Raw genomic sequence first — 72089 nt, forward strand, 5'->3', positions numbered from 1 at the left:
AGATAAAAGGGATAGGAGAGTGGAAGGGAGGAATAAAGAAGAAGAAGAGAGCGAGAGAGAGTAAACTTTATTTTGCAAAAAAAGCGAGCACGTGGTCGGATTCCTCATTTCAGAATCCCGTTGGAGCTTGCTGCCTTCTCCGCACGTACCACCAGCCGAGGCTGAGTTTCGCTGCTGGAGCTGGCCAGTTCTCTCTCCCACTGCTCATGGGAAGGGCTGGGGATTGGGCGAACATTTGGGTTTTTCTGGCAGGCCCAAACCATGTAGTAGAAGGTCTCACCGCAGTGTGAGCAGGTGGCGCTGTAGAGGGTGGGATTGATGGCGTGAAGTTTAGATAGGTGTGGTAACATGTTTGTCTGCAAAAGCCCGAGTTTTTGCTTCTGTTCCTTGGTGAGTGTCGCGTGGGCAGGAGGATACTGTTGCCTATTCAGCTTGTAGTGCTGGCTGATGCTTTGGTAAGTTAGTGGGGGATGAGCCGCTTGAAGCCAGTCGTCTCGCGGTTCCCGGTAGGCTAATTCTCAGGCTGTCGTGTGGGCCATGACATTGCCGCGAAGGGAGAAGAGTTGCCACTGCGACTGGGACCACAAACATGGTATCATGGCGTCATGCTGCGTCCGGGAGATGAATCTTGACGGTAACGGTGAAGCGTAGAGGCGAGGCTGTGAAGCGAAGAGCTGTCCACAGCGGTCCGAAGTCTGGATAGCTTGCTGGGTGAACGCCCGAGCAGACGAGCGGGTACTGGTGAGCGGGAGCTTGCGCTCGACGGCCCCACGCAGCAGAGCTCCCGCCGCCCGCAAAATGAACACCCATGGCCCGCGATGTGTGGCCGGCAAAATGGCGAACCGTCTCGGGCACGCAGGAGCAAACGAAAAATATGTCCGCACCCCACGACGACCGAGGCCAAACTCCTGGTCTCGCAGCATTCTGGTTGGACACAATTCGTCCTCTCTGAATTCCTCTTGCAACAAACACAACACTGAAAGAAGCAGTAAACGTACGTAAACTTCGTCTGTTCAGATAACACTAGCAAAATCATAAGTAATTGAGTTGACGGTATTTGGAAGTTCCTTGCTTTGAGCAGCCTTGCGCCCTATTTTCCTCGTCGCAAGAATCGTCCAATCACGCTCTCTAGCCTTGGCAGCGTTGCACGCTGTGTATGACACAGAATATAGACGGAAACGTTTAGTGGTCGTGTTGCTGCATAATGTTGGGAAAATGGGTGTAAAGACGCGTGCTATCCGGAAAAAGCCGCCCGTCGGGAGCCCTCAGCGAGAGTTGGGGCGCGAACGGTAAGGGGGGTGGTAGAAAACATTTGTTTCCCTATTTACAAAACAGGAATAGGGACGGCCTGAAGGGCCGACCCTTTACAATGTCTAGGATGGGTCCCTAGTCCGAGACCCTTGTGGCTTCTGCAGCGGCACGGGCTCGGCTGCTGAACCCTAGTGAGCCAACGGGCGCAAACGGGTACGGCGTCTTCGGGCGAATCCAGTCTGTGCTTTGAGGAGTCCTGATCTGCTGGCTTTGAGAAGCCCTCTGAAGCTTAGCCTTACGATTAGGGAACTCCAGGCCACTTCGCTGTGAAGATACGTGTTCGCGACGTGAACTAATTATAGGATTTTTGCCTCAGATGGGTGATTTCAAATCGACGGTGTATGATGATGATGGTTGGGTTTTTATGGCGCAAGGCCGACTAAGGGCAAACAGCGCCAGAGGAAAGTTTATTTAATGAAGTGAAGTGGTTACCACAAAAAGGTAGGTAAAAAAAAACATGTCAACCTAACATAGTAAAATCAGTTAAAGATAATGGTGATGGCTGGTGTATAGGGCCAGATTTGATTATGCGTGATAGGAAATGAGGTTTAAAAACTTAAAGGAGTACTGACACGAAATTTTTATGTTACGTTTTTTTCGCTGCTATGCGTGCCTACCAGCCCACTAATCATAGAATGACAGATTAGACGGTCGAGCGCAGCGTAAACATTCATTTACGGCGTCGTTTATTCGTGCCAGTTTCGGTTTCGACTGAAAAACGCCGAGCGGCCGCCATGACAGCATGTATAACATGACGTCACCATTCTTGCCGTATCGCTGCCTCTCTGGAAGCGCGCGCGCGCGAGCGCACGCGCGCGCCCAGACCGGCCGAGGTCTTCGCCGTCCCCACAGGCCCGGGCAGCATGACGTCAGTCCCAAAACCATGACGTGTACACACGCCCGAGCAGCGCGCGCCAACCACAGCCAGCGCGTCGGCTTCGTCACGGGAGCCCCGACGTCGGCAGTTTGGGGGACGTAGCAGATGATGTCACGTCGGCCCGCTCTGGGCTTTCTCGTGCGGGCGAAGATTAAAATGGATTTTAAATATGTTTCGCTGAACGGTTGCTGTTGAAACTTGTTGGAAGATATCTCCTGATAAAAAGGAAGCGTTTTACATAGCTATCTCAGCTTTGAAATTTCGTGTCAGTACTCCTTTAACGTCTGACAAATACTCAAAGACACGTTTCACCGAAACGATGGCATAGTCACCTAGTTTCACGTCGGTGTAGGGTAATGTGGTTATGTCTACTGTATTCAAGAGTGTAGCAGCAGCAGCCATTCGGTCCGCTGCTTCGTTCCCGGCTATACCACACTGGCCAGGGATCCAGCAAAGAACCAGTTCAAATTTGCGCAGGGACTCCGGAACTATTTTGGGAGTGGGGGGGCAAGTACTGCCGTATTTTTCATCATCATCATCATCAGCTTGTCTACGCCCACTGCAGGGCAACGCTTCTCCCATAACTGCGACCAATTTATACCCGCAAGCTTCTTGATCTCATCTGTCGGCTTTGTATGTTTTGTTTTCTTTTTATTTCTCATATTTGGCCATTTTATATATTTTTATTTCATTATTTTATTAATTGGTATAATTTTATTGACGTCTATTATTTTTTGTTTAAATTTATTCGTATTTATTTCACATGTTTGTATCCTCGTTTATTCTGCATTGGTATACACTTAAAATAGTTTCAGAAGTAAGGAATGCTTGCGCAGACTGCGCAAATGATGAAACGGGTTCGAAATCTGGAAAAAACATGTTTTTTAATATTTCAGCATTCGCTCCTGCAGTGAAGTAAATTTGAACGGGCGAAACTCCAGAAATGTTACAATAAACAAGAAAGTAGACACTATAGATTAGCGCTGATAGACGAGCTTCATGGCTGGCACGGGAGGGACAGGGCAGGGGAGGCTCTCAAAGGCGGCCGAAGTTTGAGGTTCGTTCTGCCGTTCTACACACAAACTCTGTCATAACGGCATCCAATTGCAGTTCCGCAGCTCTCTTGTGCACGTGGGGCAGAAGAAGGTGTGTCAGCCTCCTCTGCGTCATTCGATTGCGTAAAAATGTTTTTACTCGCCTCAGAGCACTGAAAGATCGCTCTCCTGAAGCAGCTGACGCAGGCACAGAAAACACGAGTTGCAGGTACCGCACAACCTGGTCCATCATCTCTCGCAGATCTGCAGACTTACCCTGCAGTATCTGTAGAATGCGTTCACTTGCGGCCGGACCCTCGTCACGCAGGAGCGTTGGGAGAAGCACGAGTTGCGCTGAAAGCCTACTGATGTCAAAATCTGCAGCGTGTACTCCTAAAAGATCCTTTAGGTCGTCTGCCGCGAAGTATCGACCTTCAGCAGCGTCGGCGAAAATGCGCTCGAGGCCAATCAGCTGCTCCATGCCAGGCTGTTCGAATCGCCGTCGGATCTCGTTGGTAATACGATCGATAGCGGCAAAAAACTCTTTTCTCTGTGACGACTTGGTGTCAAGCGCTGCAGGCTCCCGAGGCTTGTCTGTGAACTGAAGCCTTCTGGGCGGCTGCGAAACTCTAGGCACACTAGGTTCCTTTAGACCTAACTCTCTTGCCCTTGAGTTTGTGCGCTGCCATAGGACGTCAAATGATGCGTCAGACCGTAACTTTGCCAAGCAGTCACAAAGGACTTCTGCTGCTTCTTTGGCTCCTGCAGCGCGGTAAACTGGGCATTGAAGAATCCTCGCTAATTGCTCGCATGGGCCAAACAGTGCTATAGAAAGGCTAATCCCTAGTAAAGTTTCGAACTTCTTTAATACCTTCTCATATCCCTTCATGGCTGTCTTGCTTGTGCCACTTAGAGAGCTTTGAACTTCTAGCAGTTCCTTCAAAGTCGCCTGCACCCTTTCATAGTTCTCAACGAACCTTTCCATTGATTTTACTCTTACTGTCCACCTCGTTGGGCACAGTGGTAACAGTAGGGTGCTTGGCCCGGAACAATCCTGCTCACCGCCATCATTACCCGGAGGAAGTACGACGCTTGAATAAACAGCCTTCCTGTTTTTCGGTTCCAGGATTGCATTGGAAACATCCTTTACAATGTTCAGGGCGTCGCCGACGACACCGCAGTTCCTTGCTACCTCCTGGAGTGCTAAGTCTAGGCAGTGGTTGCTGCAGTGCACAAATATTGACCGTGGTTCCGCTTCGGTAATCCTTTTCTGCACGCCAGTAAATCTGCCTGCCATGTTCGCAGCCCCATCAAAACAGTGCCCCCTTAGGTTATGGAAGTCCAAGCCCAGACGCAAAATCATGTCCCTCACGGCTTTATACAAGGTCTCAGCCCTGCTGTCGGGTGCATTGTACATGCCAAGAAATTCCTCGCGAACTTCCAGTGTTATTCCGTCTACCCAACGCACACAAAATGTGAATTGCTGATTCCCTGTTACGTCAGTAGTACCGTCAGCTATGATTCCATAAAATGGACTGCATTTGATGTCTTTGATGATGTCCCGCTGCACAGTGTGCGCCATGATTTCAATGAGCTCGTTCTGTATGTCGCTGCTGAGCCATTTATCTCGCTGCTCCAGCCATTTCTTCAAAGCAGGCACGTCTTGTGATCGTTCATCTAGCAGGTCAAGAAGATTTCCGTCATCCTTGGTTTGCCCTTGCAAAGCTTGTCCCGTACGGCATAGGTAGCGCACTGAACTCACTATTGCGCGCAGAGCCTGCCTGGCTTCCTCCTGCTGTCTGCTGCTGTGTTGAGATAACAACTGCACTACACGGATTCCCTTTTCTCTCGACAGTTGGCGGCTCGCGGAGAGGCAGTGAAATTGGCTCTTCTCATGGCGCTGACATTTTTCAATACCCTCTTTCCAATTATTGAACCCGTTGCGAATAAAACATTGTTCCACTGCTGCAACGTCTTTTTCTCCTGTTTCCTTGAAGGCTATAGTTGACATAAATGGCAAAACACGACGTCGCGTTCGTAGTCGTACGAGAGCCACGTGAATTTCTCAAACCATGCATATTTACAGGACCTTCCACTGTGGTTGCTTGGGAATTTGTAGCTCTTTGGCGGCAGTGATCGAACATGCGGGGGCGAGTCGTTGTGGCTTGCCATTTCCATCGGAGTCTGTTGCCGAGCGGGCCCCACCACCTGGTGCCACCATTTCTGGGGTCTCTGTAACAAGTGAGATAAAAATAATTATTAGTCGATCCACACTGTATGAGACGTTTTTATAATGCGTTGAAAAAAATAGCGAGAAGTGCTAAAAATGCGCGCGACACGCACAAAAGAGTATGAAAAGCACGTGAATAGCAAAAAAAAAAAAAAACATCGCAAAGACGTACCGTCACCATTCGCTGCTCCTTTCGCCTGGTCATCTGGTTGACTTTCATGACAGTTGTTTCCTTCTGCCAGCCCAAGCATAAATACGAAGGGTCATTATAAACACATTAATAATCAAACTGGCGACAAAAAAAATGTGACGCAATATACCTTGTGAACAGGCGCGTAGCCAGGATTTTTATTCGGGGGGGGGGCTAAGGTTCAACCGTCCGCTCGGGGGTTTATAAAGCGCGTTTCGGGTCTCTTATGCTAGTGACGTTGATTATTGTGGTTGTATTTTGCCGTGCGCAGTTGTAATCTCCCGCAGATGGCGATCGTTCAGAAAAGATTTGTAAAGTTCTAATTCAAACATTCATGGCACCGCTCATGTGGAAAAGCCACAAGGGAAGGTGGCGGGGCAATGGCAAAAATAATGCAGTTTTTAAAAGATAAGTAAAAGAATAAATACAATGCGTAACAAAAAGATTCGACATTAAAGTTAAAAATTGAGGGCGAGACATGACCATCAACACAAACAAGTGTGAGAAAAACCTCTTACATCGTAAAACAGGTTGTGAAAGAATGTATACGGGCGATATGTCCTGGAAAAATACAAAATGCATGTACGAAAACGAAAGCGCGAACAAAGCCATTGATATAGTTTGTTATAAGGCGATGTCTCTCCGAAGAGGAAATGGCAATATTTATACAAAAGAATGTGGAAGTGGTGGAATAGAAACAAGTAAAATGAGGCAAAATAAATGAACTTCAAAATTACTATGAACTCGCGTAAACATCATGAAGTCAACATGCATATATTTCAGAAAAATTGTGCACATTGCCAGCCAACACAAGACATCAGTTACAATGTAAAGTAAGATCAGTTGAAGAAATTGACTTACAGGTCGAGGCATCGCTTGTACGCGGACGCTTTAATGATGAGCTCTCCCAAAACTCGGAGAGGCGTTTCTGTTTTTTAGACATTGCCGTTGTTGCGTCCGGAGAGCCTCGGCACTGCCATTTTATAGCACCGTTCCCTAGACTCTTGGGCTAGGGATAAACGCAGCAAAACAAAATTACCCAATCGCAAGAATGAAAATGCCTCTTTCTGCAAAACCGTCCTCGGGAGGGGTTCCGCCATACGGGGATGTGGGAACCGCATGGTACAGTCAACACGGGCACGGCACCCTTGCCGGTTCGTAAGAAACGGGAGAGAGGGGTTCAGGGGTGACACACACAACGAACATGGGCATCTTTTATTGCGTGCTTATTCCGCAAAACCTCCATGAATTTTGCCCGCGCTCGACTCACTTCCAGCTAAAGCACCCATTTGCAGGATACATTGACCCATCACTGTTCTGCCGCTTGGGAGAGCTAATAGACCTTTCCAGAAACTGCAGCGCCGGTCCTTCCCCTGGCGGGCCCGCGCAAGGCGTCGAACTACGTGCGCGCGCGCCGCGCGGTGCGAGCGGCGACGGGGTAATCGCGCCGCGGCGAGCCCGGGCAAAGTTGAAGTAGAGTGAAATACTGTGCTTGCAAAGTTATGTTGCGCATCAATTAAAGCATCTTTAAACCATAGAACCCAAAATAGGAAATAAACTCCGAATCCTTCTGAAACTACCTGCACCGCATGAGAACCTTTTGTCGTCTGCTAGCAACGTCGTCTGCTAGCTTGCAGAGTGGAACCAGCTGCTGCCAGTTGAGAAGCGTCTTCGCGCTTCTGGCTGCCCGCGGGAAAAGAAATTCTTCAACACGAGTAACTAGAAAACAAATGTGACACTTGAGCTCCCCGAGAAAAATAAAAATAACCAGCTCTTGCTTCCGGCAGCCCGCGGGGATGCCGAGTGGGAAAACGAAGAAGCTCATATCGTGTGCACACGTTATTCGTGATGCATTTCCGCGAATGTAAAGCTACACTCGGTTACGGCCTGCCTTAGGGTTTGTAGTTTACGCGATACTGACAATATGGCGCCAAGGAAGCTGCAGGAGGCGGACAAACGTGCTGTGTGCTCGGTTGGGACAACAATACGCTACGAGACCGGCATGTTTCATTGCGCAAGTTTAAGAAGGACAAGAAACTTAAAAAGAAATGGGTTCGCCGGATAAATCGCCAGGGTCGGGATAGCCGATTCACTTTGTGGGAGCCGTCCAAGCATCACAGGATATGTGGAGCCCATTTCAACGCGAGCAGACGCAAATGTTACATGGGCCATATGCGACCATTTTTCCACACCGGGTCTTCTCCGAGAGGTGTCCTCCGGTAAAGACAGGTAAGCCTAGCATTATAACTTAAATTATGCTTTTTTATATGTTTCGTTTCCTAGCTGACGCGAAGTGAACGAAACGCCGCCCTCCTAAGCGCCCGTCCCGCTTCCAGGCATCCAAGACGAGCTAGTGATATGCAGCACTGTAGAGATACGCTTGCCAGCTCTGAGTGATCAACTCCCGTTTTGTAATGAATTTTAGCACAAAAGGCGTAACAGGGCGATAAAGCAAAACTTTCGCTCCAGCAGGCAATGATGCGGTATCTCCATCGACAGCGACTGCCTGCAGCCCGTTTCCTACGGCATTGGAGAACGGGGTTTCTGCTGTTGTGAGTTCATAATTTCGACTATTTCTTTTCGGTAGCTCATTGTGGTATTATTATTTTCCACTTTTAAGGTGTGGTGTGCTTCCTGGGTGAAAACAAAAGAGACAGCTCGTCATAGCTGACCCAGGATTCTTGATCGAAGATGAGCTCCGTGAACTTGGCGTTAAATTGAACAGACCCCCCATGTTAAATGGTTGGCGTCAACTGACAGTAGCAAAGGAAACACGCACACGGCAGATCGCCAACCTGAAGAGACACGTTGAGCCAGTTATTCGAGAAGTGAAGAGAGAATACTGTGATATGTTTTCCCAAAAGCGATGGCTGACAAGCCAAACCGGATATGGAAAATTTGTTGCTACCTGAACAACTTTATACATGAACCACTTCTTAATCAATAAGTAAGCAAAATGTCAACTATGCGTGCTGTATTAGCGCCTTCTGAGTAGTTTTACCTTTTAGTCGGTATTGGTTAGTTTTGCTAACGGAATAAAAGTGGACGTGTTTTTCGATGTTATGATACCATACTAGCTGCCTCGTCTTTTTTTTCGACTGAAATGAACATTTCTATTTTCATATATGCACGCAGCCAAAAACAGCAAAAGAGCTCAGGATTGCACAATAAGACTTGCCTCCTCTTAGAAACAGCACTTGAAACAAATACAGAAATAGTGTAGCATGAGTCGATGGGATACACGTCGCAACTCCCCGAAATTCAGCAGTTTGTTGAAGAAATGCGGGCTGTGGTAAGAATGCTGAAGTTTGAAAAAGAAGCCAGTTATAAAAACAGCCGTCCAGGATAGCAGATGTTCTGCGTGCATCACACAGTGTTAAACACTGAAGCTGCACCGTCAACCAATGCTGCTTCCACAGGCGCTGTCGCGCATGGCACGGCTTGGCACGGTAGAGCTATAGTGCCTAGAGTATATTCTAGGCACTATAGTAGAGCTACATGAAGAGCGGCCCGGGCGGCAGCGGTGGCGGCTGCTGCGGCGCTCACAGTTCCCAGGCTGCTTTGCGGCCGCCGTTTGGGGGCGCGCGCAACTTTCCGGAAAGGTCTATTGGCCACTTATTGTAGCAGTCTGCCGGTGCCTGTGCTGCAGTGTGCTTGTGCTTCACGCAGTGCTGCATAGACAGGGAAAGATTACCGGTCCCCTTCGGAGAATATATCACAGCGCTCTTCAGCAATCAATGACAAGCGTCCCTCTCTTCCCCGCCTCAAATTACTCCAGTGCTTCCTTGCTTCCCCCTCCAAAGCGTGACGCGCCAATTTTCCCCGCTGAGATGAAGCCTTGCGTTTCCCTTCCGGGCATGTCCGGTGGCACGTAGCGTCGACGAGGTGTGGTATTAGAGAGGGCATTCGTCGCGGTTGGGGGATTAGTTCCGCGCGCGCCTCCTCGCCCTTCCGCGCGCGCAGGCGCAGACGGGTCTCGGTCAGTACGGGCACAACATATTACAAGAAGCGGGGAAAAGCGAAATGACGCCCAGGCAAGCCCATCTCCCGACGACCTCCCCGCGTCTGCTTTACGTGTACACCGAAGCGGAAAGCAAGACGATATCCCGAATTCCCAAAAAGGAAGGCCTTCTTGTAGCCCACAAAACCATAAGAAAAAGCGCGAGGGGTTATTTGCGAAATTCCTTTGGGCAGTGCCATACCATTTACAGCGGTGAAACGCAAAACTTCCCGGAATGACTCCGCCGACACACAATGACGTCCTGATGTCAAGCAGCGCAGCCCATTAGCTTAACACTGCGAAACATAAGACCACCGCATATACCTCGGAAGGGCGCAGGTGGCTGACACCGAGAGAAATTATTTCGAGGCATTCTCCTCAGGCCAAGTCGGGGAAAGCTGAATAGTCGTTTTCTTGGTGCTTCCCCCTCCAAGGCCACGCACGACCTTCGGTGCGCCATGGGGAGAAAAAAATTTTAAAAGAAACATTTTCTGTATAACTGCCGTTCATGGCCAAATTTAGTCAGTTGTGATAAAGGGAACCTATGAAGCTTTGAAGAGGTATTTGGTTGGAGTATATTTATTTGTTTTCATGTATGTTGTGACCCGACCACACATTGATTCCGTGAATTCCTTGTACAGAAAACTGCAGTTTTCTGTACAAGGAATTCACCTTACAAACGAAAATGCGTGGCTTTGGCGTCCCTTGCGCTGAGCGTGGTTGGGGCTGAGCTGACCCGAGGGGGCCGTCGCCTGGGGCTGCACCCCTCCGCAATTATTTTGATTGCTGTGCTTCGTTATTTGTAAGCCCATGCATCTGATAGGTGTTTAGACGCGAATTTCTTTAATGGTCGCACGCTCGAAGCAACAACGTCAGTTCGAAGGATATGCGACTTTGTCACACGTGATCTGCCGGGCTGTTGGGTCCGACCGGTTTTCCTTGCCAGGAAACGGGAAGGGGTCTACTGGACGGCACAAGTATAAACTTCCTTTTATGCATCCAATTCTGCCTTGCATGAGTATATTCTCGCCTGCATTTCGCACTTGCTTTGCCCGGAAAAAAACTTGGCTGGCGGCTATGCAGACCTATTCTGATTCTTCTGCATTTTGAAAGGGGGTGCATTTTACGATGCCGCACATTTCTTCCACCCTCCAGACAGATCTTTTTTCCTTATTTTTCAGATGCGGCTCATGCGGGAGGGCGACCACGCTTTTTTTTTTTTTTTTCAAGTTTTACAGGGTGACACCGGGGGTCTTTGACTTACTGCTGTCGTTTGTGAAGAACGACCTCACGCGGCAGTGCGCAGTGCGAGAGCCTCTGGAGCCTGGGGAGAAACTCGCAAAGCTCGCAAAGAGAGACTTTTGGAAAGCATTGGACCACACAACCGCCAGTTTAAACACTTAACTATGGGTTTTGTGAAAATTTTGATTTCAGAGTAAGCGGTCGAAAAGTGGGGGGGCCCTGCCCCCTGTGCAAAAATGTTGGGGGGGCGACCGCCCCCCCTGCCCCCCCGGTTCCGGAGTCCCTGAATTTGCGTACTGTTACGAATCGGCCAGCGCCGCCGTACTTTCCCGCAGCACTCCACGGCTGTGCGGCGAAGCCACCTCGTGCGCCTTTCTGCCGTCAGGCGCCACCATGTCGGTGACAAGTAGCGACAAGCCGCGTCAGACGCTTCGCTCTCGGCGCATTTCAAAACTTCGGCGGCTGGCGGCGAGGCTCGTCTCCACGCTCTTCAAGGACACAGAGGCCGCGCGAACTCAGCAGAGTCCTCCTCTCTCCCCTCTCCCGGACTTAAAGGGACACTGAAGTGATATGTAAACATTGCGGGATTACTAGCGCAAATTGTAGTCCGGAGTCCCCAGGCCATGTTTCGACCACTCTAGGCGCGTTTACGCGATTTTATTTAGTAGAAAAACTAATTCGAAAACGCTGTCCTCCTCTCTTTACGCTCGCCCATTTTCTGTGGCGTTTTCGTGTGACGTCAGGAGGGGATGAGCTGGCAATTGGCTGCGCCACGGCTGCGCTACTGCACGGCTCCCCGGCCGACAGAGTCAGTCGGCCCAGCGTTTCGTCCGCCGGCCGCCGGCGGGTCGTCGCAATCAAGGAGGTTAAAAAAAAATTGCTTGGTCGCAATTCGTTCGCTTAGTTGAAACGAAGCCAGGACACGTTTGTGAATGGAAGAATGTGCCTTTCTTTACTTGGTTTGTTTGTACACTGTATCTAGCTCCAAGTCAAGGTCGCTTCGCACAAGCGCTGCACATGCGATGCTTCGCTGACTGGTACGCCAGTAGGAAAATATAAGGCCTCTTGAAGGCGGGAGAAGAGTCAGCGAAGTCAATATAGGTACTAAGCAAATAAAATCAACTGATAGTTTTACCGTACAGCGTAAAACTAGGGCGCGGGAAGCACTTTTTTGCGCTGGGCGAACAAGCACAGCGGTCAGCAGCACGACTACGCATCTGCGAACGCTTTTCCGTCTACGAAATGCAATTGCTAGACGTGAGCTACTGTGGAAACTCGGGCGACGCTTACTGCACGATCGCAGTACAACAAATACTCACCTAAGCGGCTTGAAATGCCAAAACTAAATAAAAGTGTAAACCGGTTGTATAGTATATACCCTATATTAGCAAGGCTTTCGCGTCCCGCTCCGTAGCCTAGCACTCAAGGAGGGAGGTGTCCCCGACTTGCCACTGGAGAATGACGCAGCCGCAACCCCCCGCCCCCTTCTTCAAAACGCCGCCGGAACCGAGCAAGAACAGGCAGCGGAGGGGGAAAACGAGCAGGAAACCAGCCGAGAAGAAAAGAACGCGGCGCCGGCGCCCATCAGCGACCCGTGCCCCTCCACCTCAGTAGCCAGCCAGGGAGCGCTTATGGTCAAAAGATCCAAAGAGTCAAAAGGTCCAAAGAGTCAAAAGATCCAATAATCACGTGACAGCCGAGTCAAAAGATCCAACGGGTCAAAAGGTCCAATGTGGGTCAAAAGGTCCAAAGAGTCAGAAGATCCAATGAGTCAAAAGGTCCAAAGCGAGTCAAAAGATCCAACGAGTCAGGAGATCCATGGGGTCAAAAGGTCCAATAATTCCCAAACCGCGTCAGAAGGTCCGGCGAATTATGAGAACCTTCGGAGCCATGGCTAGAGTGTGCAACTTATAGACTGCGTCATTTTATTGTATTTTTAGTGTTATTTTCGCTCCCATACTTGAACTTTCACTTCTAAATGTAGAAGATATGCACTTGGCGCGTCGAATGAAGCCGTGGCTAATTTGAACGTTATGAACAACACCATTCATCAAGCTTGTTTTTATTTCTGATTATTTTCTCAGGTTATTCTCGTTTCTCGCTCCTCTGTCAATTGATACTATTACATTAGAATATTTTGGTAGTTATTGCTTATGTAGAATGTGAGCTTCAGCGATGTCGACGAGCCACGACCACATGTCGCTCATGTGTGGCTACGCTGCGCTGACTTGTATGATTGCTGCTGAAAATATTCCGGACTCTTGCATCTCGTTTATCAAAGTCAATATCCATCAAATAAATGACCATTATATGGCTCATGATTTTACACCCACAAAAAATCAAGAGTTCGAATATCAGTGCTACATTGCTACACTTTGGGAAGCTCGTTACTAGGTTTCCAGGCGACCTGAGTTGAAGTACCTCATGATAACCTGAAGCTGCTAGTTGCAGTCCGCGTGTCTCTTTTTTTACACTGTCGATAGTGTAGTGCCAACCCCTGCTTGTGTGGCTTCGCTTCCATTTTCCATTTTGTGCTGCTAGAGAGCTACAGGCGGTGGGGAGCTGATGCTGACATTGGTCTCGGATAAGGACAAAGCCACGGCCAAAGTATGGCCAGTATGCTTTGAGGAAGAACGCCGAAAATGACAAATGGCCTCTTCTTTCTGCAAATTAAATCTATGTATGTTCCAGAAAGCATTAACAATGCCTTTGGGCATTTCAAACCACAAACGCACTAAACACACCGATTTCTTGGAAATGGGAGTGACGCCGGGACAGAAACGTCTGGTGAGGTAGACAAGGTGCCCTTGGTAACGCATCCGTAATAAGGCATTATGCGCGTTGTGTTACCAGCAAACAGAAAATCACATGGATGCAAAATGCCAAAAAATTAGAAGTTGTTTGTGATTGAGTTAGAAAGCGACTGGTTCCTATCCCCTAGCGAAGGCGATCAATTACGCAGCTTTATCACAGGTACTCGAAAGTGGAAAAAAATTGTTAGCGTCACTGATTTTTAAACAAAGATATGGTGATAATAAGTCGCTAAAAAGAAAGCGATATACGCAACAATAATATTATCTCAAAGCTACAGTTATTACGGCAACAAGTCCGCAGATAAATAGTGCTTCATTTGGGAAGGCCGCATGACCTTTTCACTACGTTAAAATAACGCAGAATTACGAGCAAGAACACGAGTAATAAATAAGTATGATTTTGTGTCTACAACTGCTACAACGCACACATCTGGCTGCCTACAACGCGCGCTTAAATTGGTTTTTGTACCGAAAGCTCCGTGTACCGAAAGGCCCCGAAACCGAAACGCCCTATACTGAAAAGACCGGAGCCGGTAAATGGCATTGTTAATGTTCGCTTAACCACTGAAATAATTTCCCATGACCGTGACGCAAACGTATTTTTGTATGAGAGCAACATGCATATACTTGAAAGAAAAACTAGCATATATGGCGCGGAAATTGGTGCTTAGAACGAATGAACACGCTCCTTGTAGGGAAAACGAAGAGGCAACGAAATTATAATCTTGGCCCTTAGCAAACAAAAGTACGCCAAGGTGAGGCTCATAAAGAGACTAGATCACTTGATTGGTCTTAGCCCCGTCAAAAGATAGAAGTCAGAATGTCTAATATTGGACCTCTTGACTCGTTGGACCTTTTGACTCGCCTTAGCCGCGTCAAAAGGTCCAATACGAGTCAAAAGATCCAACGAGTCAAAAGATCCAACGGGTCGAAAGATCCACAGTGAGTCAAAAGATGCAACGAGTCAAAAGATCCAACGCGTCAAAAGATCCAATATTGGACCTTTTGACTCTTTGGATCTTTTGACTCTTTGGATCTCTTGACTCGGAATCGCCAGGGAGCACCTCAAGAGAGAAGAGTCGAAACACGACGTCAGGCACGAGCCAAGCAAGCCGCCACCACCCCAGACGGTCAGGAGGGGAAGAGGCCCACCACAAAAGACGCACCACCGAGAATTCCTGAACAGCTCAGGGGGGAACAGAAAACAGCCCCAGCGCAAGACGGCAGGACCGCCTCCCCCACCGGCTGTGCGGACACGACACCGCGCGACAATGGCAGCGGTTGCGGCTGAGCGGATAATCGGTAAGCCCTCACCCCACGATGACAGCCCCCCTCAACGCGGTTAAAATAGCTACTATTAACGTAGTTAGCCTAATTTCTTCCAAACGTAAGAACTGGCTGCTCGACCTTTTAAACAACGAGAATATCGATGTTGCCCTTTTGCAAGAAACCAAGTTATCATCAATCGAAGACAGCCAAAATTTTGTACGCCTATTCGGCCACAAATTCTGGTGCTTCCACACCTTAACTTCAGCCCGCGCAGGCGGTACAGCCATTTTAATACGGAAAAACCCTTCCCTCAAAATTGTTGACTGCGAGCTCGCAGAAAACGGCCGTTTTTGCCTCGTTGATGTCCTCGTGGGGAGCGAGCTGGTGCGATTCGCGTGTGTCTACGCCCCCAATGAAACAGCAGCTCGCTCGGACCTGTTTAACGCCCTGCGGCCTTACTTGTGTGTGTCTGGGGCAGTTTTCCTTGGGGGTGACTTCAACTGTGTGTTGAGGGCTAACGACAGAACAGGGAAAGGTGGTGGCGTCGACGCATCGTCCCGTGTTTTGAGCGCAGTCCTACGGGACAGCGACCTGTCCGACGTAGCCTTGGGGCGCAGCTGGCCAACCAAACGCTACACGCGCTGGCAGGGCTCGTCCCACGCGCGTCTGGACCGGATCTACGTGTCGGGGGAAGGGGTTACACGAGTGTCCGACTACACCGTCACTCCCATCTCGTTCTCTGACCACGGCCTCGTAACGTGCACCGTGGCCCTTAACACATACACGGCTAAGCAGAACTCAAGTACCCGATGGCTAATGAACTCCACAGTACTTAAAAACGAGACATTTGTCGAAAACACTCAAAAAGAAATTGAAGCACTTCGGTCGGGAACCATTAGTGTGGAAAAGTGGGAAACTTTTAAAGCACGCATAAAAAGTTTTGCAGTCACCATAGGGCGCGAGGAGGCCGCACGAAAAAAAGAAAAAAAGGGCCGCCTCACGGAGACTCTCTGCGCGCTCATCGAGGCCGATGAAGAAAGACCAGGGGAGTTTAAAGACGATATCCGGTTAATTAAAGAAGAGCTCCGGGGAGAGCTTGAGAAGAGTTTTTGGGGAGCCCTGGTGCGGAGCAGGGAGCAAAAGGTAGAGTTCGAGGCAAGGCCATCGAAGCTTTTTGCAGCCTTCGAAAGGGAGAACTCGGCACAGAAAAACATCACGGAGGTCAAACATCCCGCAGGTGTGGCAAGAAGCAATGAGGAAGTCGCAAGAGCTTTCGCTGAATATTATGCAGAACTATTCTCTCGACGGTCAGTCCTAGATGCAATCCCAGCTGAAGTACTAAATCAAATTCCCAAAATACCTGAAGAAACCAAAGATTTGATTAACACCCCCATAACAGAAGCGGAAATAGAGCGTACCATCAAGAGCCTACCGCGGAACAAATCTCCTGGACCGGATGGTATCATCTCAGAGTTCTATATAGCCTTTAGAAAGGAACTGAGCCCCATCCTAGCCATGGTCTTCGAAGAAATAAGAAAACAGAAGCGCCTGCCGTCCTCCATGCGGACAAGCCACCTGGCCTTAATCCCCAAAAAAGTACCCACCGATTCTATCCCCGACGTTGCCGATTACCGTCCGATCAGCCTTCTCTCAACGGACTACAAGATCCTGGCCCGAGTTCTCGCCAGACGGCTGGAGAGTGCACTAAGCGCTGTAGTTGGTCCTCACCAGACATGCGGTTTCAAGGGGCGGTCCATCAATTCCAACTTACATCGCATGAGGGTAGCCATCGAGGCGGCTGAATCAGGTCTGCTACCTTTGGCCATCGTTCAACTGGACCTGAGGAAAGCGTTCGATCAGGTGGACCACAATTTTCTACTGGATCTCCTCCAACACTGCGGAATCGGTGACACAATGATCGATTGGATCAAAACTTGCTACGAGGACATATCTACCTGCGTAGTAACAAATAGGTCTGTGGGAACGCCCATAGACATCCACAGGTCGGTGCGCCAGGGCTGCCCCATGTCACCCATCCTATTCACCCTCTATCTTGAGCCACTTTGCCGTATGGCCCTTGCATCCGAGGTCATCAATGGCCTGAAGATGGGAGACGAGGAGCTCCGTGTTCTCGCCTATGCGGACGACGTGGCCTTCATCTGCACTCGTGGATCACAAGTGGGCGAGGTAATTAAACTAGCAAACCAGTTTTGCCGCTTTTCGGGAGCAGAGATAAATTTACTTAAGTCGAGGGGAGCCTGGTTGGGTGATTGGGCTTCCAAACCAAGTCACCTATTTGGAATGGCCTGGGAAGAGGAGATGTCCAATTACTTGGGAGTCAACCTGAACCAAAGCGTCGCAGTCAAAAATCGGTGGAAACCCAAGCTGTCAGCTGCGGAAAGAAAGCTGCAACCATGGAGAAATAGAAACATTGCTCTATTCACGAGGGCTCATGTGTGCAATGCGATTGCATACCCCGCAGTGCTGTACGGGGCCCGCATAACGTCCATCGACGCAGACACCCTGAATAGGCTGCACCGGTCCTGGGCGGTGTTTCTCTGGCGGTCCACATTCGAGCCCATGCGCCGCTCAAACCTCTTCTGGAGCCTAGAAAAGGGTGGATTTGGGCTCGTCAACGCAGAGCTCAAACTCACTATCCAACGATTCTTGTACTTTCTGGGTCTACGCGATCCGTTCCTAGTGGCAGCCACGCAGTGCCTGGGCACCAGACACTTGGCCCCGTGGCTTGCCACGACAGCATCACTCTGCTTTGACACGCGCGGAACGAGGTTCTACAAAGAAATCGCGCTAGCCTTAGCCATGCTCGAGCAGCATTTCTCTTGGGATTATCTGCTCAAAACAAAACCCAGAAAACTATACTGGGACCTCGTGGAGAAGGTCCTGCCGCCCCCTCTCTACCGACAACCCCCAATACCTAACGATGTCTTGAAGCGAGTAAGATGACTCCCTGTGCCCACCGCCTCAAAGGACTTTTTCTTCCGCCTCCACATGGGGGTGCTGCCCGCAAAGGCACGTCTGGAGGAGAAGGGTTTCTTTCTCCATGGCGGCGCGGGTTGTCTCCTCTGTGGAAAACGCGAGACGGCAGAACACGTCCTCACAGATTGTAACACCGCGGCCGTCTTCTGGGACGAGCTGCAGACCGCGTACACCGAGCGATGGGACCTGTCGTGGTCAGGCCTCCGGCACCTGAGTGCGCCCACAGAGAACAAGGCGCTTCGGGACTGCGTGCTTGTCCTGGGGCTGGACTCGCTGTGGAGGGCCCGAGTGGATGCAGTGGAGTGCGCCAGGAACCCCAGGCCTACCTGGAGGCACTTCACGGCAAAGGCTGAATGGACAGTGAGCGTGTTGGGGGCATCAGATTCTGACACGGAGCTCCGCGACTCACTGCAAAAAGGATGCCAAGCACTGCAGCGCTTTAAAGAAAAAGAGATGCAGCGCTGGCAATGGCTGTGATCTTGCCTCACTAGTACTTTGTAGAGACGCTTTTCCCCTCTGAACAGGCTTTGTACATCCTTGCCCAGAGTTTACACTCATATGTGAACATGTCACCTTCACACGATTCCCAGTTCATGTACTCTGATATTACACTGTCTCAGGATGTCATATTTTCCTGCTTGTTTGTTCGTTGTTGCCACCGCAGTCCCACTACGTTGCTTACTCTGCGGCTCAAGTGAAGGCACGCCTAAAGGTGATTGGAGTCCCTGCGGCGACAGTATGTACGCGTACCAGCATTGGTCACCGCATCGAGCGTGCCAGTGCATTATGTATATATGTATATCCTTGTAAATAAAAAATTGTGTTTGGGAAAAAAAAAAAAAAAGCCCGCCGAAAAAAAAAAAAAAAAGCTACGTAGCCTAGCAGTCTGGGGCGCTAGGAATTCACCGGAAATGTTTTGCGAGTCACAAGTTCGAATCCCCATGGGTACGTGCTTTTTTTTTTTTTTGTAAGTTAACTTTTTTGTTTTCCGCCGATGTTTTCTATATTGAGTTCACCTTTTTTGGGGCCGCAACGTTCATGGCTACACGAACTAGTTCACAAAACGCGCGCAGGCTGGCACTGGCGCGCTAGCGAGTTCTCGTTGGCGTGCTGTTGCCATAAGCACCGACTGCTTGCAGGCAGTGGGCACAGGCCAGAATGAACAGACCCTTGGCCTGGTGCGAACACGCTTTTTACGATACAGGCATGAGGGAGGCAAGCTCCAAATATGGGGGAAAAGCGCATGACATTTGGGCGTCTGCGGGTACGCGGAGGGCGTTCATGCACTGCGTAGGTCTCGGCTAATGAATGCTACGACTACAAGCCGTCCTGGGAGGCTTGTCTTGTGCATTTTACAGCCGACAACATGGCAGAAGCGCGGTACGATGATTACTGAGATATTGAGAATGCCCATCCAACAAAGCCATTGGTTATGTTTTACAGAACCGAAACCGAAACTGAAACTTGTGTGATTGCTAACCTTGGGCATCGTCCAATCACGGCGCCCCTCCTCTCAACGTCACAGCCTTAGTTGGTGCGGCCGCCGCAAACCGCGCATGGTAGTTTTTCTTCTTTCGCGCTTTGTAAAATAATTACCGATTTGTCAACCGGATAAACGATGAAAAGTGTGCTAATTTGAGCCAGTCTACGCAGTGCAAGCAAAAACGGGAGCTTGACAAATTCACTTCAGTGTCCCTTTAACGTGCGCCGAGGCTATGAACGGCTTACGAACTCTGGAAAGAGCGTTGTGTGTGTCTGTGACGTTCGTGGCGTGTTGCCGCTTATTGCGTTTTGACCGTTACCGCTTTTGGGTATAAATAGACCCCCGCAAGCGTTGTAAACCATTCCTGTTTGAGCAGCGAATCCATGCTGTTACTCTGCTCGAGTCCTGTATTGTAACCTCGCCCGTCGGGGCATTGTTCTTTGGCTTCGGCTCACCTCTCGCTATGAAGTAAACAGTTACGTTGGCCATCAGCTCTGGACGTCTTCCCGGCTGCAGTCGGCCTTCCCGGTCGCAACAACTGGTTGGCAGCGGTGGGATGGCAACTTCGTAACACCTGAAGCCAGCGGTGCGAGACCCAACACCACGGACGTCAAGGCGGCTTCGGACTTCGCAGAATTCACGGCGGTCAAGGGTGAGTGCGGGACTTTTCTTCACTGAGTTTTACCAGGCTTCTGAGGATAGCTGGTAGGGGGTGTGTTTTTGTCGCGTGGGTTATTCGGGCAAAACATTTTTGGAGCAGTGGGAAAGCAGTACTCTAGACCGGCCATGAATTTGAAAGCATTGAAAAAACCGCAGTTGTTGGAGCTTGCAAAAGAGTTGCGCTTGGATGTTACGGACGCGCTGAGAAAGCCAGAGCTGATACAGGCTATACTCGTTGTCGGGGCTGACGATGAGGAGCTGTCGGAATGCATTGAGCTCATCAATGGCAGGGAGACCGCGAAACGTCAGGCCGCCGAGGCAGAGGCAGAGGCTGAGCGCCAGCGTAAGGAGCTCGAGAGGCAGAAACAAGAACAGGAACGCGAGGAAAGAAAGCGAGTAGAGGAGCTCGAGTGGCAGAAACAAGAGCAGGAACGCAAGCTCAAGCACGAGGAAAAGATGCGATGGTACGACCTCGAGCTCGAGCGCCTTGAACAGGAAAGAAAGAAGCTCGAAAGAGAGAGACTCCAAAGGGAGAACAAGAACCCAGAGCACAAAATTCAACTCGAGCAGGAAGAAGTGAAGCCCGAGTTTGAATTGTTGCTCGAAAAAGACCTCGTTGTCGAGAAAAGCACCGTGCCCGCGCTGCCAGTAGCAGACGCTCAGGAGCGCGAGTCAGAGGCGACGGTTGCGGCCCAGCAGCGCGGCAAGGTTGCTGAGAGAGATAACGACGGCGCATTAGCTCAGACTGTCGGCAAAGGCGGCAGAGGGCAGTGCGTGTCCACTGAGTGCGATAATGTGTCGGCGTTTGTTTTGGAGATCTCGGCAGAGTGTTCGGACGGTTCAAATTCGCGGGAGGCCTTGGGAACGGCTACCGATTTGAACGTGAACATTTCGCGAGATAGCGACGTTTCGCAGGAATGCGTAAACGATGGGGTTACCAAAAGGCCGCACGAGTCCGCTGAAACGGAGGTTGTTCCTTTGGACGGTAGTGCGGTAACGAGCGATGTGGTGGCAAAGCCTGCAGCTGAGGCGGCGAACGGTTTGCACGGTTCAGTTGGGAGAAATGACGATCTCGCCCTGAGCAAGCCGATTCCGTCATGACACTAGCTCATGTAGCTGACCTCGAGCAATGGCCAGCCGAGCTCGTAGAGATTCAGGTGTCTGGGGCGGCTGAGCCGTCTTTCGAGACAGGGCAGCCTGGTTGTAGTGTAGTTCTGGCAGTGAGGAAGGAGAACGGGAACACGCTTCGGTCTTCGCGTGCCGAGGCTGTCGCTGAAAGCGCGAGGGACGATGAGGTAGTGACTGTTGGGAACTACAAGGTGTCTAATGAGCACGTCGTGCCCTTGTCACTCCCTGCTGATGCTCCCGATAATAGGCCAGCATCGGCGGAGCTAGTTGAGGTTCCGGTGTCGCCTGTGGCTGATCCGAATTTGGGAACCGACCAGCCAAGAGAGAACGTAAACGCGTTCCGGCGTTTGCGTGCCAAACGCATTCGTAAAAAGACGAGCAAGGAGGAGAGAGGAAAAACTTCCGCGCGTTCTTCTGGCGCGTGTTTCAGTGCGGGCACGCCTAGGGGCAAAGCCGTGAGCTCGCATCGCGCCAAGGGAACGCCGCCTCCAAGAAGGAGTGTGCGCCTAACTTATGAACGGTGAAAAATCCCGCTCGCTCCTCCGCGCGCTCGACTGTTATCGAAGCGAACGGCCGGTGTCCTTTCACGTGATCGCAGCAGTCGCTTTCAGTGAACGGGTGCACCTAAAGTGCGGTACAAAAAGGGAAAAGCTCGGGGCAATGACGAGAGCTCAAATCGCAGCTCTCTGCGCGAGAAGTGGCCTGTAGACGCCTGAATTTCTCTATTTCATTGTTTTTCCTGAAGCAGGTTTCGCCCTTTACGATTACGTTTTTTTTGTGTGGGACATTTCCAATCACCCGAAATGTCACCTTTCAAGTTTGTTCACTTGTCTAAAGTACTGCTGGGCAAAAATATAACTAGTGTAGTTAGCTATTAGCGTATTTTTTCGCAATTAAAAGCCTGGTAGATCTTCAGTGTGGATTTGTCTTCGCACTTGCCGGCGATGCGGTTGTGTCTTCCTGTGTTGTTCTGTTGCTTGCCTGACCAAGCCAGAGACGTTCTTGGGGAGCCACTACTCGTCCAGTGACCCGCCCGGTGAAGCTCCAGCACGGTGTCGTATAGCCAAGGCCTGGAGTCGAGTATCTGTCGAGCACTTAACTTCGAAAGCATCCCTCCGGACAACGGTTGAAGACCCTTATCCATCTGGATCTCGGACCCCCGGCGGAGAAGCTGTTACGAATCGGCCAGCGCCGCCGTACTTTCCCGCAGCGCTCCACGGCTGTGCGGCGAAGCCACCTCGTGCGCCTTTCTGCCGTCAGGCGGCACCATGTCGGTGACAAGTTGCGACAAGCCGCGTCAGACGCTTCGCTCTCGGCGCATTTCAAAACTTCGACGGCTGGCGGCGAGGCTCTTCTCCACGCTCTTCAAGAACACGGGGGCCCCGCGAACTCAGCAGAGTCCTCCTCTCTCCCCTCTCCCGGACTCAACGTGCGCCGAGGCTATGAACGGCTTACGAACTCTGGAAAGAGCGTTGTGTGTGTCTGTGACGTTCGTGGCGTGTTGCCGCTTGTTGCGTTTTGACCGTTACCGCTTTTGGGTATAAATAGACCGCCGCAAGCGTTGTAAACCATTCCTGTTTGAGCAGCGAATCCATGCTGTTACTCTGCTCGAGTCCTGTACTGTAACCTCGCCCGTCGGGGCATTGTTCTTTGGCTTCGGCTCACCTCTCCCTATGAAGTGAACAGTTACGTTGGCCATCAGCTCTGGACGTCTTCCCGGCTGCAGTCGGCCTTCCCGGTCGCAACAGTACATACACAGACATAATACCCTTGACAATGAGATTGACAACGTGGTTTTTCGAAGGCACTGTTGACGACAGTGCCCGCACAACACTGAGGGAATCTGTATAGATAATGGATTGTGGGATGTGGCTTTGAAGTATATGATTGACAACAAAAAGTACACCGTAAGCCTCTGCCGTAATGATACTAGTATGACTATTCAGCGTTCTAGTGATATTAAGGCCGGGCCCATGCGCCGCGCAGGACACAGAGGTGCAGTTCTAGAAGCGTCCGTATAAAATTCAGAACATTGGTACTTCTGCTGCAAATACAAGAAGTGCTGCAGAATTGCACATGTGGGAGCTCGGTTTTTTTCTACATGTGTGAAAGATGTGTCGCATGATACAGGGCGGAAATGCCATGGTGCTATAAAATCCGTTAGAGAACTTTGGATTGTATCTAAAAAGTAGAGAGCAAGTCTGACGCTTCCTCTCTAACTCTGTAAGAGAAGGGCGCAGAGAGCGATGGTCGATTTAAAAGGAGTTCAGTCATGGACGTATCATGAAAAACTTATTTAAAAGGTTGTTGAGGCATGGATGAAATTTTAAAAGCACAAAGGAGATCTGTGTATGCTCGCTGACGTTGTAGGTTCCATTTGTTGCACTCCACATAGAGGCTTTCGACCCGGCTAGTGCGGAAGGCGCCACACGCCAGGCGGAGCCCGAGATGGCGCACTGGGTTCAGCATTTTGAGGGATGTTTTACTTGCTGACCCATAAACAACGCTACCATAGTCCAATCGTGAACCTATCAAGCTGGTAAAAACACGTAAAAGAAGTTGTTTGTCAGCGCCGAAAGAGATGTGCGACAGAACCTTCAGGATATTCATTGTTTTTAAGCATTTATGTTTTAGTTGTTTTATGTGTGGGATGAATGTCAGCTTTTCGTCAAAGATAATACCTATGAACTTGTGTTCCTTTTTTACAGGAATAGAGACACCGTGGAGTTGAATGTCTGGATCCGGCCGAATGCCACGCCTCTTGGAAAACAATATACAAGTGCACTTCCCGGGATTAAATTTAAAACCATTGCTATCTGCCCAGCCAGCTAGCTTGTTAACACCAAGCTGGACCGGGCGCTCACAGACAGACAAGTTACAGGATTTAAAAGAGAGTTGAATGTCGTCTACATAAATTAAACATGAAATCGATGGTGGTAGCGCCTTCCGAAGAGAATTCATTTTCACAATAAAAAGGGTGCAACTTAAAACTCCACCTTGCAGCACGCCGTTTTCCTGCACATGAACCCTAGAGAGTGCAGTTCCAACTCGCACACGAAAGGTTCTTTGAGACAAGTAGCTGGCAAGTGTGTTCATCATGTTACCTGTTATGCCGAAGGGGTTGAGGTCGCTTAGGATGCCATACCGCCACGCGGTATTGTACGCTTTTTCCAGATCAAAGAATACCGTCATACAATATTGTTTGTGGAGGAAAGCATCCTTTATATAGGACTCGAGCGCGACGAGTTGGTCGTTGGTGGGCCGCCCCGCCCTGAAGCCTGCCTGGCAGCTTTCGAGAAGACCATTGTACTCAAGAAAGTACACGAGTCTTCTGTTTATCATCTTCTCGAGGAGCTTGCACAGGCAGCTTGTGAGGGCGATGGGCCGATAGCTAGCGGGAGAGGAAGGGTCCTTTTCTTCCTTCAGGAGAGCCACCACTATGGCCTCCCTCCAAGACCGAGGAATGTGCCCCGAAAGCCATATGTTGTTGTATAGATGTAGGAGTGTTTCAAGAGTGTCTTGGTGTAGGTGTTGTATCATGGTGTATGTGATTTGTCTGCACCTAGAGCTGAAGCCTTACATGTGCTCAGAGCAACCTTCAGCTCATGAATTGAAAAAGGAGAATTGTAAGAAGTGTGCGACTTGTTATCACGCAGGGACTTCTTTTCTACAGATGTTTTCTGTTTCATGAAAGTGTTTGTGTAGTGTGCTGAACTGGACACGTGTTCGAAGTGTTGTGCAAGTGTGTTAGCCTGGTCTTCCAGTGTGTCCCCTGTTGTACTAACCAGGGGCAGGCTGTGTGTCTGTTGTCGTTTTAGTTTTCGTATTCGTGTCCAGACTTTGTGTGTGTCTGTGTAAGAGTTTATGGATGTCAAGAAGGTGTGCCAACTCTCTCGTTTTGCCTCACGGCGCACACGTTTTCCTAACGCCTTGGCCCGTTTGAACAAAATAAGGTTACCCGATGTGGGGTACCGACGGAGGATACCCCACGCCTTGTTCTGGGCCTCTCGCGCCCACCTACAGTCCTCATTCCACCACGGCCTCCTCTGGTAGCGCGGGGTACCAGAGGCGTGGGGAATGGACTTTTCGGCGGCGTCGAGGATGTGCGCCGTGAGCAGTTGGGTAGCTTCTTCAACGTGTAGGTGTCTTATGGATGTGTGGTGTAGTTTCGATGTCTCTGTAAATGTGTTCCAGTTAGCTCGTGCTTCATTGAACCTATTATGGGAAGATGGACTGCTTGGGCCTTTACCTATATGTTAGTGAAGTGGGGAAGTGGTCACTGCCATATGGGTCAGTGCCCACTCCCCACTCAAGACATGGAAAGAGAATTGCCGAACCAATAGCCAAGTCAAGATTTGAGTATGTATTGAGTCCTATGTTATGGTATGTAGGCTGTTTCTTGTTGAAAAGGCATGCTCCAGAGGATGTTAAAAACTTCTCTATCAGGCGACCTCGGGCATCCGTGCGAGAAGAGCCCCAAAGAGAATTGTGTGCATTGAAGTCGCCTGTTAAGATGTATGGTTCAGGAAGCTGGTCGACCAGCGCCTCAAAGTCAGAGCTCAGAAGTGCAAGATCAAGAGAGATGTAGATGGAGCATACCGTTATCAACCTATTAAATATTATTGTGCGGACGGCTACAGCCTCAAGGACGCTGTTCAAGGTGACAGGGTGGCCTGCTAAGGATTTGCGGGCGATTATGGCCACACCGCCAGAAGAGTGTGTGCAGCCATCCCTGTCTTTCCTGTATACATACCAGGTAACTATTCAAGAAATTTGTGTGTTTGGAATTCAGATGTGTTTCCTGGACACACATTAAACTTGGCTGGTTGGCATGCAGAATCTCATGCACGTCGTCAAGATTATTCAGAAGGCCTCTGCAGTTACGCCTCTGAGAAGGTGATGTTTTCGGTTACCTTGATGTTTATGATTTTCTTTTCAAGTTGAAATTTTTACATTTCCTGGAGTAGGCCGCTTGTGGACCCTGGCAGTTTATGCAGAATCTCATGCACGTCGTCAAGATTATTCAGAAAGCCTCTGCAGTTCCATTGTATTATGTTTTCTCTTCCCATTATGATGTGTTCGGAGCTACTGGAGTGTGACTATTTATGTAGGGTCTTTCGGGGCTTGGACTCTTGGAAGGGGTTTTCTGCCCTTCTCTACTGACCTGGACGTCGCAGCCCGTTCCTTCCGCTGCGATGAAGGCCGGAAGGGCTCGACGTCCATGGCGTCATCTGATGGCAAGGGGGTGCCCAGCGGACTGGGCCCCCTTGACTTGGTACCCTTTCGGGCGTTCTTTGCCTGCGCTGCCAGTGTCGAAGGCGTGGGGAGCACGACAGATGGCATAGGCAGCGAGGCGGGGGAGGGGGTCGCTGCGACTGCCTCCGTCTCCATCTCCGTGCCCTCGCGTGTGGTTTGGGACGGTGGAGCGGAAGTGGAGGATGCAGCAGCACTCCCACCGGACGTCGATGCCACCACAGCCGCTGCTGGCCCAGCGAGCGGTGCGGAGGCGGGTTGGGCTGCAAGAGGCAACCCAGGGGGGGGGACCAAGTTCGACTCTCGGTACTGGGTTCCCGCCGAAACAAGACGCCGCTCCGCCCCCCGGTGAGCTGCGTCGGCGTACCTGCCCAGAGGGAAGGAGGCGAACCTCTTCCGCGCCTCTGAGAAGGTGATGTTTTCGGTTACCTTGATGTTTCTGATTTTCTTTTCAAGTTGAAATTTTTACATTTCCTGTAGTAGGCCGCGTGTGGACCCTGGCAGTTTATGCAAAGAGACTGTTGCACGTTACAATTTTCGGACGCGTGGTCGTGCTGGGCGCATTTCGCGCAGGTAAGTCGGCCGCGACAGGAGTTCGTGCCGTGCCCGAACCGTTGGCATTTCAAACAGCGCCGCGGGTTCGGGATGTAAGGCCGGACTGGACATCGCACGAAACCTGCATTGATGTATTCCGGAAGGCTCGACCTGTCAAAGGTTAGGATGAGGTGCTTTGTTGGTATGTGTTTATCATCTCTTCGTATAGTTATTCGCCTGACCTCTGTTACGCCCTGGCCACGAAGGCCCTCCAGCAAGTCGGCTTCAGTTTCATTCAGTAGGTCATAGTCGGAAATCACGGCCTGGGAGCTCTTTAGGCTGCGGTGGGGAGTGACTCGGATTGGCAGATCGGCGATGCTGGTTTGAGCAAGAAGTTTTTTGGCCTGATCCTGGCTACTGACCTCGACAAGAATTTCACCAGTTCGATGTTTTTTGGCCTTATACGACCCTCCAACAATGCCGTCAAGAAACTTTGAAATGAGAAATACCGACTGTGAAGCAAGAGGTTTTGATTGGTCTACCGATTCCATCACGATGAAGCGAGGATAGTTGTTCGGTTTCGGAGGACTCAAGTCAGGAAGTGGTGGAAAGGAAACTTCGGTGCGGCCCCTTTTCGGGAGCCGATCACGTTTGGGGGGGTGGGGGGGGGGGGTTGGAAAATGCCATATGATACATTGGAAAGCAGGGAGACGGGGGTACTTTCTGCTTTGACCTTACCCTGGTAGTCAAAGAGGTCCCGGAGCTCCCTGCCTGGTAGACAGGCAGGGAGCCCATCGGCCGGAGCTTGACCAAGGCTCCGACGGCCACCGTTCACGGCTTCTAACCCTTCACCTTTCAACCTCTAGCCGCGGTAGGTGACACCTTAAGTATGGGGGGCTCGGGGTACGCGGTGTCGCCACTCACCATCACCAAGATTACTCAAGGTGCCCCGTGCGGGGAAATCGACGGTGTAAACGAAGTAACAGCTATATTAGCCTTTAAAAATGGGGATGAGTTCTGCACGACGCGTACTGAGCTACCAGTGGCATTGCGGGGGAGGACGTGACTTCTCTCTCTCACAGATGCAGGGCACGACAGCATAACCGTGGATATTTTGAAGGAGGGAGGAGTTATTGTACTGGAAAAGTTTGCTGTGCTATGCTCATCAGAAGGGATATCCCAAGGACCTCAAGAATTACATACCCATCAGCCTACTCTGAGTTGTCTACAAGGTCTTTACCAAAGTTACAGTTAACCGCATAGGTGACAGCCTAGATCTTAACAACCCACTGAGCAGGCTGGGTTTGGCAAAGGGTACTCAACCATGGGCCCCATCCATGTCGTCAATCAAGTGATAGAAAAATCCGCAGAGTACACTAAACCCCTTTACATGGTATTTATAGATTATGAGAAAGCGTTTGATTCCGCACTCACTGCAGCAGTCCTAGAAGCACTAAAAGACCAGGGAATAGAGGAGACATGCATAAGACTTCTAGAAGACATATATAAGGAATCCACGGGCAGGATAAACCTCCACAAGCAAAGCGATAAATTTCCGACCCGAAAGGGAGTAGGACAGGGAGATACCAAGTTGGGTGATCCAGGTTAGGTGCTCTAGGGCAATGGCCTCGATGATTTTCCCAGGAGATTACCGCTTTTGGTCGATAGGACGTCCGAGAGGAGCTGGGTTTGCTTCTCTTTTGGACTGGGGTTATTACTGTGTGTTGGTGAGGCGCTCTCAGTAGACCCATGCTGCGTTGAAGGCACTAAGCAGTAGGTGTTTTTCGGGCTCGTTAAGGTTTTTGAGTGCTTGTTAGGTTACTCCATCGTGTCCTGAGGCGCTTCGGCGCTTTGTGTTTTCTAGTGCTGCTTGGAGTTCAGGGATGGGGATTGTGGCATTGCAGGCCGCCGATACGAGGGCACTGTTTCGGGTGTTGAGAGAGGATGATATGGAGGCGAGGCGCTTTTCGAGGGCGTGAGAAGCTGGGGTGATGACAAAGCCGTATGTCTATTTGTGGGCGCGGGATGTCCGTTGTTCAAGTGCTGCACCTGGGGTGAATTGGTCAGCACGTAGTTTGACGAGTGCCTGTGTTGAGATTCCCCTTGCAACTGCTGTGCTTAGAGCTCGTTGGCGTGGGTTGCGAGGGTCCAAAAAGAAGTGAAATATCCGCCAGGCCCGTCAAGAGTTTCACAACCGTTCGGCACCCTGTACCATCTAGTATGGGAGTGCCAACAATCCCCATCCCTCACATCCAATCCCCGTCCCACTAACGAGCAGTGGGTGGATCGGCAATCCAGCTCGGACCTCTCGACCCAGCGCATGCTGATAGAGAGGGCACGAGCAGCCATGAAGGACCAGGGCATCCCGGACTAGCGAACGCCAGCCCTCCCCCCCCCCCCCCCACGGTGCTCTCACCAGCCTGCGCCATTAAGCTCGAAATTAAAGATGCTTATTCTCTCTCTCTCTCTCTCTCTCTCTCTCTCTCTCTCTCTCTCTCTCTCTCTCTCTCTCTCTCTCTCTCTCTCTCTCTCTCTCTCTCTCTCTATCTCTCTATCTATCTATCTATCTATCTATCTATCTATCTATCTATCTATCTATCTGTCTATCTATCTATCTATCTATCTATCTATGTATCTCTCTCTCTCTCTCTCTCTATCTCTCTATCTATCTATCTATCTATCTATCTATCTATCTATCTATCTATCTATCTATCTATCTATCTATGTATCTCTCTCTCTCTCTCTCTCTCTCTCTCTCTCTCTCTCGCTCTCTCTCTCTCTCTCGCTCTCGCTCTCTCTCGCTCTCGCTCTCTCTCTCTCTCTCTCTCGAGTGTTGAGCAGAGAGATTCCCATCCCTGTCTGCGACGTTGGGTGGCGTGCACCGACGGCAAAAGCGTCGAGCCGGTTGTACGTGTTCCATTCGAGAGGTCTCCCCCACTTCTTATTGCTTTACCCTGGGCTATCTGTCTGGCGGCTCGTGATGCTATTTGTTTTATACCGGGGACGGTTTGGCGTGGTTGGGCCTCACATCGGAACGTTGCCCTCTTGAAGCAGTTGCTGATTTCTATGGCCAAATCAGCATCTTCAGGGATGGCTCAGGGGCGATGGCTGAAATTGGGCTATTTCGTGACACCATAAGTTCGTTTTGGGGCGTCTTTTTATTTTCGCCAGTTGGGGCTACCATGATGGGATAATTGACTGATTCCCAAGTGTCAGGGATAGCGAACAATTTGTAGATGCCACTGAAGTTGACAAAGGAGATGTCATGGGCCGCAGAAGGGACTGGATTAATACACTGAAGCAGCAACGACTTTGCTGCCTTCGCAGTGTTTTCGCACACGACCCGAAGAAAGCACAGACGCACAAAACCCTCTTTCCCGGGTTCGTGAGAGCCTGCAGTAGCGGCGCACGTTGAACCTGAAAGAGGTGGGAGAGGAGATCTTGGCGAGCGGCGTCCGCGGGCTGTTTAAACTCTCAGCGTGCCTTCGCTAGAACACCTTGTTTTGTATTTTTGCAGCTGCCGCGGCATGAGTCATCGCCAGCGGGCCCCGCGCGGAAGGCGCATCTAAAACATGTTCGGGGAAGGCTGGCTCTGCCGCCAAGCACAGCAATTCGCCACACTACACGCAGCACGCTCGCACACGGTAACAGCGCGCGGCATCGTAACAGCTTATAGAGCTACTTCAGGCTCTTTCTGACTTCATAAGAAATCAGTCTAACGAGTGTATAGTCCTAATTAACAAAGAGGAGGACGAAGCAAGTATACAGAGCACATATGGGAATTCCTGTGAGCCCAAACTATCACCCTCTTGAGTTCAAGGCAAATCAATTTCATCCCATAGGTTTAGAATAGTTTACAATCGAGATGCAAAATATTGTCACGGGACATATAGGCGGGCAATGTCCTATACTGCCATGTCTCAAGACAAAGGACGACGAGGACGACGAAGTGGCTGTGTCCTTGCGCGCGCTGCGTTAAAGGGACCCAGAAAAACCGTTTGTAAAAGTTACAAAAGGCCTTTATTGTCGCGTAGTACCAATATAGCGATGCAATGCCGTTGGAATTATTGATCTACATTCAGTATTAGCTGTGCCAGAACAATTAAGTGCACCTCTCCCCCCTTGCCTATCGATTCCTCCTCCCTCTCTGCTTCTTTCAAAGCAGCTGGAAACACTGGGAATAGCCATGTGACATCGCGACGCTCGACTTCCGTTCCCCGCTAGCTACATTCCTGCGCCTAGGCACGCGTAAGTCGCTGCAGACCCGCATTTGCCTCGGGATCGCGCAGGAAGGAGGAAGAGCAGCCTGAAGCCAATGGCAGTGACGTTGCCGGCGACCGACAATCGGCGGAATCAGGGGGGCGCCTCGCCGTTGCGTCAGCCGCGGTCGGCTCGCTGCGGCGGCGCGCTCATCGGCTGACAAAGGCGATCTTCAAAAATTGTTTACAAATTATCCGTACAACGTATGGGGCTCACACTTGGCTCAAAAATCCCCCGTTATGTGTTCTACCACCTGGATGCATTTGATTGCCACCTTCACAAAGCTTTTCTGGGTCCCTTTACCATGGTTTCTCGTCCCACGCCATTATCGCAACTGATGCCTCTGTCCGGAAGGACAACGCTGGCGTAGGTATTTTAGGGGCGAAGCACCTTAGGACCGAGGCTTGTCCGTCCGGCATCCGTCCGGCGTCGGTGATCACGGCACAGCCCCGTGTAAATCGAAACATCTGTAAACAAAAGGTTCACAAAAGGTTAACAAGACCAAAATAAAAGGATCACAAAAAGTTCACAAAAAAGTCATGGGGAGAGAGAGAGAGAGAGAGAGAGAGAGAGAGAGAGAGAGAGAGAGAGAGAGAGAGAGAGAGAGCGCTGCGGTGCAAATGCGTATATAGGCGCGTTCCAGACCACACATTCTCTTTCTGCCATGGATGAAAACGAACGTAACGCGCGGCATGAGGCGGTTCAACGCCTACGCAGAGAACAAGCTACCCCGGAGGCGAGAGTCCGGAAGCGGCGGCAAAACGGCAAAAACGCCAAGCGGACCCGGATTTGAGTGCTCGGGAAGCAGCGGATCAACGGCAACTCCGAAACAAGCTATACCCCGGAGAATATACTGTACACAAGCGTTGTCACTCATTTACATGCGTGAGTGGGCAATGTCACGGGTGATTTACGGTAAGAACGATCTCCAGTGCTTCGCTCACTCGTCATGATTCACTTCGTGGAGATGCGTGAATTTTTCCCCCGGTCTAGATTGGGCTTTTTCCCTCCGGTTACCAAACTTTCTTGCTTCTTTCCACGCAGAATTTCCCGCAATAGTCTTGGCCCTTCGTAAGCTTGGTTATTCTACACAGCAGGCAATAATTCTCACGGAATCATTTTCCTTTTGCTCGGCGCTTACTTCCAAAACCTCATCCCAGCTCCGCCGAGCCCTTGCTTCTTTATCGCCTTCCTCCCTCCGAGAACCTCGTTTGGTTTGGGAACCTGGGCAAGCAGGTATCTCGCTTAATAAATCGGTGGGTGCCCTGGCGGGAATGGCATTGGGCGGTCCAGTAGTGGAGGTTCTGTCACCCATTAACCTCACCACTTAAGCTCGCTTTCGTAGGCTGTGCTTACTTAGAACTACGCCTGATTGCGTTTACGAAGACTCGGAGCTCGAGCACCTCCGGTACTCATGGAAGTGCAGCACCAGCCTGTGGCGAGCTTGCGAAGTCATCCTCACTAGCTTTCGCTGTCGCGTGCCAAATTTAAATTTTCACTTACACCGCTGTAATTTGGCTCCGTCGCCACTATGCGCATTCTGCAACGAACCAGAAACGATTGATCATTTCTTCTTCTGCTGCCAACGGTTCTCCTCTATAAGACGAAGGTATTTAGAAGACACATGTAACAGGCTAAACCTCCCACTGTCTACACTGATTTCATCATTCGGGGCTAAAGTACTGGGATTCTGCCACGGGGATCTTTGCCGTGGGTTGCACTCATTCGTTCTAGAATCAGGCCTCCTGCCATGTTAGCTATCATTTGGCCCTGTTGGGTTCCCCTGTCAAACTTACGCGCGCCTTGCTCACGGCTTCTTCTATACCACCTTCTCTCTTCGTTATACTTGCTTCCTAATTTTCGTGTTTTTTTTATTTCTTTTTTAATTTATGTCTATAATCTCCTAACTTTTATTTCTCTAGTCATCCATTGCTAATCCATCCTAACATTTAAATATCTATCCCCACCCCCACCCCACACACACACACGAAAAAAAACTACATTTTCTTTCGGTAGAGCACCCATTTCCTGGCCAATCCCCCTGAGTGGGTATGAGCACCACCACCATGTTCATTCTGTAAATAAGCCCATCAAATGTGCTTGTAAACAGACCACTTACCATCAACCATGGATCGCCTCATCCCATCTACCGCCCCGTAACAATATTAATTTAAAAGTATAGCCATGACGCCACAAATGATAACTGGTACCAACAAATGGCACCGGTACCAGCAATTGATAACCGGTACAACATTACAATAAAGCATTTAGAAGGCTCTGCTTCATGCTCAGGTGAGACTAGACGCATACCGCACATTCATTCGACCAGTCCTCGAGCGTTGATCAATACTATGGTATCCACAGTGCACAAAAGGTATTGCAGTAATAGAGCGGATCCAGCGGCTAGCTGCGCGATTCCTTCTGTATGTTCACAGGATCAGACCAGCTGTTACGAATTTGTTAACACAGCTGTAGAGTTAGAGCCACCCCGGAAACGTCGGCATATGACACGCTCAAGCTCCTGTATCTATACACTTATACGCTGCATGCTTCGCCCCTTCCCAGGTTTCTCGTTAGTGGAGATGGCCCGGGATTCTTTTTTTTTTTAGAAGAAAGTCGGCTTAACAGTGATACCAATCTACACCCTCCTCCCCATACGTGTCACACTAAACCACTCCAAGACAACACGACCGTTCTTCGCCCGTGCCAAAACCTTTCAAAAATATATTTTTCCCTTTGCACAGTTGAACACTGAAATGCTTTGCCATTTGATTTCGTGAATTTGTCGCATGTAAATTGTTATGAACTCTTGTTATCAACATCTCTTCTGTAGCCCTCCCTGCTTGGACAACTAAGCTGTCCGCAGTGTCTGAATAAATAAATAAATAAATAAACAATTTTGAAAAACTTCGGAACTACCACGGAGGGGTAGGAGCAGTAAAATGTATTGTGCCAACAAAAATATAATCAAATATAGGTGGGTGGCCTCTTCTGCTAGGACTGACGGAAAGAAAAAGTTAATTCCAGTGATTTATTGTGTAACCTTTGCGGTGTCTTACAGGTCCCACATGTACTCATCGCATAGAGCATTCAAACACACACTTCAAGCAACCACCGCATGAAGTTGGGGCACGCATGATAAACTCAGAGAGAAGAGCAGCTCTCTTGCTGCGTAATACAAGCCTCGCGCACAACGCAGCACAGTGCATGGTCCACGACGTCACTCGTAAGGTACATCACATAAACATCATTAATCCGCACTTTTCGCAACCATCGCAGGCTTTGAAGCCACGCAAAAAGGGAGGGGTATCTTCTACTGCGCAATCCTTGTCGCTCCTTCCGGAACGACATATGACCCACACAGAACAACAAACGTCGCGCGTCGAGTGCACAAACATCATTCAGAAGCGCAGCACTAATACGTCACAGGCTCAAGCGATCACCACGCTGGAGGAAGCGTACAATGCATAAAATGTCGCAACATACATGACGGAGATGTCTCCCGCACAAATTACACACAAAAAAAACACAATGTGCACTGGGAGGCTAGGACATGTTGCTGACTAGGGGACTGGGAAGCCGTTTGGCATAAGAACTGAAACACCGCAGACCACGCCAACTATACACCGCCTTAAGGGCACGGTAGCCAGAAATTTTGTTCGGGGGGGTGGCTGACATTGCACCTCTACCCCCTCATATGATTTTTGAACGGATTAAAATATAAATAATAAACGCATAACTATTAACTAATAAATAATAAATGTAAATTATAACTAACACTATTGATTGAAATTCATAACTGTTAACTGAAAATGCATAACCACTAACGGTCAAGAACAAGAAAAACTAAATATTTCATTAAAAAATTATTCGCATGTTTCGAGAATTGAGGCAGCATTGCTATCACTGCTTGCAATTTTCTTTTTTGTCTACATACGAAGTAATAACACTTAAAGAAATATGGAAATGTAGAACAAATATAAACATATATGCTTAACTAACATGGAAGCAAAGAACATGGAAGTAAAAAACTAATTCATCAAAATCTAACAAAGCACGGGGTGCACATTATCAACGTGAAAAGCACGAAACAAAGAACTTGTGGGTGGACGTTTTATTTTATTGCCGCGCTGTCATCCAAGAACCTTTTTCTTTTTTTTCATGTTTGCACGCATGCGGCGGTTAGGGACAAATATTAAGAACTCTGTTTTTTTATGGCAATAATTGAGTAGGAGTAGATTGTACCGCGGATAATTGCACAAGTTACTTACAAAAAGTACGCCGAAATGTACAGTTGTGGTGAAAAAAGCGAGCAGATTATATTTTGATCAGGGCAACGAAAGTGGCACCGGCAACAAAATGTCCATTCATACAGAAAGCCCGTTCCACAAGGTGCAAATTTACTTTCGAATTCACTGCTGCGGCGCCGGACGTAAAGAAAAACGACCAATTTTTGTAGCTACGGCAATACATCATTGTGCCTCATGAACGGCGCCGCAGCAGAAAATTCGAAATAAATTCTCAACATGTATGGGGGGAGACGAAGTCGGAAGTCGTTAGCGCACTGGTTCCCGGCGGCGTCCCTGGTTGCATGGAGGTAGTGAAGCATCCAGGCCTGTGGTTTCGCCCGTGAATCTCCCCTTGTTTTCTGAGCGGCGAGTCTGCCGCGCTTTGCGGAGTGCGAGCTCGAAGAACACCCCCGTGTATGAAGGCCTCGCAAAGGAGTTAGGCAGCCAGTAGGGAAACGGGCCACCAAGGGTGCGCTTTCTGGACACGAGTCCTGGGGTTCTAGAAAAAATCTCAGGGTGGTTTCCGGCGCAGGTGGTTGCCTTGGTCGCTGTGCATGACAGCGCGACAAAATTTGCGGATGGGGGGAGGAGGAGGTAGAGCCCCATAACCCCCCTTCCTCCCTACGCCCCTGTTCAAGTGGACAAGTGGACTAGGGGCAACAAATAAAAATGGATGCAGTTCAGGTGAATGTGAAATGTTTCCTTTGCAGGAACTTGCTCCACCTTATATAAGAAACGCCCTTAGTCTACCGCGCAGAAAGGCAAGCTATACAAAAAAAAAAAAAAATGGCCGCGTATCTGCTTGCTCTACTGCTTATGTATTCCACAGTCTTCCTGCGCTCCTGCCCAGTGGCGCCTTCCCCTCTACTCTGCGCCCCCCGCCCTGACGCGCTTCCCTCCCCTTTCGCTCCTCCTATGGTAAATGCAATTTTTTTTTTATTGCGCCAATTTGACACACGGCATAGGTAACAGGGAAACAATGGACAAAACAGGACAGGGGTACGACAAAGAACGAAATTTCGAAACTGGACTCTATAGTTTTCTGCAGTGCGACCGCCTGACATTGTGTCTTTCATTCTTTCTTTCTTTTTTTTTTTTTTTTTTGTTAATGCAGTTGGTCTTGTCTCAATTCATTTTTCCCGCGCTCGGAGGAGAGCGCGCAACATGCTTGCCTTTCTGAACGCATTGATTTTTGTTCACTGTGAACAAATCGAAAGTGTATTCTTAAGTAAAAGAACGTTGCTTTCTTCCTTTTATATGCATGCTGGCATCTTGCCTCAAACCCGCCTGAGGTTACCTTTGCGCCGCATTAATGAACATGTATGACCCATGCTAGTTCTAGTAGCGTGTTAGTAGTAGTATACAGTCGACTCCCGGTAATTTGAAGTCGCCTAATTGGAATAGCCAAGTAAATTGGAAGTTAAGAGTGGGTCCTGTCAGCTCTGCATGCCATTTTGTGGGGAAAAAAGTTCGGTACTTTGAAGTTAGAGCTCTAAAACAACGGTTCATTAAAAGTTATTTTTCAATCTAGAGAGCCTTAAAGCGATCTTTTGAGAAATCTTCGGTTTAAAAAAAGCAGCTTTGTGCGCCGCAGTAGCAGTATCGCCGCCATCGGTGTAATTTAGCCGCAGTCGCGAGACATACGAGGTGTACCGAGAAACGGGAAACGTCCCAATCTCCCTTCCGAAAACGCCACCAGTTCCAAACGCACAGAATGCCATACGCGCATGAACCGGGCTGCGCCGGTCTCTTCCCCGGGTGACCCTTTGGGCGCAATACGGCGAGGGAGGCCAGCGGTATCTGGTGCAACTAGGGCGGCGTCAAAATAGCACGTGACAAAAGAACACCGACACAGCAGCGTGGGGTCAAAGTAGATGCTGACAATCGCGCTCGGATATGAGTTTGCCTGGAGGAGTTGCCAGACCATGCGGAGGGATGCTCGGGTGGGAAGCGGACCCGGGTCAGCCGACAGTGGTCGGTAATATCCCCGAAGGACACGAGTCTGTCCCTGCCCGACAGCGAGACGAAACACTCGTCTAAACTGGCGAGTGGCCTCTAACGAGTGGTCTAAGTGGTCTAAACTAACGAATGGGCTAAGCCTCGAGTGGCGTCGTGTGCGGATTCGTTCCCGGGCAGGTTGGAGTGGGCGTGGGTGCAACAATGTTGCGAATCTGTGACCTACGGAGAACGCAGCTTATGCCTCTTAAATCTGTGGAACATATATTAAAAGCTATGATGCACACACGAAATGCTGCATTCTTATATTTTTATATTACATTGGCTATTTCTAAGCATAAATAGTTTGTCATACTTTTTCTCCGAAAGTGAAATATGTTCCATTATTTCTCCTTGAGTTACTTGTCGTAAGCTGACATTCCTTTTTCTTTTGATGATGATGATTGATTATTGCATTGGTATCCCCTTTGTAGCGGGGTAATGACGTGTCATCTTACCAAAAAACTAATATACCTATGTTTTATACTATTGGCTTAATACTATCGCTGCTTATAAGTGCAGGCACAAAAAAACTTATTAGGCACAAAATACTTTTTTTTTCCTGCTACAGGTGGTAACTGTCCTAGGCAATATTCCCCTCTCTGCTTGTCGTACACCAGCATTCTAATATTCTTTTCATCACCTCGACAGCCCTGAAGTTACCTTCCTCTGTGCTACCCTTAAAACTGTATAGGGCTTCTGGAAGCCCTCATGTAGATTTCTATGGATACCCTCGCATTCTAACACTATATACCGCATACTTTCTGTTTCTTTTCCGCAGACCACGCATACCCCATCAATTTGTGAATACTTCCCCACAAAGCTCTTAGTTCGCAAGCAACCTGCTCTAGACTCAAAAATCAAAGCAGTGCCCTGGGAATTATCCTAGAAATTTTCCTTTCTAATGTCCAATTTCTCAGCCCTGTACATCTCTAACGATGTTTTAGCTTCCCTTTTTTTCTCTCCATTTATTCGTTTCTATCTGGCTTGCTTCTTTTTTGGTTACCTTGGCTTTTTTGGTTTCATCGTTAGCCTTCCAGTCTTCCTTAATCACTGCGTGCCCACGCTTTTGTGCTTAAAAATCTTAGCTGCCCACCTACGTTGATCCATTGCTCTCAACCTCCTCTCAAAACATATTTTACTCTGCGCTTCTCGAACTTCAAACGACGCCCAGCCCATATCTCCAATCCCACATACCTAGGCTCAAACTCTAAAAGTTTTTCGCCACCACAATCACCAAGCATCAAAGTCAACCAACAGAACAAACGCAGATCTAAGCGTTCGAGGAGGCAAGAAGATGCTAATACTTCGCTCTACTACACTATTCAGCAGCGTGTAAAACGGGCATATAAAACCCCGCAACGTTCACGGTAGAATCGTGGCTTAGGGGTATAATGTACGCCTCGAAAAGCAGACCCCGTGTTCAATTCCTGTACCCAGAACTGGAGAATATACCTTCTCCCCCTAATGCTGGAATTATCTACGCAAGCGCAGACATTACGCCCATACAAATTAATGCATAGAAGGGTAAGTTTCGCCTCGAGGCGTTTCTTGCGTAGAAGAACGAGCTAAAAAGAAGGGGGCGGGGAAGGAGCGAACAATGTATCGGTAACATCTCACGTTGATTCCGTGCTGCGAAGGAGCTTTTTCGTCGCCCCAGATGTGAACGGCGGGGAGGGCCGGTGTACCTGGTTTAGCGAATAGGTGATCGCTCAGTAAGTTGAGCACGCAGGGAATTTGGAGCCTATCACTTTTTGGAGTGCGTGATACTTAAATCAGAGGAAAGAAGGCAGCTTCTATAAATTTATTGAGCACGAGCTGCGCCTTTTAAATCGATGCTTTTGTGTTCTCACTGATCCGTTGTACATCAAAACGCCCCGCAAAAAGCCAACTTTCTCTGACGATGATGATGGATGATCGTGGGCCATGTGAAAGAAGAAAAAAAGCTTCCCGTGCCTGGAATCAAACCTGGGTCCCTCGCGGTTTGAAGCCGGCGTCTAACCGATTGCTCCATTTGTTCATCTTTTTTTGTAACACAACGTTTATTTACACAGATGTACATATATACATGATGCACTGACATGCACGAGGCACTGACGACGACAGACGTAAATACTGTCGCGACGGAACGTTCAGTCACGACTCCAACGAGTCTTCGCTTCGTCACAAAATACACAACGCATGTAAGACTGTAGGTACAACGAAGGAATCTAACAGGAAACTATGACGGTACAAAACACTGTAAAATACAAAGTGCTATACAGAAAATGTTGGGAAAGTACTGTGTTAACATGTATGTGTACTCTGGGTTGATGTAAATAAGGACGCAATCGGTGAAAAACGGCGTTGCGAAAATGCAGTGGTAGGACCACCCGCGAGTCACAGCCGTTGCCAGCGACGCATTTCTTTTTCTTTGAAGCACTGCAGGGCTTGGCACCCCTTTTGCAGTGAGTCGCGCAGCTCGGAGTCGGCGTCTGGATCCCCCAGCGTGCTCACGGTCCATTCCACCTTTACCGTAAAGTGCCGCCAGGCAGGCTTTGGGCTCCTAGCGCACTCCACTGCGTCCACTCTAGCCCTCCACAGAGAGTGGAGCCCAATGACGGGCACGCAGTCTCGAAGCGCCTTGTTTTCGGTGGGTGTGCTCAGGCGCCGGAGATCCGACCATGACAGGTCCCATCGCTTAGCGAACGCAGTCTGCAGCTCGTCCCAGAATGCTGCGGTGTTGCACTCGATGAGGACGTGTTCCGCCGTTTCCCGCTTCCCGCAAATGAGGCACCCCGCGCCGCCGTGGAGGAAGAATCCCTTCTCCTCCAAACGTGCCTTCGCGGGCAGCACTCCCATGTGAAGGCAGAAGAAGAAGTCCTTTGTACCGGTGGGCACAGGGAGTTTTAAGTGCAATGCACTTCTTAAGCGACCCTGAACCTGCGTCCACCGGCGATGTCCGCGCACGTGGAGATGGGCGCGCGCAGCCTGGCCGCTGACATGGCACATACCCACGTGGGGGATTGGCCAGGAATCTCCTCGTCTTCCTTGGCAACGGGGGGAGATGGGCGCGCGCTGCCTGGCCGCTGACATGGCACATACCCACGTGGGGGATTGGCCAAGAATTGGGCGTGAGAAGGGCTAATGCACCTGCTTAAAGGAGTACTGACACGAAATTTCAAAGCTGAGATCCGCTCTAGCAATCAAGTACAACGACAACACAAATAGGTGTCTGTGAATAAATGCATCTTTCTTTCTTTGTAGTTGTGTGTGTGTGTGTGATCTCTCTTTCGCGAACATTACCGAACCGCGCAAATTCAACTCGTGCATTCGCACTTTCACATTCTTCCCCTCGGGGAAATGCCGGGAATTTTTCTTATTCTCTTCAAGACGTCGTCAGATGTTGGGGGTTGTCGGTAGAGAGGGGGCGGCAAGACCTTCTCCACGAGGTCCCAGTACAGTTTCCTGGGCTTTGTTTTGAGTAAATACTCCCAAGAAAAATTCTGCTCTAGCAGGGCTAGAGCTAGAGCGACTTCTCTGTAGAACTTCACTGCCCGCGTCTCAAAGCAGAGAGATGCTGTCGTGGCGAGCCATGAGGTCAAATGTCTGGCACCCAAGCACTGCGTGGCTGCTACAAGAAACGGATCGCGTAGGTCGATGAAGTACAGGAACCCCTCAACTGTCAGTTTGAGGTCCACATTGACGAGACCCAAGCCACCCTTTTCCAGACTCCTGAAGAAGTTTGAGCATGGGTTCGTAGGTGGAACGCCAGAGGAATACCGCCCAGGAGCGGTGCAGCTTATTCAAGGAGTCTGCGTCGATGGTGGTTACGCGGGCCCCGTACAGGACAGCGGGGTATGCTATCGTATTGCAGACATGAGCCCTAGTGTACGGAGCGATGTGTCTGTTTCTCCATGGATGAAGCTTTCTTTCTGCCGCTGTCACCTTCGGTTTCCATCGATTCGAAATTGGGGTGCTTTGGTTGAGGTTGACGCCCAGGTAGCTAGACATCTTCTTCCCAGGCCATTCCAAATAGGTAACTTGGTTTGGAGGCCCATTCACCTAACCAGGCACCCCTCGACTTGAGGAGGTTAAGTTCTGCACCTGAAAAGCGGCAGAACTGATGCGATAGCCTGATAACCTCGCCCACTTGCGATTTTTGAGTGCAAATGAAGGCCACATCGTCCGCGTAGGCGAGGACACGGAGCTGCTCGTCTCCCATCGTTAGGCCATTTATGGCCTTAGATGCGAGGGTCATACGGCACAGTGGCTCGAGGTTAAGTGTGAATAAGATGGGCGGCATGGGGCAGCCTTGGCGGACAGACCTAAGGATGTCTACGGGCGTGCCTACCACCCCATTTATTACAACGTTGGTAGAAATGTCCGTGTAGCAGGTTTTAATCCGCTCAATCATTGTGTCCCCAATATCACAGTGTTGTAGGAGGTGAAGCAGAAATTTGTGGTCCACCTGATCGAAAGCCTTCCTTAGGTCGAGCTGAACAACTGCCAAAGGTAAAATGCCCGATTCTGCCGCCTCACAGGCGGCTCTCATGCGATGTAGATTGGAGTTAATAGACCGCCCTTTAAAACCGCATGTCTGGTGCGGACCAACCACAAAGCTCAGTGCGCTCTCAAGTCGTCCGGCTAGAATTCGGGCAAGGATTTTGTAATCGTTTGTGAGGAGGCTGATTGGTCGGTAATCAGCGACATCGAGTACAGAATCGGTTGATGCCTTCTTGGGGATTAAGGCTAAGTGGCTCGTGCGCATGGAGGGCGGTAGCCGTTTTTGTTTTCTTATCTCTTCGAAGACCATGCAAAGGATGGGGCTTAGTTCCTTCTTCGAAGCGAACGCCGAGCAACAGGTACTGAATTGCGCCCTACTCGCCAAACCTAAACGCTAGGCCTACGGAGTGCACATCCTAGAGTCGCTGTGGGTATTCCAGTAAAGTGGTGCGTACCTCCAGAGTAACACACCCTCGCAGACTATGATTGGCCGACCCAAGAATCCATCACGAGAAAGCTTCGCATTCAACCCTCGTCGTTGTTAGATGGAGGGGTGCATGATATTTTTATGAATGCTCTATATCCTTAATTGTGCATAGAAAGCAAAAACATAATGCAACGAGGTCGTTAGCGATGGGAGTACTGTGTGCCTCTCCTAAAGTACTTCTTCGTCGTACCTGGTTACGGAAGCGTAGAACCTAATTTTAACGCACTGAAGAAAAAAAAAAAAAAACAAGAGGTACCTTGAGCGTCCCACGGGTTTTGCGGTGGGGTTTTAAGCTATCTCCACCTTTTTAGTTGCACCGTTAGCTCAAATTTCATTTTACTATGTGTTGGTACTGTTCACCTACAACAGCTTTGCCATTCAAGTCTTGCGCGTGAGTGAAGGCTTCCTGAATTTTTTTGATATCGCCTTTTTTCCACAGCGACAACATGGATGGCTCATTATCAGGACTGCTTGTTTTTGGTCTGTGTGTCGGACGGGGACCTTGGGTGGTCGCCGCGTGTCCATCTTCCTCCTTCGCCGGTCTTTTGGCGGATGTTCGGCGCCAGTATCGCAAGAATGCGCCACCGAGAACCGATTTAAAAAATGGAATGCCTCTGCCAGTGTGGAAGCTCTTGAGATCAAACTCAGGTCTATCTGCTTACCAGGCAAAAACGATCCGGAGTATTCGCTTACAGAGAAGGGCATTCTATACGGCAAAGGTTTCCTATATAAACAGCTTTTATGGCCTGTTGAAAGGAGCAGGTGGGCGGAAGAAAAAATAACCATGGCTTGTGGATTCCTGCAACTGGAAATATCGAGGCCAACAAACATACCGTCTCCGCTAAGCACCCACGCCCATGCACTCACACATGACGCTTACATACACGTGGTATTCATCAAGCAAATGTCCATATATGTGGTTGGCCTCCAGCTACCACACTAAATGCATTTTAATGGCCATCTGTTCGAGGTATACGCGCAAAAGCAAATGCGCCTTCGGCCCATGTTCGGGATGTCTTTTTAACGCTGAAGCGTTACTTGCCTCGTGATCAGAAAATTGGCCATTGGCAGTGCACAGCGACTGGCACCGAAACCCTGCGCGTTGTCATCAAACTAAAACGAATTATAGAAACTCAGAAAGGCTGCCAAAAAGCATACCATTTGTAACGGCAGTTGACAAGCATGGTCAATGTCACGTTGGTTAACGTTTTATTGGAGAGATATCTGACTTAAAATAATTAATTACGATATTTACAATGTTTCGCGATCATACATTAACGGCAAAGGCGCTTAGTGTCCTAATAGTGATCATGACCGCCGCTGTCTCCCCGCCACTTTAAGTGCAACACACGAGCGTTCCCGCTTGCGCCAGCAGCTTTACGAGCGCTTTTTCGATGCCCACCGTCTCGGCGTCATCACCGTCTTCGGAGCCAGTTACGTGCATGGTCAACTCGTAGGAACGTGAGGTTTTTAGCTGCTCGCAGCACCCGCGAAGCAGCTTCCAGAAGCCTTTTGGCTCGTGTTGCGAAGCTCGCTCTCTCCCACCAGGAAGTACTCGACCGTGAGTGGCATGGTGTCCCACGCACTCCACTGCAGTCGTGACGTGAGGATGCTGTGTACGGCGGACAATCCACCAGCAACGTTCTCGAGGCACGATAAGTGGCGTTGGTCGGCGGGTGTTATGCAAAGAAGCCGGGCGTTCTGAGCGAGCAAGCGAATCGCAACGGCCACGTAGGCTTCGAGCTTTGCTTCTAGCTTGGCGGCATCGACGAAGCAACCTCCGCCCTTGGCGACCAAGCGCACTGTGGTCGCCCCTGGCGTCTCCAATGACCTGGCCAGTTGTACGCATTTCCCCTCCAGCGATGACGAGGAGGGCTGGCCGACGACAGTGGCGTCCTTGCTGGCCTCCGAGCGCACTTTTTCTGCGGTGAGGAGCGGCAGATGCCTGCCTGCGAAGCTGAGCGACGTTTGGCGAACGCTGCCCATATCGAGCCCCAAGTGGTGCGCCACGCGGTGTCCCACCTGTCGGCTGGTGGACCCGGTGCACTGGCTGATTTTCGGTGACATGGACGCGTTCGTCGCCGCTCCCGCCAAGAGCGTGTCCATCACCTCGGGGAAAAGTGGCTGACTGAAGCTCACCACCAGGAAGCCTATGGCGGTCATGGAGCCTTTGCACGTGGCCGGTCGGGACGTCGAGGTCGGCTGTGGCAGCAGCGCCTGCCGGACGGATGGATAGCGAAGGAGCAGGATAGCGCTGACGTTGCTCAGAAGGGCCCTCGCGAAGAACGGGTCCCGCCGTTGCTCCTTGACGCTGCCATGTCGTCCGACGGTCCGGCCGAGCCGAGGAGTCGTAACCTTGCACCCCGACGGCGGAGGCTCCAGGGCAGCCCTGCTGCACGTCGGCGACACAGTACAGATCGTCTTCAGGCTGATGCTGGAAGACTGGTTGAGCCACCCGTGGTGAGAGGCCATGTTGTTGCAGGGGTCGTCCACTACTGTTTCGATGGCGTTCTACTTCACTTCGTAGGCCAGCGGGCCTCCGACGGTGATGTTCTTCGTCCCCCTTTCTTGTCCTCGAGGATATGCGAAAGCTTCTTCGAAGGATTTCCGTCCTCTGCCGAAGCGAAGCTTGCCCTTCAATTCTGCGATGGAATTCGGCGAGCAGGCCTCGTACGAGCTGAGCGTGCACCGCTGTCCGCTTTCTCTTCTTCCCTGCGTGAGCCAAGGAGGCGCGTGGAAGAGTCCGCCTCCTCGAAAATTGGTTTATTTCCTACTCCTGTAACCTATGACGTCAATCTTTATATTGCAATTCTATTGTACAATTGCGCGGTCCTTTCTTCTTTTAAGTTTATACATCTTCATTTTATGGGGTTATGAAGCGGGCGAATCAGCCTAAAAAGCTGCCCCGTTTCTTTCCCAATCCCCAATGCGGGTATGTGTCGTAATTGAAGGAATTTTTTTTTTTTAGAGGAGCTCTGCACCCCCTTTTAAACAACCCCCTCCTTTCTTAAACCACTGGCCACACCTTTTCTTAATAAAGATTTACACATACATACATTTTATGACAGAACTAAATGAAAGCACCAACCAGTCCTCATGAAGACGATTACGGTCCTGTCACCAAATGGCGCACGGTGTCCTATGCGCTCTTTCTCCATTGCCGTGGGTGTTAATTCAGTTTTTTTATCTTTTATTTATTTATTTATTTATGTTACCCTCAGTGCATACAGCATTGTTGAGGGGAGGGGCTTACATAGAAGAGCAAAAAAATAGTAAAATGCAGACGATAAGTGTATCAGAGATTTTACAACCACAGAGAAACAATGATATTTAAGAAGTCACGTGGTAGAGCAAGCCAATGAACACAGCGATGAGCGTATTCAGATCCCGAGGGAAAAAACAAAAACAAAAGATAAATTCACTTCCTGCACAGTACAAAAACAGCATACAGATGTGCAACGAAATAACGGGTCGAAATAAGCATACACTGAACTGAGAAAAGAACAATAACACAAAAGGAGAAAAATACACACTACCGTAGAGTTACTCAATGGCAAAAATAAAAAGGAAATTACAATAAATTTCAATTTGAAAGGGCTTCCCGGAAACGGTCAGGGTTAGTAACGCAAGCTTAAGAAGCAGGCAGGTGGTTCCACTAACGGCACGTTATCGGTAAAAAAGGGTGAGGGTAGGTGATAGTGTTTTGTTGCGGGGTGTGAACTTTGCGACGATGGTCAAGGCGCTCAGATATGAAAACTTCGGGTTGTATCCAGAGTGATTTGAGTACCTGGTTATTGTGATAAACTTTCTGAAAGAGGTGCAGACGTTCCAGTTTTCTACGTGTAGCGCGGAGTGGTAGGTTCAGACTAGATTGCATAGAAGTTACGCTTGACATGCGGCTATCTCACGGAACGGTTTTGTACAACTTTAAGTTGGTTAGTTAGAGTCGTATAGCCAGTATCCCAGTATCGTATAGCCAGTCGTATAGCCAGTACGAAAGAAGCCGATAAATGAGCTAACAGTAAGACGTAAAGTAGAAGAATTCAGGATCGCGCTGCAGAACCGATATTCCGCCCTTAACGAGGAAGCCGAGTTTACGACACAGGAAGCCAGCGACAACCTTACACGCATTATCACGGAGTGTGCAGTAGAAGTCGGGGTCACTATGGCTAGACAGGATACTGGTAAACTTTCACAGGAGACGAAAGATCTAATCAGGAAACGGCAAACCATGAGAATCTCTACCGCAGCTGACAGAATAGAACTAGCCGAGCTCTCGAAGTTAATCAATAAGCGTAAGACAGCTGACATACGGAAGTATAATATGGAGAGGATCGAATACGCTGTAAAGAACGGAGGTAGCCTGAAAGCAGTGAAGAGACGTCTTGGCGTGGGGAAAAATCAGATGTATGCACTTAAGGATAAGCAAGGCAATGTCATCACAAATAGGGATAAAATAGTCACAGTGGCCGAGGAGTTCTATAGGGATCTGTACAGTAGCCGAGACATACAGGATAATGGCGAACGAGACAGTAGCTCAGAAGAGATAGACATCCCACCAGTAACGACCGAAGAAGTAAGGAAGGCTTTGAAAGAAATGAAAGGGGGCAAGGCACCTGGTGAGGATCAGATAACAGCAGACCTCTTGAAGGATGGCGGAGAAATTGTACTTGAAAAACTGGCAAACCTGTATACGCAATGCCTAATGACCGCAATGGTACCGGAATCTTGGAAGAACGCGAACATCATCCTAATCCATAAGAAAGGCGACATGAAGGACTTGAAAAATTACAGGCCGATCAGCTTAGTGTCAGTCGTCTACAAGGTATTTACCAAGGTAATCGCTAACCGAATCTCTGCAACCTTAGATTTCAGTCAACCTAAAGAACAAGCAGGGTTCCGTAAAGTTTATTCAACAATGGACCATATTCACACGATCAATCAGATGATAGAGAAGTGCGCTGAGTATACTGAACCCCTATACATAGCCTTCATAGACTATGAGAAAACATTTGACTCGGTCGAAACCCTAGCAGTCATTCAGGCATTACGGAAACAGGGGGTAGATGAGCATTATGTAAGAATACTAGAGGATATCTACAATGGGTCCACAGCTACCATAATCCTCCATAGGGAGAGCAGTAAAATACCTATAAGGAAGGGTGTCAGACAAGGAGACACAATTTCTCCAATGTTATTCACAGCATGCTTACAAGAAGTATTCAGAACGTTGGATTGGGAACAGGTGGGAGTAAGGGTTAATGGAGAATACCTCAGTAACCTCAGATTTGCGGATGACGTTGCCTTGCTAAGTAACTCGGGGGACGAATTGCAAAGCATGCTTTCCGCACTGGGCGAACAGAGTAGAACCGTGGGCCTGGAAATTATTATGCAGAAAACTAAAGTAATGATCAATAACCTCGGGACAGCACAGTAGTTTGAGATACGTGGCGAGGCAGTGGAAGTGGTAAGCGAATATATCTACTTAGGCCAAGTTGTGACCCCAGATCCCAACCATGAGGCAGAGATAATTAGAAGGATCGGAATGGTGTGGGGTGCATACGGCAGACATTCTCAGATAATGAATAGCAGCTTACCATTGTCGCTGAAGAAGAAAGTGTATGACGGCTGCATCTTACCGGTACTCACCTACGGGGCAGAAACTTGGAGGCTCACAAGAGGGTTCAACTTAAATTGAGAACGACTCAGCGGGCAATGGAGCGGAAAATGATAGGTGTAACATTAAGGGACAAGAAGAGAGCGGAGTGGGTCAGGGAGCAAACTGGTGTTAAAGACATATTAGTAGAAATTAAGAAAAAGAAATGGACGTGGGCAGGGCATGTAATGCGAAGGCAAGATAACCGCTGGTCATTAAGGGCAACAGAGTGGATCCCTAGAGAAGGCAAGCGTTGCAGGGGGCGGCAGAAAGTTAGATGGGCAGATGAGATCAAGAAGTTTGCGGGGATAAATTGGTCACAGTTGGCACAGGACCGAGATAATTGGAGAATAATGGGAGAGGCCTTTGCCCTGCAGTGGGCGTAGATAGGCTGGTGATGATGATGATGATGATGAGCCAGTATCCCATGTTGATGAAGCATGATCCAGTATGAAGCGCACGTAGCTGTAACATAAAACTGCTTTTTTAGAGAAGAAGCTCGTGCGTGGGAAAAATATAGTATTATGTATCCAAGCATGCGGTTATTAAATCAATATGGCGAGACCAGGACAGACCGTTAGTTATGTACACACCGAGATATTTATACTCGACTACGCACTCTAACGAAATACTGTTAAGAAAATAATCAGGACAAGCTAATGGGTTGCGGGATAACCTCATAACTTTACATTTAGTTATGTTGAGCTCCATGTGCTAGAGTTTGAACCAAAAAGAAATATTATGAGGCCACATTGCAGGCCTTTAACATCAGAGGAATTAGTAATTTTACGCTAAAGCGCACAATCATCAGCAAAGAGGTAAATTTCATTCAGAGTTTTCTTTCGGAGTTTTCTTCCTCTTATTGGGTACGTGTCGTTCACCAACGAAAATCATCATCATGGTCGTCGTCGTCATCATCGTGCACGTCGTGCAGTTCGTTGCACCCGCAGCAGCGCTATCATTCTAGCCTCACTAGGCCAGATCAATCGCAAAACCGTTGCGCTGCGGCATCGCTGCGAAGTACAGCCGACCCCTTGCTGCGTGACGCCTGCTTGATTTTCAGCATGGACCCTGCCGCTGGCGGTGATGTTCAAGAAAGGGGCACCAGAAAGGAGACTGGTGCCGCATCTATTCCTGCAAGGCGGCTTTTTCGGGATGCCCGTCGCATGCCGAAGCCGGCACACGAGGTCGTGGCCCACCCCGAACCCGCGCTGAACACCACGAGGAGAGCCCGGGAACACTACGACGTCGTGTTCCAGACGACCGACGGCGCCGAGTCGCGGGCGCACCGCCTCCTGGTCACCTCCAGGTTCCCCGGTTGCGGCACGTTCTTCGCCCGCAAGAACAAGACACCGAACACCGTCGGGTCGAAGGCACAGTCACCCCCTTCCCAGCCGGAGGGAGGGCGCCAGAATCGCCCTGAGGGGCGTGCAGTCACCGTGATCTGTGTGAGCGACTTGATCTTGGAAATGCTCGAGATCGTCACCGACGTCGCCTACCGTGTCCCGTTGAGCGAGCACGTCGGCCCTCACAACGTCCGCGAGGTTCTCAAGATCGCCGGAACGCTGAGCATCGCGGAGAACCGAGACCCTTTTATCCAGGTGCTCAAGGAGAAGGTCGTAGTGGGCAGCTTCATCGGAAGCTACCAGTTGACCGTGAAGGGGAAGAACATGGCTCTCGAAAGAACAGCATTCCGGTACATCCTGCGGAACTTCTACAATATCGGGACAACGAGCCCGGAGTTCCAGTCTCTGATGGTCGAGCACTTGCAGTTCCTCGACGTGGAGTTCCTCGACGACGAACTCCACGTTCCTGACGTGTTCGAAGGTACCTTTCGGGGCATTTAAAAATGGATCGCTAAAACGCACCGGTATGCCGAGCATATCTCGACATACTTTTGCAACTCGTCAAGTTTTTTTCAGTCTACAACAGCACGGAGGTCGACGGAGTCGGGAATGATCCCAAGGCAGGAGGTGAGAGAATCGCCGCCGAATTCTTGGACTCCGTTAAGACGGTACTGACCCTTAAGAAATTCCGTGGTAACATTGACTTCTCCACATTTCGCTGGCTCCGGCCCCGAGTTCCAAAAAACGTCCTTTTCATGTTCGGTTGTTGGACTGACCACGCGAGCAACGACCTCGTGACGTGTAACTGCCGTCGGTTGCAGACCGGTCCTTGCCAGTCAGCGCACGTCGCTTAGGACTCAACACGATGGCAGTTGTGGAAGCACCCGTCTACTTCGTGGGTAAATTCCATTGTCGAGATTTTTCCGAGTATTGTAATTTTGAAAGTGAATTTGTAATAGATCCCCTTGTTCAATACCCCGGTTCCTCCTAGCTTTTTTTTACTGCCTGCAACATCATTGGTCGGCTACATATCAGCGACTAACGTCTCGGCATCTGTTCCACCTAAACTGCTCATTCGTCTCGGCCTTTGTTATGACGTCACCATAAAACCTTCTTTGTGTGGGCGCTCGTGGCTTGACTCGGGATAGTCACGGCTGTTCGTATCTCAGGCAGGACACCGGCATGCACTTCCCAAAATTGAACAGTGGCCGTGATGAGCATAGCATCTTTCACATTAGAAATTACGCCCTCGAACACCACGATATATAGAATGGCGCTGATGTTCGCGTGAAAACATTCATTGATTTTGAGGTTTAACGCGCCGACACAACGCGCAGGCGATGAGGCGCGCGGTAGTGGAGGGCTCCGGATTCATTCTCAACACCTGGAGATATTTAACGCGCGCTTAAATCTCGAACACACGGGCGTTTTGGCTTACCGCCTCCATCAGAAAAGCGGCCGCCGCCGTTAAAACATCAGCGCAGCGTGCCTATGTACCAGTGGTTTCCTTGATTCGGGCTCGTGGTGGTCGCAGGGCTAAAGGAGCCAGAATAAATACACCGCGGGGGACTCGTCCTTCGCCTCATGTTCACATAGACACGGTTATAGGCTATATTGGGTTACCCCATCCACTCCCCCCCGCCCCCCGGAAAGCCGGCACCGGGAAGGGCGGGGGGGGGGGGGGTGAGGCAATACCTTAAAGGGATAGGGGTGTTTAAATAGAGCTTATTTAACTCTCGTTGTAGGTCTCCTCTCTGTCCGCTTCCTATAGCCTTTGTCGGCATCAAAAACCCATCACGGGAGCCCAGCTGCAAAGCGGCGCAATATTTCTTAGGTATATAGAGTACACAAAACAAACGTACAAACTTTAATAAATCACACACCAAAAGCTGCGAAATCAAGGTAAGGTCCTTTGACACGGGCAACAAGACGCATTACTTGCAACGCTCGGTTGTAACGACGTCAGTACTCCTCTTTTTTAGCGTTGAGGCAGGCACTGACACACAAAAAGTAACGGCAGATTTCCGCTTGGTAATTGTGTTACATGCGTATACCCAACGCGCGCCAATCACGATGCCCCAAGAGCGCCTAAATCCCCACCATTAGCGGGTAATTTCATTTTTCTCCGTGGCTTCCCACCCGTTGTTCCTTCGCATTCGAATTCTGTCCGAGCAAGTCATGCACTCATCCCCAGCAAGCAATGCGTCCTAGGTAGCTTCGCTCTGTCAATGTCCACCACAAAGCTTCGAGACTTTGCCGTGGCGTAACCCCTCAAGTAAGACTTCAAGCTTTTCGCCCGTAGTGTGCACGGGATTTTGGCGCACGTTAGAGATCCCCAGGTGGTCAAAATTAATCCAGAGCCTTCCACTACAGCACGCCTCATCGCCTGCGTTGCGTCGGCGCGTTCAATCAATCAATCTTTTCTCCCTTACCCACCCCGTCACCACGGAAAGGGTGGTAGAACGGGTGGTGATAACGTTGTGGCAAACTGATTTATCAAGATTCCGCGGTAAAATCGCCTCGGCGCCGGTCACATAAGATTGCGGGGGGGGGGGGGGGGGGGAAGGGGGAGGGGACGCCGAATGCGTGGTCATTCCTGTGAGCGACGCGAACCCCCCTCCGACACTTCGACCGCCCGCCCTCCAACCGGGGGCAGCCGCGCTGTGGGGCGCGTGGGCGTTTGATTCAGTCACTATTCGCACTTTCCAGCGAATACGTATTGGCCTCGAGGACATACCGTGGCGCCACCTACGAGTGACGTCACTTGTAGGACGCTGAATCGTGTTGTCGTCTGCTACAACACATTTCCCGTGCGTACGCGGTAGCGTGTTTTTTTCTTTTTGTGTGTGTGTGTGTGTGGCCACCGTCTCGCCCGCTCCTTGTGGGTTTGATGCAAATTACCAAAAAAGTTGTCTGTAAACCAAATAATTTGGGCAAGCAATCAGCGGCTCGCTTGTTCCCCGGCGACACCGCCGCGTTTAGGTAGTTGCTACCATCGCGACCCACAGCTCTTACATACGTAGCCAGCTAACGCCAAGGACGATGCAACTGATGCCGAGAAAGGTACGGTGTGAAAAGTAACTTATGAAATACTTGTGACGGGACGTGTGTGCAAGCAAACACCTTGTAACAGCGACGGAAACGCGTCGCTCACTTATGATCTCACAGCGCGAACTGCTCCTGGTAAATGAATGACGCGAGAACGGTGATCAGATTGCTTCGCCGCACATGCTTTAAAGTATTGTTATGGTCTGCAGTTTGGCTTAATCAGTGCCTATTTCCCCTACGATGTTTTTATAGTCATGCCCGGATTTGATTAACGATCACTGCCGTAGCCTGTACTCTGCACGGCTGATGTTTACTTTTCGCGACTTGTCCGCAATGTATGCACGGTATGCACGCGAGTTTTTAACGCCTTCGAGCGGGTTCAGACAAGGCTATATTTAGTTTTCATCAGGTGCTCGGCGTGGTAATTTATAATTGCAGCGTGTTTTGTATGTTTACAGTAAGCCGGCATTTCTCAAGCATCAATTTCGAAACTCACGACTGCTCACAGAAGGCGAGGCTGCGTACGAGGCGAAACACGTCGTTAATGATTTCGGGTAATGGGTATACTTAGAATAGGAGAACCGAGCGTTGGGGGCCCCCAAGAAGTTAGAGGAACCCAAACGCAACACGCGCGTGCGCGACGGGAGGGTCTTCGCCAACAGCTCGCAGCCGGCTTCGGATGCACGTAATCGGATGTTGGGAACTTTAAACTTGGCGTCGCAGCAGATATTTCATCGCCGTTAGAGTTGCGAGTGACAGTTCCTAACAGAACGTTTCACCGCGCTGGGAACTCTGTAAGCGCGGCGATTTCCGTTGAAGCGATCGAAGATCAAGATACCTGCACGGCCTCGGCCGATTCTTGCGCGCAAGCATAGCCATCCTTCGGCCGCTCGCCGCACCGTGCGTGAACGGGCCGGCGCTGCCGGGACCGATCCGCGGCCGGTCGGCGTAAATCGCGGCAGATATTAGATGCAACGCTCAGAGCATCTCTTGTCGGCGGCCCTGTCCTTCCTGCGTGGGGGGGAAAATCCGACTGCCACCTGCTCGTGGTCCCCCCTGCCAGCTGGCTGGGCAAAGGCGGTTTCGGCTGCCTAGCTTTGGTCGGTTGCTAACGGCAGCGGTGGGTGAGAGCCAGGACTCACCCGGGGATGCAAAACCCCAAGGGAGTGGCAGCAACTCCCTGGAACTGTATGGGCCAGTTCCTTGCACCAGAGCCGATGCTGGACGCTGAGGCAGGCCCGGACAGCCTGGGTGGCTACCGAGGTTGGCTCTGGGATTCTGGCATAAAAGCGGTGAAAAAGGATCCCTTATTAAGGGTCCGCCGCAGTCACCCCACGCGGGCACGACTGCTCGCTGCCGACACGAAGGTTCCCGGACAACAGGATCCAGGGCCTTCGATAGGTGCTCATGATGGCCAATGTCTCTGGCCTTTAGTAGCCACCAGTCTAGGAGGCGCGCACTTGCTAGGACCGAGGAAAGAGGGATTGGCTCACTTCTTAGGGAAGCTTCTCGTCCTCAGTATCAGGAGTAGGGCTGGTCGTACTCTATAAGGATTACTCCTTCCACCTGATGACTGCTGCCCGTATGGGGAGGGTTCCCTGGTGGGTGAGTGGCTGGCATAGGAGCACATGAGAGGTCCACCGAAACCCTATAAGTCACATAGGCTTTCCTATGGAGATAGGTGATTCAGGTGCACATAGGGATCGACGGATGCGTACAGGGTACAGTTACCCCGTCTGTCGGACAGTTAGCTTTACCAGTATCCGAAACCGTCGAGACGAGGGGGATTAGTACCTATGTAGGCTGGGCAGGTGTCTCTTGAGTACTCGGGGGACCTGGTGGGTGTTAGCCGGGGGCTGGTTGTGAAAGGGGTCCAGAGATTAGGTGTCGTCACTCCGTCGCAGGTTCTCCCTGTTCTTCGATGTCGGGGCTCAGATGGTTGGAACCTATAGTGGGGTCCGCTGAATTCCAATTGGAACCGTCTGACGCCCATCCTGAGTTTTCAGGCCTATTTTAGGAGTCAGACATCTAAGGATTAGAACAAAAACCTCCATTCCCACCCACTTTCCCATAACCCATTCCTTATTACCACCATCCGCATCCCTCATCCCAACCTTTCCTGCTACCGTCCCAGGGGAGATTAGGGGAGTCTCCCCGGGCCCGCTCTCCTGGCTGTGGTGTCGCTGTGTAGCATTTTTCCCTTTTATTTTCCACTTCGGTGGGTATTTCCTTCTCTTCAAAACTCTAGTTGACCTCGGTCCAGTTTGTTTATTTTTAATTGGCGTCACCCGTGATACGTATGTGGCACGGATTGGGCTTTTATTTTATATTATAGCCCTTTAGCTTTATGTCCTTCCTGCGTGCGTCCGTTGTTGTCCGCAGCCACTCTCCCGCTCTCCTCTCCGATAGCGAACAGGCATTGAATTGGATTCGATTGGCTTGGCTTGGCTTGGCTTGGCTTGACTTGGATTGGATTTGGATTGGATTGGATTAAAGTGGATTGTGTTGGATTGTGTTGCGTCATAGACGCGGCAGACGCACTGGCGCCGGCGCGCGCCCAGGTGAGAGCGTGTGCGGCCCAGCGCGCTCTCACTCCCCCGGTGGGCGGCGCTGCGCGCAATGCTGTGCATGTGCAGTACTCTCTCTCTCTCTCAGCGGTCTCCTCTCCTTCGGGCGCGCTGCGCAACCAGCAACACTCTCCACCACAGTGCTTCCAACCAGACGAACTCGCGAACCCATACGAACGGCTCGCGCCCGCGCCGCACATGTTTTATGTGTATTTTGCGCTTGGTTTCGCGGTTCCGCGCGCATTTTGGAGCAGTCGAAATGGATACAGAGCGCAAGCGTCGTTTGGCCGCTATGGCGTTAGCTTTGTACGTTGATGAAGAAGACTACCCTGCGCCGAAAAGGTCGTGCTGGGTTAAAAAGTGGATGTGTCGAAAAGAGCTGGGACTGCGGAACCAAGTTGAGGCGTGCGGAATCCAGAGCAGAGCGCATCCACACGGCGGGCCGGCTGAGCGGACCGGGAATGGCCGACCGTCTGAACACGCAAGCTGGAAGGTTGAACACAGGCGCCGTTTGGCCGCGACAACATGTTGTAACGCACAAGCCTGCACGAAACGTTTCATCCCCACAGTAACAGCCACCCGCATGCCAGCCGGGCGGGCGCGCTCTCGCAGCCGCCGGCGTCGTTCGCACGAAGGCGACACTACGAGCGGCGACGGCGGGGCGATCCGGGCTGCGTACGGCTCGTCACCGCTCGCTGGAACCGAACGCTTCCCGTAAATTGAGGTCCACATGCGTGAAACAAAGTGATAATGATGGCTGGCATCGCACTAGTAAAAGTTGTGGGACTCGCTAGTAACAGCGCGGATGAAGTATGCGTCGCGATTGTAAGCCTCCGCCGCCTATCCCAGCGGGGGTGATTGACAGGCTACTTCGAGCGCTTCGAAACAGCCGCGCTGCCTGCGCCATTCTCTATTGGCGCAACTGGACCCGGCTCCGCCCACGCGGCGCGAGAGCTGTCAGACCACGCTGATTGATGTCGCGGTCCGCCGTCGAGACCGCGGACCGAAAAGCCTCGGCGAATAGTTGGTCCGCGAAGACCGCGGTCCTGCGCGGTCCAACGGCGGTCCGCGCGATCTGGTGACGTCCTGTCACGTGATGCGCGGACCGCGGTCCAAATAATCGTTTTGGTCCGCCGTGTGGATCGGCCTTAACCGGTGTGCCGCTCTCCGGCGGCCTTTCGGTCGACGGTTGCTCTCCGCTTGCGCTTGAACCCCCCTCAGCGTCGCATCGCACCAGGGTTCCCGCGAGGGGAGGTAGGCGTAATTTTTTTGAGCATCGCTTTGAAAACCACAGCTGATGACACTACCTATCAGAATTTTTCATCACACTAACATCCACTTTCACCAATCTGGAACTTCTTTTTCACGACTTGTGTGATTTTAAGAAAGCGGCGACCAGTTGTTGCTGCCGCGACCTGCGTCGGTTCGAGCCGCACCGTGGGCTGTGCGGGCAGGCACGGCGGGTGCGTGTGCTTCTGCGAGCAGTTAACGCTTCACGATTTTCTGCCTTATACAATTCTTGCAAACAAGAGAAATATCTAGAAACTTCACTCGGCGATCGTCGTAGTCCACATTGTTGATCGGGAAACAAGCCGCTGCTTACGCTTCGGTCGCATGCGTAATACACCAACACGCTCAGGTGTTTGCGGATAATCTACCACAGTTGATACGGTTATACAGTCACCATTAGGTCGAACTGCGCTTGACGCACTGAGAATTAACTTCAAACAAAGGAAATTAACACGGAAATACTTTTAGAACGCGCTTCCTAAGCGAAGTGTCACGCGCTGCAAGCCAACTATACGCAGCAAGATAGGAACGGTGATCCTACAAGTGACGTCAAAACGATCGCAGCGCCGGCCTCTCGAGTGGTGGGCCTCGCGGCCAATAGGTGGCGCGACGGGGCATCCAAAATGGAGGTAGGGACGATGATCGGGACGTCACGTTAGCGCGCGCGTCTGGAGGAAAAGGCCGATTCGGGCCCTATAGTGTCTCTTCAGACCATCTTTTCCCTTGCCGATGAGGCAACGAAGGTGCTTTGTCGAAGGCGGAGCAGTTTATAACGCCAGTCACACAGTGTTTTGCGGCATCAGGGAGGCCACCGATGACATGCTGAGCATTGAGGGATTGTGCCTGCAACCGAATGGCGTCACCAGCCAACCGCACTACGTGAACGTTTGTTTGCACTGCAGGTTCTATAAGTGATGCTACACTTCCATCCATGCTCGTAAAATTGTTCAAGCATACTTAGGAATATTTATTAGGCGCCAAGCAGAGCTCGGTAGACGCAACCGAGCACAGCGTTTTGTTATTGCCACTTGCGCAATTGTGTCGGGTTAAGTGTGAATAATGCGAGTAAATTATAATTTTGTGGGCTGTTTTTACAACGAAAGATCCAACGGTGTTTATGCAGGTTACAGGTAATAGGAAAATTACCGAAACTGAATATCAAACGCTGACGCCTCTACGTTACATCAGCTGCGCTGTGCTTTCTGCGCGCTGTCAGATACGACGATGCCGTAGTAACAAGTTTATTTATTTATTGCAAATACCTACATCGCCCATTCGTGTGGGGGGTTTGAGAAAGAAAAAAAAACAGCAAATTCAAAAAGCCCCGCACTTCCCCGAGGGGGAGAATGTGAAAGTGCGAATGCACGGTGGTCGGCCCGCTTGCGGCGCTTGCGCTCGGCACCCGCAGCCCACCGCCTTCTCTTCCATCTCTTCCATCGGGTTTGCAGTATCACGTGTACACCACGCAGTTATCAAGCCGCTATAACGCCGCTGAGTCGCCAACGCAACGCCGCTGACGACGTAGTTTGAATGCGTTAAAGATATAAGGAGCGTTCCTAACTCTGAAATCAGCGTGGCTTCCGTGGCTTAGTCGGTAGAGCGTCGCGCTGCGGCCGCAACGTCCTCGGATCGAAACCGGGCGCCAGATGCTGTTATTTTTTTATATAGTGTAGTGGCCTGGCTGGCGCGCCGAGAGAGGGTGTTGCGAGCTGGTGAGTAGGCGAGGGGGGAGAGGAGGCGCTACGCGAGACCCCTCACGCGTCGGAAATCCGGCGCCGTTGCTAGGCACGCTAGCTAGCTCCGTTGCTAGGCTGCGGACGGACGGACGGCGGTGGACGCGTGATTCAGGGTCGCTTAAGAAGTGCATTCGCACTTAAAACAGTAATCACACATAATACTAAAAAGAGAACAAACCACAAACAACCCACCAAAGCACAAAATGCAACTGGAATGCAGCATTTATTAAAAGAAACCAGCACGTTAATCAAAGAACAATCACGTTCTCCTGTTGATTCTTGGCTTCACTTTCTTCTCGTGCGTGCGCATAGGAATGTTATGTGGCGGCACGGCGCCTTTCTTCAACCGCGGTTTCATGGCTGCAGACTATCCATTAATAAACGACACACTCAACTTGCACGAAAAACACACCATAAAAAACGAGAGAGCGAACTAAACTTACAGATATTGCTCCAGAAGAAGTCAGCTTTCGTGAAGTGACTACTGCAAACCCCATTGTGTTGCTAACACCTTTTCCAATGCGGAACATAGTTATCCAAACCTTTCGGGCTTTTTTATCTCTAGTAAAGGTATGAACGCTGGCTTTTACCGGCACTGAGCGATTTCTATACTGCGGTACACAGCACATTCGATTGCTTTTTGGTTTTGCGGTCTCAATCCCCACGCCCGGGACGCCGATCATCTACAAACAGCTTCAGAACAAATGCGCGCGGCGGCGCCACCGTTGCTGGAAAGTCCCGCGGATCGAAAACGCCTTGTTTGCGAAGCGTCATTCAAGTGGACCCACGCGGCCGGGGTGCCCAAAGGGTTGCTGCATTCGCCGGCCAGAGCGTCCGGCCACGGGAGTGAACCCCTTGTGTGGGGAGGGTGAAAAGAAGCTGTGAAGGAGGAATCGCCTACTAGGTAAGAAGGTCCGAAAAATCGACGTCTGCCACCTTGTCGTGACAGATCGCCACCTTAGGGGAACCTTTAAATTCTCCTCGACACGCTATCCCGTTTTTTTTATTTCTGTCATCTGGCAACACAAGAAGACTTGATCTCCGAGTGGTGACTTGGTATGCCAACGCTTCTTCGTTATCTAGTTGGTGTTGCGCGGGGTGTCACGTGAGGGCGTCGCAGGAAAAGACTGCCCTACAGACAGCGCTGCTGCTGGCGAGCTTCCTGTGTAGGGAAGGGGGGATTCCCCGAGCCCGGGGCTCGTCAACGCGTGGCCTTCGAGACTGATGGACCTGTCCGTCTGACGTCCAGACTCGGTGTGTGTGTGTATGGATGCTCTTCTAAAAGGTGGGGGACGCCAGAAGGAGGGTATTGCCGACTTCGAGGGGAGGGATTCGGAAGGGGGTCGTAATATGGAATCCACTGCCCTCCAGTGCTCACCGGCAGGGAAGGCGCTGAACCGTGTGTTCACGGTTCACGACTGTGACTCCGAGGGCGGCGGCGTAAGCGCGTCTTCTAGAGTGCAACGCAGTCTTTTCGAAGCAAGGGCCAGTCCGCGTAAACACGCATCCGCTGCCCCGACCCTCCTCTTCCGAACACTCCCAACCCCTTCGCATCTGCGCCAATAAGAGAGGGCACAAGTCTGTGTCTTGAGGCACTACGTGAACTCGTACCGGATAAAAAGTTTGTCGGCTTGGAGCGTATTAGAGGCAGCGGGAATCGATAAGAGGACGACGCCTAAGTATCCGGCACAGGGCTGACTGGTGGTACATCGATGTCTATAGTATCAAGTTCTTGTTGTTACCGTATGCACGTTTTTTGAACGAGCTGGAAAACAAGACGCAGCCAGTCGAGTAATGTTAGACTTGCAGCAGCACTTGCCTTATGCACAGGCAGTACGTGCGAAACTGTAGCCTGGCCTTTAAACCCCATGTTACTCAGTCCAAGATATAAATTGAAATATGGTATAGTTTTGCATGCCCGACCTTTGCACGAATAACGAGAGAACCAAGGAATGTCAAAGAATCTCCTCAGAGAGAGAGAGAGAGAGAGAGAGAGAAAGAAACTTTATTTTAGGCTCGTTCGTTGCGAACTCCACACTGGACGGAGGTGGTTCCCTGTTCACGGGAATCCATATGCTGCTCTCCCCGCCTAGTCCCTGGTGACCAGTAGTAGCTAATCCTCCAGGGCGGGGCTGGTCAGCAAGATCCTCCATCTCTCGTTAAAGGGTAGAGTGGGGTTGGTGGGGCGAGACTCGGGTAAGGGGGGCGGGTGCTTTAGGCTAAATCTACACTCTCTTATCATGTGCAGGAGAGTGCCCAGTTTTTTACAGATTGGGCAAGCTTCTTCAAATTAGTTTGGGAACATGCGGTTGAGTAGACGGGGGTGCGGAAAGGACTCTGTCTGGATTTGCCGGTATAATGTTTGCTGTTCCTTCGTGAGTGCTGCGTGTGGTGCTGGTAGCGTCCTCCTGTCGTGCCTGGAATAAGTGGTTATTTCCCTGTAGGTAAGCAATGGTTGGTTTTTTGCCTCTACTGCGGACGTGGCCCGGTAAGTCAGTGCTCGTACCTGCTGGTGGGCAAACTCGTTACCCTCCACCGCAGAATGGGCCGGTACCCACACTAATTCTACGGTTTCCTTCGGAGTTTTTTCTCCTTGAGCACTCGGAGGGCCAACCGGGACACCCAGCCGCACTGGAAGCTTCTGTAGGTTTGCTGGGAATCTGTGACCACCTTGGTCTTGTCCGGTCGAGTAAGGGCCAGAGCAATCACCAGCTCCTCTGCCTCTTCAATGCTCTTACGGATGCACACGTCAGCAGCTATTTCGTTGTTGTCACCGTTGCTGTTGACCGGTTCGTACCGTCATTCATGGAGGCGTCCGTGAAGATAGCCCCCCCTTCTTCTGCCAGAAGCCTGTTGAGAGCACGAGCTCTTGCCTCCCGCCTGCCGCCGTGGTACGCTTGGTTCATGTTCTTGGGGATTGGATTGGCTTTGATGGCTTCCAGCCATTCATCTGGCAGCTGGTCTCTGTCCTCAGATGGTGTCGCCTTCCAGCCGATTTTCTGCAAGATGCGTCTACCCGCTTTTGTTTGGCTCAGCCTTTGTTTCTGAATGCGAGATGGGCCTCAATGAGCTCGTCGACCGAGTTATGCAAGCCCATTTCCAAGAGTTTTCATATAGACGCGCTCATAGGAACTCCAATAGCGTGCGTGAAGGCTTTGCGGATGATGACGTCCAGCACCTGTGTGTCCTCTTTGTTCAGGAGGAGGTGAGGTGCTACATACGTTATTCTGGTTATCACAAAGGCTTGGACGAGCCTAAGTGTGTCCCTCTCCTTGAGGCCTCGTGTTCCTGACGGCACCCGTCGGAGCATATGAAGGATTTGTTCCGACGTGCGCTTAGGTTTGCAACGGGTATAGATGCCCTGTTGTCGGCCTGGATGACTAATCCGAGAATTTTTGTGCTGGGGCATGGGAGGATGTCTTCACCCTCTAGGCTGACTTTCATGTCCTCTTTTTGTTTCTTAGGCGCCCTTGGCCGGATGATCACCAGTGCTGATTTAGCTGGGGAGCATCTAAGGCCACACCCTTTGGCGAATTTGTCCACAACATCTGCGGCTGCCTGCAGCGTGTCTTGGATCCATCCTAAAGAGCCTGCTTTCGTCGTCCAGAGCGAGATGTCGTCGGCATATAGAGCATGCCCCAATCCTTCGATCGCTCCGAGCGCCTTTGGCAGGCCCAGGAGCTCCATGTTGAACAAAAGGGGTGACAAGACGGATCGCTGGGGGGTCCCCTGGCTTCCCAGTTGCACGGGAGGGGATACCTCTTCCCCCACTTTGATTCTCGCCTGGCGGTCAGTCAAGAAGTCCCGTACATAATTGTATACCCGTCCTCCGCATCCGGTGCCCTGGAGGTTCGATAGGACGCTGGCGTGAGAGACGTAATCAAATGCGCCCTTGAGGTCAAGCGCCAAAATGGCTCTGGGCGAATGTCTCGTGGCCTGCTTCATGACCTCCTCTTTTATTTGTAGCAACACGTCCTGCGTTCCGAGGCGCTTTCGGAATCCAAACATGGTATCCGGCATCTGATTGGTGTTTTCTAGATGCTTTTGCAGCCTATTTAGCACCATTCGCTCCATCACTTTACCCACACAAGACGTGAGGGAAATGGGGCTTAGATTGTCAATGTACGGGGACTTTCCGGGCTTCGGTATGAATCTGATCTCTGCCTCCTTCCATCGCCTCGGTAGGTTGCCGCTCACCCAGGCCTCGTTCATATGCCGCAAGAGATCCTTCCTGGCTCTGTCGCTCAAGTTTTTAAGCAGCCTATACGTGATGGTATCTGGACCCGGGGCACTATTCTGACGGCTCTCGGAAATTGACACCTTAAGCTCAAAGTCGGCGAACGGTTTGTCCAGCGTCTCGTTGGGTGCTCTCCGATAAGATCCTGGCCGCTCTACACTCCTGTCCGTCTTGAGGTATTTGTCTCTAAGATCCCCAAAGAGTCTCTTCACATCGCCATCATAGTTGTTCAGCGTCCTCGTCATATTTCTGTTTATCTCACCCTTGCTTGTCACTGGATCAATAAGGTGTCTAAGGAGTTGCCACGTCTTGCGAGCCGATAGAGTTCCCTGAAGTTCGTCGCACAGGCTGAACCAGCTCTCCCTGGATAGCTCCGCAGCGTATTCCGCAGCCTGTTTGTTGATTTCTTGGATTTTCTTGCGGAGCTTTCTGTTGTGTCGCTGCCGCTTCCAGCGTTAGGTGAGACTGCGCCGAGCTTGCCAGAGATGTGCCAGTTTCGCGTCGACACGTGGGGTTTGGTTTGTGGTTGCAATTCTCTCGGTGTGTTTTTCCACCAAGGCGAGTTGCTCCTCTTCCCAGTGCTCATAGGGCTTGCTCTGCATCGTTGTCTCCTCTACCCCCTCCTCCTGTTCCTTCCTAAGGTTGTCCCAGTTCGTTATTCGTGCTATTCCGAACCTCGCCCGGAAGGCGGGGCCCCTTACTGTGATCTCCAGGACGTCGTGGTCGGACCCCAAGCTCACTCCTGTGTTTTGCCACGTAGCGTCCAGGATACCTGCCAAGAGCGACAGGTCAGGCGTGGTATCTCTGGCAGTGCTAGTACCCATTCGTGTTGGAGTGCCTGGTTCATTGAGCAAGGCCAAATTGTGCTGATCCATGAGGCTAGCTAGTTGCCTCCCTCTTTTCGAGCAGAATTTATACCCCCACGTCGTATTCGCCGCATTGAAATCACCAAGTACAAGTAAAGGTCTATAGCCGGCTTTGTTCATGGCATCCTGAATTGTCCCAGCCTGGTCAAGGTGCTTCTTGGGAGGTCTGCAGTACATATTGAGTATAAAAACGTTCTGTACACTTCCTATACTTCGGCTATGGGTTTCAATCAAGGTGTGCTCGCACCCTCTTTGTGTTGTTAGATGTGTTGCCGCTATCTCCTCAGAGCTGTGCTGCGGGTCGACATCGTTCGTGAAGTACGCGCCAATCTCGCGTGGGGGTTGTTTCGGTCGGCGAGGCGACATCTCCAGAGGTTAGGCACTGCAGGGAGCGCCGGAGACAAATTTTCACGTTCGGAATCTTCACTACACAGTTAATTAACGTCCGATACGCGGAATGATAAGGATTGGCTCACTAAAAGCCTATGAAGAAATGCCCCCTTTACTCCCTTACCCCAAAACAAGGGGGGTGGGGGTGCCGATAATAGCCAATCGAAGCACCGTCGTTTGAGTCTTTAACGTTGCAAATGCAACAGTGCACTGGTGACACAACCGTACTTCTCTCACGAAGGCACGCAGAACGTATTCAAGAAAGTCTTTGCTGCGGGGCTCATCAGCGTTCGTTAGACCCGATGTGATTCGAAATTTCTCTTAATATCGTGACACGGATGGCGGGTTTCGTATTCGATTTATAACGCTGTTAAAGATCTTAATTTTTTATTGTTAAGTGCTTGCAGAAGGAAGTTGTATGAATGTGGTTCAAAAACCTTGCGTTCGCCGAAAATCCGCGCCGCGTGGATAATTCCGGTACGAAACCTGAGTGCGAACACCTTTTTACGTCTCATTCCAAAATTCGAAAAACATAATTCGCGATTACTTTGTTTGCCCTCGTTCGGTATAAAATGGAACAAGTTTCTTCGCCGGCACAACACTTACGCTGCTCTGAAAACGCTTGGGGCCAACACATCCATCGTGCCATCACATCGAACGAGCAGAAACATCCAATTTTGTGCCGGTACATCCAACGTGCCAGCACATTTATCGTGCCATTACATCCAACGAGCAGAAACATACAATTTCGGCCACTGCATCCAACGTGCCATTACATCCAACGCGCCATTACATCCAGCGTGCCATTACATCCATCGAGCAACTTCGTCCAAAGTTGTGTCATTACATCCAATTTCGGCCAGTACATCCAAAGCGCCACCACATCAAACGTTTCATTGCTTCCAGTGCGTAATTCCCTGTTGCCTAACATAACTACATTTCTAGGGTTAATTCAAAGCAGCCTGACTGCACTCCGTGAATGGAGTGTTTTAGCGTAGTTGGCAGTGTGCGCTACATTAGCCTTCTCTTCCACGTATAAGTGTTGTTTGGTACGGGGAATAATTACGCCCACTACAGTTATTCAGTCCTAATGTGAGTGCCACCATGAAAACGGCAGGTGGTGCAAACAAAGTCCCTAGTGCAGATGGGTTTTTGAGAGATAGAGTTTTGTAATAAACAAAACATTCAGTTTTGTTTACTTCATTGAGTTACAAAACATTGAGTTTTCTACATTGTGTTCTTCATTGAGTACTTCATTGTACAAAACATTGAGTTTTGTAACACTTTAATGCTACTATACCGACTGATAATTTTTTTTCTAACTGAAATGTTAAACCATCCAATCCTCATTTTTAAGTTAGGTGTTTACTTTGTTTAAGGGCACGGAAGAGCGCAAAGTGCGTAAGACATATTTTACGCAGCAATCATGCCCGTCAAAGCAGTGACCCCGAATATGAGCGACGTTGGATCGCGACTCATTAGTATTTCTGAAGCTCACATTCGGTACTTTTGGGAAAAAGAACTTCGCTACCCAGAAAATGTTTTTAGAAGGATGTTTTTAAAAATTTGAATAACCAATTCAAATAACATTTACGAGAAAGGCAAACAAATGAAAAAGGATCGAGGAACTATCCTAAAAAATATTTACAGGAGAAATCGCGTGAAAAGTATGCGGATTCATAAGTAGGCGTTAAATAATCACAATAAGGGCACAGATGCCTCCTTTTAGAAAATAGATCTTGGAGATAATGTCCAAAAACAAATCGAAATAAGATAAAATAAATAAAAAAAACGAATTTATATGTTAATGCACCGAAAGCTCCTTTTGGACCAAACGGGCTGCGGAATCCAGATATACGTTCGCCGTGGGGGTCAGCCACTTGTCTTCCCCGAATTCCTTTCGACGCACGGGAAGTGGGAAACGAGCGTGCATGGCGCCTGCTTGCGCGGTAGCTTGCCTAAAACTCTAGCCCTTGGATCGGGCCACTGCTGCCCTTTGTGTCGTTAGTTACGCGCTGCAGCTTCGGCTAGCCAATGCAACCCATTCTGGGTGCTAAGGCACTATTGTTTTTCAGCGCGTGCCTTGTTTGGAGCAGTGATGACGTGCCTCGCATGGGCTCCGCAGATTTCTATTTAGAGACGCGGAATTCCCAACGTATAGACTTTTTCAACCAATCCATCATGTCCGTGAAGTTACCGTGCGTGCGAAGATACTGACTGTTTGACCGTAAGTGAATATTGCACTAATTCACGGTCAATTTTCCTCATCGGCGAGCTAGGCCTACTTCCACTGGGGTAGGCTTAGCACAATGTCGAGCTCCGCCGCCTGCTTGGCGCTTTCGCCGAGCCACCTGGATGAAAACTCAAGCGATGCCGAGGACGTCATGGCTTACCAGACATCCGATGAAGGGGATTACACCGCAGAGAACCCGTCTACGGGCGATGCAAGCTCGAAATGGATCGACGTCGTGAGTCGGGCCCAACGACGCCGCATGAAGAAAACCAACCGCTCAGCAGCCAGACATAACCCCGACCAAGCCAGCAATGAAGCCTACCGCTCAACCCACCGGGAAGCCGAAACCACCTCCCCTGCCTTTCAACGACTACAAGCTCGTCATAAGACCCCAGGGCGACCTGAATCTCGCCATAGTTTAACGGAGCTCTCAGAAGTCCTACTCCGAGCAACAAAGCTCACGTGGCGCAAGGCAGAGTTCCGTCTTCGCATCGACGGTGTTCAAAATACGGCAACGGTGAGCACATCTCACCGCGAGGCAGCGGAAGCGCTCCACCACCTGAAACAAGTTATGTTTGGAGGGACCGTCAACCCAGTCCAACTTTACGGTCTCGCCCCGGACGATTCAGTCAAGGGGGTAATCCACGACATCCCCCTGCACTACTCAAGCCAAGAAATTCTCGAGAACATCTTCCTCCCTGGATTTGAGTTCATCGCCTGTAGAAGGCTCGGAAATTCAACTACAGTAATCGTAACAATCCTGGGAAAAAAGGTGCCGTTCTACGTGTACCACCTGGGAGCTGAACACCGTTGCTACTTGTATAGGAAGGCAGTTCCTGCCTGCACCATCTGCCACGAACTGGGACATCGATCAACGGCCGTGCCCCACCTGTGGAACCAGGGACCCGGTTGATGGCCACGTGTGCAAGCCCTGCTGCTCCCTGTGCAAGGGGGAGCACCTCACCGCATCTAAGGGCTGCCCGCAGCGGTTCTGCGAACCGTACGTCAAGCGACAGAAGGAGCTGGCGCGACAACGTGCAGCATCCCAGGCTCCGGGGGACCAACAGCAGCCTGCACCACCGCGTAGCCGCCATCGACGGAGACCCGGGAACACCCCGGTCCGCCGTGGCTCCACCTCTTCATCGCGAAGGAACTCTCGATCGCGGTCCCGGTCCCAGTCAAGATCCCGCAGCCGTTCTTCAAGGGGCGGCAGCACCACTAGGCAGGTGAGCTGGGCAAACATCGCTTCTCCCACTGCTTGCACCTTTCCTACCGCCAATTTAAATCAGTGCATAGCTATTAAGCAGCCGTCATGCCAAAACTGTGAGCGCTTAGAGAGAAAAGTTGACGAGATGTCTGCCGAGTTAGCCGAGCTTCGCAGGAAATGTGAGCAACGCAATCCCGAGAAACGTAAACGACCGGGGAAGCGTTTGGCAGAAAGTAGCTCTGCCATGGACACTTCGCCCCAAGCCCCAACGATCACTCCCCCTCCCCTTGCTCAGGAGGCCAGTGCTTGCTCAAGCACGGCGACAACGCCAGAAATCCAAGGACAGGCACAGCCAGTTCCTCCTGAGTCAAATGCAAATCCCAGCCCAAGCCCGATAGAGCAAGGAGCCCAGCCCAACTCCATCGAATCTGTTGCAACTCTGCTGAACCAAATTAGTGCACAACTCGCCGAACAATGTCGGCAGATCGCTCACTTGAAAGAACTCGTCACACAACAAGGAGCGCAGATTGACGGACAATCAGCCCGTACAGACCAGCAATCGGCAAAAATAGAACAACTCCAGGCCCGAGTAGAGAATATAGAAAGCAGCTCACTCCGCAAGAGGCAATCGCCATATTCCCGATCATCGATAATTGAAAACCAAGACCCTACTTCTGTTAACGATGGGCGCACAAAATAATCGGCAGTGTGATACTACAGTCCTGCAATGGAACTGTAGAGGGTTCAAAAACAAGGCCGGGACGCTCCAGCAATACCTGTCAACTTGGAACCCACCCCCGGACGTGCTCGTAATTCAAGAAACTAATGTCCCCGAAAAATTACCGGGGTATGTATCACATATAGATCCCACAGGCAAATCTACAGAAACTTTAATTCGAAAATCCATCGCGTCCACGCAACACCTTCTCCCTCAAAAAGAGTGTCACCACACGCTCACCGAGCTTATTCCTCGTTCCTCCCAGAACAAGAAGAACCTGTTCATACTTAACATGTATTGCAGGCCAACGAAAAAGCAGTCGGGAATTGAAGACACAATCAAAGCCGCGCTTCGAATTGCTGGTGGTTCCCCAGTCCTCATACTAGGAGACTTTAACGCTGCTCATCAGCTTTGGGGCTGTTGCTACAGCAATAAAAGAGGTTTGGAGCTTGTAACAGCCATAGAAGATCAAGACCTGACAATTATCAACGACCTCAATACTCCCACAAGGACTGGGAACAGTGTGACAAGGGACACATGCCCTGAACTGTCAATCACTCGCAACGTCCAAGAAGCCACCTGGATCAACACAACAGAATCTTTAGGGTCGGATCATGACGTTATCAAAATACAAGTTAAGGGTATGGACTACAATGCCCGTATTGGTTCGGCGCATATCACTGATTGGGACACTTTCCGCAAAATCCGGAGGGAGCGCGAGATTCCATCGCCGGACCTCTCTTATGACCAGTGGGCCGATGAACTCATTCAAGATATGAAGACCTCCACAAAGACTATAACCACTTCTTACCAAATCCCGTACTCGACTCCAAGCTGTTGCATATTTCGGAAGCACGACACAGCCTTACGCGTAGGTGGAAAAAGCAGCGACATAACAGAAAACTTAAGCTGCGTATAGCACAACTTAACAAGGAGTAGTAGTAAGTGGTTCGATGGAAAAGGAAAAGAAATGGACTGGGGATATTATTGAGCCCAGCTGGGGGCTCACCGGCATACAACCCAAGCGGCGGAATACGCAAATTCGATATGCAAGGAAAACTGGTTGACAATGTGTGATGGTCTTCGAGGAACACTGTCCACCCGGAAGACATGGCGGTTGCTTCGATACCTAATTGACCCGCTGAAAAGCAAGGACGAAAGCAGCCGCACTTTAACTAAAACTCTCAATTCTTACCAAGGCACGACGGAAGACCTCATTAGAGATCTTACAACCAAGTACCTCAAGGTCGGGAATGGATGTCCATCTTTACCGTACACTGGGACCCAAAATCCCTTGCTCGACCGCGACATCCAACTACACGAGGTTCGAGCAGCCATCGCCGGAAGCAAGCGAGCCAGCACACCTGGGCAAGATAAAATCACCTATAAACTCCTGGCAAACCTCGACGACAGAGCCATGCAAAGCCTCACAGACCACTTTAACTCCTGTTGGCGCTCGGGCAAACTCCCTATCGCCTGGAAAGCAGCGGAAGTCCGGATGATCCCTAAACCGGGCAAATCTCCTCACATCGACAACCTGAGGCCGATATCTCTCACTTCGTGTGTGGGCAAAATTTTAGAACGCATCATACTCGTGAGGCTTCAAGAACACTTGCACCACACAGGTCAAATGCCAAACACTATGCACGGATTCCGCAAGCACCTTGGAACACAAGACGTGCTGATCCAGCTTAAGGAAGACATCCTAGTTCCAGCCTCCCGCCACTCCCCAAGAGCCATCCTCGCCCTGGACCTCAAGGGGGCATTCGACAACGTGGCACATACTGCAGTCCTACAGCGTCTAGCCGGAACAGGATGTGGACAACGAACTTACGACTACATCGCGGACTTCCTCTCGAACCGCGTGGCAGTGCTCAGAGTTGGAGACGTCTCCTCAGCCCCTATCCATCTCGGAGACAGGGGGACCCCTCAGGGGTCAGTGTTATCCCCCCTCCTTTTCAACCTAGCACTACTCGATCTTCCGAGGCGACTCAACGAGGTTCCCGATATAAAACACGCCTTGTACGCAGACGACATAACAATTTGGACTGGCTCTGATTCACTGGGTGGCGTTCAACACAGCCTTCAACAGGCAGCCGACATTGTTAACCAATATGCCCAGGAATGCGGCCTTTCCTGCACCCCGAAAAAATCAGAGCTATACTACTAGTAAGGAAAAAAGTCACCGCCAAGGACTCCAATGACATTCAGATCAAACTGGACGGCCACACTATAAACCCTTGCAAACACCTCAAAATTCTCGGGCTAATAATTCAAGCGGATGCCAAGAACACTATCCTGGTGAACCACCTTAAGCACTCAGCAGAACAAGTAACACACAGGATTTGCCGAATCTCCAACAGACAGCGCGGCATGAAGGAGCAGGACACAATACGACTCGTTCAAGCCTTTGTCATCTCCCGGATAACGTACGCAATCCCTTACCCAAGGCAGAACTCGAAAAAGTAAACATAATCATCCGAAAAGCCTACAAGCAAGCTTTGGGATTACCCATGAGTACCTCCACGGCCCGCCTGCTCAGTCTCGGCCTTCACAACACTGCCGAAGAACTTATCGAGGCCCACCTCGCAAGCCACAAAATGCGATTAGGCTTCTCCACTGCGGGGCGACTACTGTTGGCTACATATAAATGGCAGGCTCAGGAGAAACAGCAACCGCAGATGCTTCCACCAGAAATCAGAAAGAATGTCTACGTCGCCAACCTCCCAAAGAATATGCACCCAGACCATCATGAGGGGAGGAGAAAAGCCAGAGCAGCGGCCCTCGACAAGCGGTATTCCAAAGACTCCTCAGCAGTGTACACAGATGCCGCCCCGTACCAGCGTTACCGAGGAGCAGCGGTTGCAGTGGTCACCTCAAGGGATCAACCACTCACCAGTCTCACAATCAAGACCGGTTCTATTCAGGAAGCGGAAGAAGTGGCGATTGCCTTGACCATAACGGAAACCACGGCGATTACGATAATCACCGATTGTCAAGCGGCATGCAGAAGCTACGCGGCTGGAGCAGTTTCTTCAACAGCACTGCGCCTCCTGAGCAAAACCCCTCCCTCTCGCACGGTCAGAATCGTCTGGACCCCTGCTCCGATCTCCCGGGCAACGACACAGCCCATGCATTGGCCCGCGCTCTCACCAACCGGGCCCCAGAGGAGGAGCAGAGTCCAACGCCGATTGAGACTTTCCAGGAAATAACCGAATATTATAGATTAGGTAGAAGGACCTTTCCCCCCGCCCAACGCAGTTTCTCTAAAATGCAGGAAAACACATTAAGACGAATTCAAACAAACACGTTCCCAAATCCAGTACGATTAAATCATCTATTCCTCACAAAATACTCCCCGGAGTGTGCTTTTTGCGGCAATTCAGGCACCCTCTACCACATCGTCTGGGAGTGCGACCGAAACCCCGACCTTCCCCCCATTCCCAACCCTTCCCGTGAGCAGTGGGAGAGCATGTTGTCCAGCTCGAGCCTCGACGACCAGATGATCTTGGTTGACCGAGCGGACAGAGCCAGGACAGCCCATGGACTTCCGGACTAGGAAGCCACCCCACAATTTATTTTTGTCCATTAAAGTTTCTTCTCTCCTCAGAACGCGTCGAAGCAAAAAAGATCCCGTGGACGATAAGAGGATGGGAAACACGCGGGTGTGGATAAAAACATTCTTAGAATTCGGATCCTCAGAAATCCTCAGGAGCCCAGAAACCGCCACGGGAGCGAGTCTCTGGACAAAATCCTTGAAGGATGCGCGAGCGGTCGTAAGAGAAGCCGCCTCCCACAGCAGCGCCCGTACCAATTAGGGTTTTGCCCTCCGCTCCCCCCCCCCCCCTGTCCGTCCATGAAGGTCCGGAGGAGGGCAGGAAAGCCTTCCCCGATGCCGTCGGCCACCGGCTAGGCCCAAAAAGCCGCCGGCTAGGCCCATACAAAGTGCGGTGAACTGGGCAAGTTGGTGAATGTTCATGGTGAAAAACAGCACATCCAAGAAGTCTTGGATGGGCTGTTTTTCACCTTGACCATACAAAGGGTTGTGACTCGCTGGCGTCGGCGGAGGCCACACCTCGCTCCCGCCGACGGAGGGGGACACAACAAAGCCACGAGAAGCGAAGGGGGTCATCGTCCTGACAGGGTCTATCAACGCTGCCATCATTACACCTTCCCTCTTCAGAAGGGTGAGCAACTACATCCAACGTGCCACTACATCCAACGCGCCACCACATCCAGCGAGCAACTACATCCAACG

This window comes from Haemaphysalis longicornis, unplaced genomic scaffold (assembly GCF_048455015.1).
Source record: "Haemaphysalis longicornis isolate Haplotype H1 unplaced genomic scaffold, Haemaphysalis longicornis Haplotype H1 scaffold_1, whole genome shotgun sequence".
NCBI classification, from domain to species: domain Eukaryota; kingdom Metazoa; phylum Arthropoda; class Arachnida; order Ixodida; family Ixodidae; genus Haemaphysalis; species Haemaphysalis longicornis.